Source organism: Cryptomeria japonica, chromosome 10 (genome assembly GCF_030272615.1).
Source record: "Cryptomeria japonica chromosome 10, Sugi_1.0, whole genome shotgun sequence".
Taxonomy (NCBI): domain Eukaryota; kingdom Viridiplantae; phylum Streptophyta; class Pinopsida; order Cupressales; family Cupressaceae; genus Cryptomeria; species Cryptomeria japonica.
The window spans coordinates 721,826,385-721,898,473 of NC_081414.1; the positions used below are offsets into that span (position 1 = coordinate 721,826,385).

Below are 72,089 nucleotides of genomic sequence, written 5' to 3' on the forward strand. Positions count from 1 at the left end.
GAGAGATTGCCAAGCCGGAAACCCTAGAGCTGAGACTACCAACCGGTAGTCACACTTAGTGAAACCCCAACACCGGTTCACTACATTTCTTCATACCGGTTCACCAACTTCTTCCAATCTAAATACCGGTTCACTTACACTTATTGACATCAATGACAACATACATTCTCATCATATCAACATGTCAGTTCATCATATGCCAACAAAGACATCCACCAATCCATACTGGTTAGAAATGAATAGCAAAAACACAGAATTTCAAAAAACGCCAAGTATATTGTATTGCTCCAAACTCCAAAACATCATCACATTTAATCAACTTCAACAACCATGCCAAGAAGAACCTGGAATCGATCCAAGTGGGCATAATATAGCCTCCCTAATGGTTTCCAACCACTTTTCAAATTTTGGAACCGTTGGAGGATTAGTTATTGCTTTTTACACCATTTTGCAATGACAACAAAAGTTGTCAGCTTGCACTTTTCAACTTTGGTTAATCCAAGGTGTATTCGACCTATTCCAAGGATTGGTCAGATGTTTCTAGTACCAATATTTATTTGCCTGACTCATGCCTAGACTTCTGTTGACCCACATGGTCATTTATCCATTGTGGCTTATAAAATGCAACCATGAAAATGCCTTACATCAATTGGGTCTTATTGACTCACAAAACTATCGACCTATTATAGATGATCATTTTCACCTCATGGGTGATATTAGGCTCTTTTACTCTTCATATGTGTCTTCCTCTATGCCTTTGGGTGCTCCTGCACCAATTTGGACACATCTCTAATCAGTACAAGACAAGACCAAATTAGATGAACTTCAGACCTATGCAAAATAATGTTGTTTGTCGGGCATGCAACAAAATCGATCATATTGCTAAGTACTACAGAAACAAGAACAGTGCTTTGGTAGACAAGAACAAATCAGATGAGAGAGAAAAAGCGAAAGTAGAAGAGATCAAGGAGAAGCATGAGAAAATGTGGGTGAGAAAGGATGAACCTTGATCTGACAACAAGTTTGTACCCGAATTCGATGTAAGATCTTCAACCGATAACTAGGCCTTTATATCTTAGGGGGAGATTTTCATGCAGATTCTAAGAACCCCCTCTTTGATGGTCTATAATCGATTCTGAAAGATTGTAGAAGGACTAAATCATATGTGTTGATGATAGCAAGAAGTTTTTGAAGGATCTTGTGCTCTGGTATAAAATTTCATGAAGATCATGGTAACTGGTTGCTACATTTATTGCAGTAAAAAATTAGGTTTTCGAAGGATAAAAGTGCATCTCAAGACTTCGTTTTTCACAATGCGATCAAGCCAGTAAGAGCAGAGGAGAGAGAAAAGAAACTTGGGGATCTCAATAGAAATTTTAAAAACTTCTAAGTGAATTTTAGCACCCGGTTGTGAAGCAAGGTATTTATTTGTTCAGATTCTCAGTTTTTTGCAAACTCTAGGATTCAAAATGAACTCAATTTCCGATATTGCAACTCCTCTGGTGGTTGAAATTAAGGATAGGGATCATACAGTCTTTAAGGAATGTCTATTTAAATTGGTCGAGGATGATCTAGAAGGTACATTCTCATCCGTGGCCTACAACGTGCTGCAAAATGAAGATATCAGGGCCTACATTCATTATGATCTTGAAGAGCTTGGGAATACATATATGTTGGACCTATACAATAGGCATTTGGCTAATAGTTTGGGAAATCTCAAACCCAAAAATAAGGGCTATAGGATAAGGGTTTCTCATAGTTCATGCATTTTCCATTGTTTGATGAAGCAGAATGGATCTGCTATATCCTTAGCCACTTGCATGATGAGTTTATATGGCTTGATGAGTTTAGCTGAAACTTGTGATGTGCCTAGTTTGAGAAAAGTATCAAATGACGTCTTCATAGCTATGACTGGATCCAAATTTGATAGTAGAGCCATGACTGTGAATGATAATTTGGAGAATGATGTGAAGTTTTCTTCAATCGATACAACTTGATCTCCGGTACTGCTATCTACCTTTGCGTACCAAATGATCAAGGAAGATAAGAGGTGTGATCTGTGCACTACACTTCTAAATGAATTATTGAGAAATCTAAAGAAAATTAAGCAGAATAAAAATAATACTTTTAAATATGGTACACTCCTTATTTTCCTTGCACTGTACTTCCTAAATGAGATACCTGGTATCAATGGTAAGGTCCAATGGGCCTATGATAGACTGGTGGCCATGCAAATCAAGGAAGGTCTATGGGGAGTTGGTGATGCAACCATGAGGATATCTTCCCTCTGGGGATATTTTAAAACCTTCCAAGCCGCAATGAAGAACAAGGAGAGAATTTATTAGGAGGTAGTTGAGAAATATGAGCAAATTATTTGCTTCATGGTCGATAAGGATCAATGTCTAATGGAAGCAGTGGAGCCCCCGATAGTCTAGATCATGCCCATGAGGTATGAAGTTGACTATGGTACACTTGAGGCATATACACAACACCTTCTGAGTCAACTGATGGATCCCAAGGAAGGGAGATTTGACACATTCAAGGAGAAGGACCTTAGTTTAAATATATAGCTCACTGCTCTTGCCCAGATGAGAAAATTCACTAAGATGGCAGAAGAAGTAGATGCTCAAATGGGTTTCACCAAGGACGAGGTGAAGAAAGAAAGAGAAAAATTTGCACAAAAGGAGGCCAAAGAGGAAACCAAGAAACCCAAGGTGATCTGGTTCTGTCCAAGGTAAAAGCTAAGGAAACTAAGTCTCCTCTTGCTCTAGTGGCACAACTTGCAAAACCTAGCCCATCTGAAAAAAGTATGCTGAAATAGAAAGAAAAACCAAAAATAGTCTATGTTGCAGTACCTCTGGTGGCCTTAGAAATTGAATCTAAGGAAGAGGAAGGAAGAGCTAAGAAAAAGGGAGACTTTGTCAGATTAGTGAGAAAGCCTCAATCCGAAGTAACACAACAAAGAAAAAAGACTAAGTCAGATCCTGCTCCTACTAAAAGATCCCAAAGAGGTAGTGAAGCAGTCACCGAAGAGGAGGGACCTCAAAGAGATCGATCTAGAATAGGCAACAAGAGTACACAAAATGAAAACACATAAATATGATGGAGGAAATGCATAAAAGATTGTTTTATTGCATGAATATTGATTACAACCAACCAGTAACAACCAAGTTACAACATACCGACTCACAGGTCTGGTAGAACATACAAAATAGGTCACAACCAGGACCTTGAATCTTGAAATCTACTTTCTATGCATATTCTAGCTATTTGACTCTCTGATTTATTACATTCTAATGCACAATTACAATTATATATATATCAATCTAAAGGATCCAATTGGCCCAAAAGGGATCAAAACCCGAAGAACAAGACCTAATGTGTGAAATAACAAGGTTGACCTTCGCCAACAGATTCCTCTAAAAAATCCATAGGATGAAACAAATAGTGTGAGAAAAGGTTGGCCACATGCCAAGGAACATCAGAATCAATGCCTAAGGCTCCGCAAGCTTCGGAAGGGGTTTCGGTAGATCACCAAAATAGGTCCAAGCAACCAGTAACAAGAATTGCCAACTGGTTATAAGACACTATCAAGGAAATCAATTGCGATATCTTGTCGGAAAATGATCCAAATGTGATGTGGTCTGGAAGGAAGAAAGACAATCAAGCCTTCAAGTAGAATCCAACTCCACAGGATCTGGTGAGCCAAAACTGGGACACATAGAAAGGAAAACCAAAACTACAAATAGAAAGAAAAACAGAAAGGAAAATGTTTTTATTTGATGTAAGATATCTATGAACCAGGGATGCTCCTACATCAGACATCTAGGGTTATTGAAAAAGGTGAGCCTCTCACTTTTCTGGAGTCAGAGGGAAACCAAGGCGGTCTACCTCTTCTTGAGAAATCCAAGATGAATCTTCAACTAGTTTGTCCTTCCGCTTTACAAGATATTCCTTATACTGACTGCTCCACGTACTACGCCTAATCCTACTGTCCAAAATCTCTTCAATCTGATCTGGTTCCTTCTGGGGCAACTATTTCTCCAAGTCTACAACACTATTTGCACTGAATTTTGCTTCTTGATACTCATGAAGATCTGCAATGTTAAACACATGTGAAATACTTAGACTATCTGGTAACTCCACTTCATATGCATTTCCAGAACTGAACTTCCTCAAAATCCTGCAAGGTCCAAACTTCTTCATTTGCAACTTGTTATAAATTCCAATCAGGGTTCTCTCTTTTCTCAGATATACCATCACTTCATCACCAAATTCAAATTCCTTATCTCTCCTCTTCTCATCTACTTTCTCCTTATATTTTTTGTTCATGTCTTCCAAATGCTGCTTAGCCTGAATATGCAATGCTACCATGTGATTTGCGAAGTCTTCTGCTTCTGAATTTCTCTTGTCTTAATTGCTTATGTCTCTCAATTCTGATATACCTCTAGGATGCACTCTGGTAACAATCTCAAAAGGTGTTCTTCTGGAACTTCTATTCATTGAATTGTTGTAGGCAAACTCTGCTTATGCAAGGATCAAATCCCAACTTCCGGTTTTATCTTCCACTAAACATCTCAACAAGTTTTCCAAACTCTGGTTAACAACTTATGTCTATCCATCAGACTGTGGATGAAAAGTAGAACTACACTTCAAATCTTTTTTCATCTTCTTCCAAAGTGTTCTCCAAAAATAGCCAGCAAACTTAGTGTCTCTGTCTGAAACTATGCTCTTAGGTTATCCATGCAACCTTACCACTTCCTTGAAAAATAGGTCTGCTACATGCAATGCATCTGATGTCTTCTTACAAGGTATGAAATGAGACATCTTCGAGAATCTATCCACTACCACAAATATAGAATCATTCCCTCTAGGTGTCTTAGGCAAAGCAAGTAAAAAATCCTTGCTTATATCCTCCCAAGGTCTTACTGGTACTGTCAAAGGTTTATACAATCCCACATTCTAACTACTACCCTTTGTAACTTAACAAACTCTACAACTCTACACATATCTCTTAACATCCTTATGAATCTGGGGCCAAAAGTACTACTCACTGACCAATGCTACTGTTTTGTTAATGCCAAAATGTCCAGCTAGTCATCCACTATGTTTCTCCTTTATCAAATTCTCCCTCTTAGAACTCTTAGATATGCACAACTAAACTCCTCTTAAAAACATCCCATCCTAGATGAAGTAATCCAACCACTTGCTTCTATATACCATAACCAGTTCTCTAAATGCTTTCCAAGGTTATGCAAAATCCAGGTCATCATTATACAAGGTCTTCAAATCTTCAAATCCTAATACTGTCACTCTCGTCTCTGTCAGCAAATTCTTTCTCTGACTCAATGCATCAACAACTTTGTTAGATTTCCCACTTCTATGCTTCAACACAAAGGTGTAAATCTGCAAGAATTCTAGCCATCTCATATATCTTTGATTCAACTTACTCTGACTGTTCAAATTATGCAAAGCTTGATGATCTACATACAACACAAACTCCTTAGGCAACAAGTAATGTCTCCACTTTTAAAGGCTTGAACTATGTCATAAAACTCCTGATCATACACTGAATATCTCCTCCAGGCATCATTGAATTTCTCAGTGAAATAAGCTATTGCTCTCCCTTCCTGACTCAAGACTTCTCCTATTGCTATTCCACTTGCATCACAATCCACTTGAAATACTTTATTGAAATCCGGTAAAGCTAACACTGGCTGCTCAGTCACTTTCTACTTCAATAGTTAAAAACTTTTGTTTTCTCTAGTGGTCCACTTGAATTCCTTCCGATCTCCTCTCATAGTCTTAGTCATAGGGTTACAAACTAAATTGAAATTTTTGATAAACTTCCGATAAAAACTAGCCAATCCATGAAATGATCTTACCTCTCCAATGCTTTCCAGTGTAGTCCATTCAAAAATTTCTTTCACTTTCTCAAGGTCCATCTTCAAACCATCCTTATATATCATAAATCCCAAGTAGACTAACTCATCCTTCATGAAAGTACACTTCTTAATATTGATCAGCAACTTCTTTTCTCTGAACCTCTGCAAAACTTGTCTTAATTGCAAAAAATGCTCCTCTTTTGTCCTACTAAAAATTAGAATGGCATCCAAATATATAATAATAAACTTACCCAAAAATTTCTTTAATACCTCATTCATCAGCCTCATGAAAGTACTCTATACATTAGTCAATCCAAAAAGCATCACCAACCATTCATATAGACCTTCATTTGTCTTAAATGTTGTCTTCCACTCATCACCTTCTCTGATCCTGATATGATGATATCCACTCTTCAAATCTATCTTTGTAAAGTATTTTGCTCCACTCAAATAGTACATTATGTCATCCATCCTAGGCAAAGGAAATCAACATTTCATCATGATCTTGTTTATTGCTCTGGAATCAGACACATTCTCCACTCTCCATTCTCCTTAGGTGCTAATACTGTTGGTATAGCACAAGAGCTCAGACTCTCCCTGATCAAACCTTTCTTCAGAAACTCTTGCACTTGTCTATTGAGTTCTTCATTCTCAACCAGCATCAACTGGTGTGCAACTTTGTTAGGGAAACTGGCTCTGGGAACCAAGTCCATGCAATGACTAATACTTCTCACAAGTGGCAATCCATCAGGTACGTTATCTGAAATGATGTCCTCATATTCTGTCAGCAAATCTTTTATCTCTTCAAGGTGTTCTCCTTCTGATTCTGGTTTCTTAGTCTTCTTAGGAATTAAGGGAAAAAACACATTCTCATGTCTCAATCTATCCAGGAATTTCCTTCCATCTACCAAATAGATTCTAGCATTCGTACAGACTTCATTCTTCAAATTTTCCTCCAAGGGTAACAAGGTTTGCATCATCCCATTGACCACAATAGTGTATGTATTCTTCCTCCCATCATGTAGTGCTTGTATATTAAACTGCCAAGGTCTATCCAACAAAAGGTGACAAATCCATTATGCATAATATCACACAAGACTTCATCATGATAATTTATAAATTTCAATTTCAGCAAACATTTTTCACTTACTAGCAACTTATGTTCATCCTGAATCCATGCTATCTGATAAGGATTAGGGTGTTTCACTCTCTCCAATTTCAACTTATTCACCATTTCTTCTGAAACAAGATTATCTGAACTACCACTATCAATAACAACTTTACAACAGTTAGCAGATACCTTACATCTGGTCTTGAGCAAATTCTTCCTCTGCAAGGGCTCTTCATCTCCTCCGGTATGACACAAATCTCTCCTCATCACCAACACTTCTCCATCTTCTAGTTTATTGTCTAATCCAGTGGGGTTTTCTTCCACCACTACTTCTCTTCTGATAGTTTCTATCTTCTTACAATCAAATGCATGATGCCCTTCTTCTCCACACTTAAAGCAAGTTTCTCTAAATGTCCTCTTGTCTCATCTTCCAAACTCCTCATTCTGGTAACCATCCAGTTCTCCCCTCCAGTAGAAATTTCTATCATCCTTCCAGTATGAATTACCTTCTTTGTTCACTTGCTTTTGCTTTCTCTGATCTGTACTGGTTCCTCTTCCTCTGGTATATTCTCTTCCTCCTTGAAATCTTCCTCCAGTAAACCTTCCACCTCTGCCTCTTTGCCTCTACTTATGTCTTTTGTTTAAAATCTCTTCTGCCTTTAGGCCATATTGGTAAGACTCTTCAACACTTTCCAATTTGATCAAACTGTGTTCATCTTGTATAGACATCCGCAATCCATTGAAATATCTTACAACTTGTTCAACTTCATCATCAACATGTCTAAATCTAATATTCAACTTGTAAAATGCTTTGGTGTACTCCTTCACATTAGATTCCTTCTGTCTCAAATTTTGCAACTTCTAGAATAGATTCACTTGATAATCATCTGGCAAAAACTTTGATTTCAACTTAGCAATCATCCAATCACATGTCTTAATCTTCTCTTTACCTCTTCTCTTTCTATCAACTTGAAAATTCTCTCACCAAAGAGATGCATGACCTTTCAACTGAGTACAGACATATTTCACCTTCCTCTCTTCTGCAGTGTTTTCAAAATCAAAATACTTCTCCATCTCCGAGATCCAATTCATCAATTCATCCAAATTTAACTTCCCATCATATTCTGGTGGGGTAAAATGAGGTTTAGTGTTCGCCCTACTCAAAACCCTCCAAAACCTTTCCTCATCTGAATCAACTGCTAGTAGGTTTGCTTGTTCTCCTGGGGCTTCTTCTCCTTCATCTTCACTTACATATTCAGTGTGTCGACCTCTTCTCTAGGCTGCTATACCTCACAACATCTCTATCATAGTAGGGTTTGCATTCCCATGCACTCCACCATTCCTAGGTCCTCTACATCTATAGGTCAAATCCACAATCCGCCACCCTACAACAAAATTTTAGGACATGCAACCTCCGAAATGAAACTTCACTTTGATACCACTTGAAGCAGTCACCGGTGAGGAGGGACCTCAAAGAGATCAACTCAGACCAGTCAACAAGACTAAACACAATAGAAACACAAAGATATGATGGAGGCAATGCAGAACAAATTGTTTTATTTCTTGAAAATTGATTACAACCAACCGGTAATAACCGGGTTAAAGCATACCGACTCACAGGCCTGGTAGAATGTACATAATAAGTCACAACCAAGAACTTGAATCTTGAGATCTATCTTCTATGCACAGTATAGCTACTTGATTCTCTAATTGATTACATTCTAATGAGAAATTACAATTTTATATATATATATATATATCGATCCAAAGGATCCAATTGACCCAAAATGGATCAAAATCCAAAGAACAAGACCTAACATGTGAAATAACAAGGTTGACCTCCGCCAAGAGATTCCTCCAAAAAATCCAAAGGATGAATCAAAGAGAATGGTAAAAGGTCGACCACACACCAAGGAACATCACAATCAATGCCCAAGGCTCTACAAGCTTTGGAAGGGGTTTCAGTAGATCACCAAAATAGGTCCAGGCAACCGATAACAAGAATTGCCAACTGATAATAGGAAACTGTCTAGGAAACCGATAGCGATATCTTATCAAAAAATTATCCAAATGTGATGCAGTCTGGAAGCAAGAAAGATGATCAAGTATTCAGGTAGAATCCAACTCCACAGCATCCGGTGAGCCAAAACCAAGACACATGGAAAGGAAAACTAGAATTGCAAACATAAAACAAACCAAAAAGGAAAACTAAAACTGCAAACAAAAAGCAAAACAGAAAGGAAAATGTTTTTGCTTGATGCAAGATTGCTATGAACTGAGGATGCTCCTACATTAGGTAGAAAGGTCAAAAGTCAATTTGACAAAGACCTTGAGTCTAGAAACATACAAGGTAAGTACACAATCATTCCTCCACTATCAATAGATCATTTGATATATGAAATATTAGTGGATGGCAATTTGAAGAATCTTGAAGCAAATTTTGAGCATTTTGATGATGGTGACCAAAGGAAAGTTGAGGAAGCAGTTGTATTATACTTACATAATTTTAATAAGACATTAATTGAATTAGAAAATTCCATCCCAAAGGACTTGTACAATTTTAAATAGATGCTAGAAGAATGAGTGCAAGAAAAATTGACAGAGAAATTAAGGAGAGAGAGCTAGTAAAAGTATGCACTTGTATTACTTATGACGAAGCAAAGAGGCTAATTGAAGAGGCAAACAAAAAGGAATTCAGAAGTAAGAACAAAATCAATAGATTAATGATTGGGAATGTAGAGGGGGTGAGCAAAGAGACAGGAGATATGGAGAAAGATTATTCAAAATGACCCTCTATACAAAGATGCATTTAGACCATCTCAGCCAAAAGATAAGCAAGGTGTCTCTGGAAGTTAGAAGGTTGAGACTCAATCTAAAGATCAACCGAAAGACCAAGGTAATACCACAATTGATGTTGAGACTGATGTCAATCCTCTGGTGATAGATAACTCTGTAGCCCCTTTGATTCAATAGACTGATATTGAGGACAAGGGAGAGAAGAAGGATGTTGTTCCAGGAGAGGCTGGGGTAGCTAAGATTGACAAAGGTAAAGGAATAGCTGATTCGACAATTTCCACTCCTCTGGTTACAGGGATCCTGCCTAAAATTCTGATCAATCTTGATGGCTCAGTTGATTTTGGGAAGATGTCTCATGCCAAGGAGCTTATACTTGCTGCTATAGTGCAATCCCAAGCTAGTCAAGATTTGGTGAAATCAGAGAATGAAGACAAAAAGATAATTTTGATGTCTATAGATGTTTTACAGAAGGTGGCTTCCAATGTACAGTTAGATTCAAATAATAGCCCCTCTGATAAATTATTACAATTGATTAACAGTGTAAATACCAATTTTGATTTTTTGGAGAAGACAACCACTCAGAAAGTTTTGGACAAGTTTAAGGAAGTTAGAAAATAAACATTCCTAAAAATGATTGAAGATGATAGGGTAGCACTGAATAAGAGATTACAGACTATTTCTAACACATTGTCAGAAGCCGGTAAATTCTAAAATCTTGCCTCAATTTGCCTAAGTTCACTATTAATGTTGATAAACATATAGTTGTCTGTCAGGGTAAGCTTGCTAGTATTTCTCAATCTTTTGACCCTAATGTAACATTAACCAGAAGTATTGAAGGACATATTTTAGCCTTAAATGAGTAGATATCCAACCTTCAAGCAGATAAGGAGAAATTTTTGAGGAAAGTGGCTGAACTCTAGAACCTGATTGCCATCTGGTTAGATATTATGCTAAGTAATAAGGCAGAATGTATGAAGGAATTGGCCTGGCCTGTATCATCAAATTTGAGAGAATTATAAATTCATACTACTGTATTTAATGCATTTATCATAGTTTTGGATACCTGAAGAGTGGGTGGGATACTCACTTGTGATTTTTGAAGACTGTTTATGCTGACCTCTTCAAGTATTTGTAAACTATTTGTCATCTGTATATCAATTTTGGGTAGCACCCCATCTTTGGCATTGTTGTCAAAGGGGGAGAGATAAGGTGAAAAATGTACAGACTAATTGTGTATCTAGTATATAGTTTGGTGATGCAGATTTTTGGATTGTTGATCTAAGGGGGAGCCTTAGAATTCTTTCATTATTGATCCTCTCGTATAGGTTTCATGGGTTTCTACACTTAGTCATTTTTCATAGGTGTTGCCATCCATGCCAAAGGGGGAGATTATTGGCTATTGACACTCATCCGGTGATCTTTGATGCTTGATTTATGGTTTAGGGTTGTCATTGATGGTAACTATTCTTGGAGATTCGATCCAGCGATTGTGATTCATCTTATTCAAAAGCTAGAGTTAACCGGTAGGCAGTTAACTGGTAAAATATGGTATCTCGGTAATGTTTTGGTCTCGAATGATTTACGATGATTGCAGTGTTTTTGGTGATAGTTTTTGTGATCTCGATGAATGAGAAAATCCTTAGGAAGTATGTGATTATAATCTTTTGGTCTAGTGCTATGTTTATGTTCGAGATTGAAGCCAACTTGAAGCTACACATTACACTTCTTGAAGCCGACTTGAAGGAGATTATTTTTGTGTTAAGACTAGTTAAATAAGATCAATTTGGCAATTGATTTTTGGTAGAAATATAATTGTGGCAATAAGTTTTGGTGCAATTGAGCATAGTTTCACATGCGCATTTGATTCACAGACAATCTGGTAGCTGACTGAAACTGTAACATAGTATTTAGTAGAGCGAAGAGAGTCAGAGATTCAGTGCTTAATGGAAACTCATTCTTGCATAGTCAGATGCAAATTGAGAGATTATTTCATTGTATTTTCTCATTGTAATCAAATTGTAAGTCAGTGAGACTTTCTTGAAGGTTGTAGCCTTCCGAGAAACTATATTTGAGAAGTGAGCTCTTGGAGTGAGCCTGAATGCAAGTGCATTCCCCATCTATGTAATATTTATGTACTCCTGGCAATAGTATATGAATATTGTGGGTTTCAGTCCCACCGTGGTTTTTCCCTTTTCAGGTTTCCACGTAAAAAATTTGGTGTTGTGGATTTGTGGTTTATTTATTGCATGTTTATGTTCTTTTTTGTTATGCATTACTAACCGGTGGATAAATAATAAGTTTGTAGATTTGATTTATGGTAGATCACTGATTCACGCCCCCCCCTCGGGCCTCTCTCAATGATCTTTGATTCTAACAAACTAATCATTAGATCCTCCACTCAATGGAGAACAAGAAAAAATAAGTATGGTTTTCAAAATTGACATTTCAAAAGCTTATGATAGGATCTTATGGCACTTCTTTTTTATTACTCTCCAAAAGTTTGGATTCTAGAATAAAGCTATCCAAATTATTAAGGAATGTGTTACTACTCCTATGTTCTTTGTCTTGATCAATGGAATTTCCAAAGGTTTCTTCCATAATGAAATAGGCCTTCGATAGGGTGAACCCATTTCCCCTTATTTGTTCATCCTTGTTGATGTGGTCCTTGGAAGGAACACAATTAGACTAATTTCCTAGAATAGGCTTAAAGGGGTGATTTTAGCTTTCTCCCTCCCTCCTTCCTCACACCAAAAATTCCTAATAACATAAGCCTCTTTGGTTTTATCTTCTATCCACGGAGATCAACAATGGAAAGTGATGCTCAATAGTTATGCCTAAATCTTAGGGTAAGATATTTATTACCAAAAATATGTTTTATATTTATTTAATAATAAGGAAAGGCTCCAAGATAAAATTGTTAAAATTATTGGGTGTTGAAAAGACTCTCTCCCTCTGACCTATCTGGGATTACCTTTGGCTACAAAGAAACTGGACCCCATAACTACTAGTTCAGAACTGTAGAAAGAATCCAAAGAAAACTTGCAGGGTGGAAAGACAAGCTCCTAAGCTAGGCTTCAAATTTTCAATTTTTGAAGGTTAACATCCCTATTTTCTATCTATCCATTTTCAAATTTTTTTCTTTCATAGCTAAAAATGTTGAACAAATCTAGAACAATTTGTTTTGGACATGGGTGAATGAAAGAAAAATATTGGCTCTTGTTAAATGGGACACAATTTGTAAACCTAAATCTCTTAGCGTTATTAGGCTTAAAAAACTTCAACCTTTCAATAAAGCTATTCTTGGTAAGATTGAATAGAATATGATATCCAAAAATAACGATTGTACCAGGATTGCACATACTAAATACCTCAAGGATGAGGACCTCCTTTTCTCCTCCCCCCTAAAAGATTGATGATCTGGAATAATATCTTAATTGCTAAGAAAATATTGAGCCAAGGTATCAAATGACATGTTGGTAATAGGATAAAGATCAATTTTTGGGCCAATGGGCAAGCAAGTTTTCTATTTCTTCAGCCTACTATCCATTAGAGAAAAACTCTAAAAGAATGGAGTTTAGATGGAAATTGATATCAGATAGGAATATCACTCCCAACATTACTCGCTTTTGATGGACAACCAACCACTATAAAATTGACTAAATTGATATAACCTACTCAAGAGGGGGTTTAACTTGGTCAGTATAAGCATATTATGCTACCAGGAAGAGGAATCTATAGATCATCTCATGTTTCATTGCAGCTTCACAAAGGAGATTTGGGATGGGGTGTTTCTTCCCTTCACACTTAAGTGGGTTTTCTCTTGAGACCACTAGAAGATTTGTTGAAAACAAGAGACAAATCTCCCTTTAAAAACCTTATTTTGAAAGAACTTTGGGACCAAATCCCCCCTTCTTTGCTCTGGGTATCTAGAAGAAGAGAAACAACATGATATTTAGAGAGGATGTACTAAGAACTATTGGCATTATGTGACCGGTATGAGGACATAATGACATTGTATATTGTCATTGATGTCAATATGTTGAAGAGGTGTGAACCGGCATATATGAGAACCAGTATAACACTGTGAACAGACATTTGTGCCAAAGTGAAGTGGTGTGCTTGTTCATGATGAACTGGCATATAGTTATGGGAACCAGCATATGGAAGTATTGTATGACTACCGGTTGGTAGTCTCAACTTTAGGGTTTCCAGTTAATGTGCTTCAAGCCTATGTGGCTCAACCGATGATATTGTGTGATGAGTTAGCATTGTAAAGAAGAACAGATAGTGTTGCCACGTAAGCCTGTATGCGTGAAGGATCTTGCATGAGGGAGATTGTTCCTATCTACCCTGGGAATGTGCGAAGTCTATAAAATGGTGATAACATATGATGGGTTATCAGCCACCATAAAATTGGTGGCAATGGATGATGGAGAATGTCTTGAGTTTGGATCAAAATCTGCTACATTTAATGTAGTGTGCTCAATGGTCAGGATTGAACCGTTTGAATTCCTTAACCTAACAAGTTTAGGGTTTAGGGTTTATGCTACTGACCTCTCTATTTTCCTATAAGGTTGATGTTGTGTCTCTTTCTGAGGTTGTTGGCAAAAGTTGTGTTTGTGTATCCAAGAGAAGGGATACGTAATTCTTGCCAAACCAAAAGGAGAGAAGTGATACCTGCAGAGTGTAAGTGCAGAAGGTGAAGAGGAGCTTAAGTGGATCTACATTGGCATTGAGTGTTGTTACTAGATCATTGTAATACCTATTGATCTCTAACCACCTCAACAGCTGGAAAATCCCTTAACAGGGTAGCCTTAACTGGCTTGCTGAAAATCCTTTAACAAGGTAATTCAAAGCTACTGAGTTCAGAATCCTTTAGCTATTGAGTTCTTGAAATCCTCTAACAAGGTAACCTTTAACAGGGTTTAACCCTTAACCAAGTATTGTACCCATCCCTTAACAGGGTGATCCCTAATAGGATCAATTCCTAGCAAAACCTATTGTAATGTCTTTAACCGGACAAGGCTTCTAACAGAGCGGACTTCTAAAGAGTTCAAAAAAAACTTGTGGATATTCATCCCCACCGTGGTTTTTCCTAGTTGGGTTTCCATGTGAAAAATATGTGTGTCATGTGTGATGCTTTTATCTTGTGATGTTGTCTGTCAAGCATATGATGGTTCTATGTTTTATGCTTGTCAATAAAACATGTTGAACTAGCTGTTATTATGGTCTGATGATAGATTACCTGTTTATGCATAAGGGTGAAATGTTAGTGTAGTCTCGAGTTGAGTGAAAAGTTAAGTGAGTAACCAGTTAATGCTTGACTTAGACATTCTTATCTTTACTGGTTGCACTTGATTTCAAACCGGTATCACTGTCTACCAGTCATTTGAAGTGTTTGCTATCAAACCGATTTTGGACTATATTTTTGCCTGTACTGATTCACCCCCCCTCTTAGTACCGTTTTGGTACTATTTTCTCATCATTGAATTATCAATTGATATCAAAGCATCCTCCAGGTCCTATGTGTTATAAGCTTAACTGCTTGAGGTAAGGATCCCAATCAAATGACGAAGAGGGAAGGTCCAAAGTTTAATAGGGAAAATTTCAGTATATGGAAAGACAGGATGAAGATGTAGATCAGAAGCATGGGTGATCAACACTGGAGCTATGTTGAGAATGTCTATGTTGCCCCTGCCAGTACTCTCACTGATGACCAAAAGAGAGTGATACAAGAAAATGGGCAAGTCATGGAAGCCCTAATTAGTAGTTTATCTCACATTGAGTTTATTGATGTTCAGGACAAGGTAAATCCCAAAGAGGTATGGGATACTCTTGAAAATATCTATGGTGGTGATGAGCATGTAAAATAGGCTAAGGAAGAAAACCTGAGAGGGAAGTTTGAAGATATGTGGATGGTTGAAGGTGAGACCATTCAACAATATGGAATAAGAATCAAAATCATTGTTCGAGATATCAAGAGTGCAGGTGGTAAAATAGAAGACTCCACTGTGGTAAGCAAAGTCCTGAGATCCCTATTGATGGTTTATGCATTAAGGGTTGTTGCTATTCAGGAGCTGATATCAATAGAAAAGACTAAGGTATCCTTGGACTCCATCATAGCAAAGTTGATAGCCTATGAGCTAAATAGTTTTGATGGCAGTCTTCAAAAGACTAAATCAGCTTTTAAAGCTTCTACTATACCATCCAAAAAAGGAAAAGAAGCTAGCACTAGTGGTGAACCAAGATAGAGAAGAGAAATGGATGATGAGGAGATTTTTATGGCATTTAAAGCTCTCCTTGCTAGGAAACTTCCTAAAGGAACCGAAAAATACAAAGGTAAGCTACCTTTGAAATGATTTTCTTGCAATCGGATAGGACATATTGTGTAAACTATCCTAATGGCGACAATAAGGACAAACCAGAAAGGTTCAAGAAATTCAAAGGAGGAAACTAGAGAAACTATTTTGTGGCAGTTGATGAACGTGTCACAGATGGAGAATCAGAGGATGAAGAAAATGAAGATATTGTGTTTGTTGCTGTCAAGGAAGATGTGTCAGACAAGAAGGCTCTTGTCTCCCGGTTTGATAATTCCAATGAGTGGATCATTGACAGTGGTTGTTCTCACCATATGATTGGTGACCGGAGCAAGTTTCTATCCTTGGAGGAGTATGATGGTGGTGTGGTTCGCTTTGCCAATGATGCACCATGCATGGTCAAAGGCAAAGGGTCCATCTCTTTGAATGGAAAGAGTAGTGCTGACAATGTGTATTGGGTTCATGGTCTTAGACACAACCTTCTGAGTTTTGCCCAGCTGAATGACAGTGGCCTCACTCTAGAATTCAAGAATGGAGTTTGTAGAATCAATGGAAAGAATGGTGAATTGGTGGCCACCGGCATGCAGACTAAAGGTAACCCATTTCATCTGAATGCAAATATAAGTACATGTCTTATGGCTAAATTTGATGATAGCTGGATATGGCATAGGAGACTCTGCCATGTAAACTTTGATAACATTGTAAAGGCTAGTAAGATCAAGGCAGTTAGAGGGTTGTCAGTGCTAAGCAAATCGGATAATACCTTGTGCAGAGAGTGTCAATTGGGGAAAATGTCTTCCTCATCCTTTAAAGGTAAATCTTTCACTACTGACAACTTGCTTGATCTTGTGCATACTGATTTGTGTGGTCCTATGAAAACTAGGAGTGTGTAGGGTGATAGGTACTTCATGATTCTCACTGATTACTACTCAAGAATGATGTGGGTCACATTCTTGAAAGACAAGTCTGAAGCCTTTGTAAATTTTAAAGCTTTTAGAGCATTAGTGGAGAAGGAAAGTGGTAAAAGGATCAAGTTCCTGACAACTGATCAAGGAGGGGAATTCACTTCCGGTGAATTCAACAAGTACTATGAAGAACATGGCATCAAGAGGCAATTGTCTGCCCCCCAGACTCCACAACAGAATGGCCTAGCAGAGAGGAATAACCGGACTATGGTTGAAGCAGCTAGAACCATGTTGATTCAAGGAAAGGTAGCTCACACCTTTTGGAGAGAAGCAGTGAGCACTGCAATCTACACAATGAACTAGGTACTCATCAAGAAAGGTAAGGATAAAAATCCTTATGAGTATTGGACCAGTAAGACACCTATGGTTAGCTACTTTAGAGTCTTTGGTAGAAAATGTTACATCAAGAGGAGTGAACACCAGAGCAAATTTGATGCAAAATGTGATGAGGGAATATTCCTAGGATATTCCACCAAGAGCAAAGCTCTCAAGTGCTTCAACAATAGGACTCAGAGAATTATGGAAAGCATCAATGTAAGAGTTGATGAAACCTCTAAGAAAACTAAGGAAATCGACAGTGAGTAAGCGGTAAATGAACCAGTTGCAACCTTTTGGGAACCGGTTGTCAGTCAATCGAGTACCAGTAACAGTGTTCCTACACTGGCAGATGTAGATGCTGATACTGATGGAGATGAGGATGAAGAAGAAAAGCAAGAGGAATCTATCAAGACCATTCCTTGGTATGTCAAGCTGAATCATGATCCTAAGCAGATCATAGGAGATAAGGATGCAAGAATCCTTACAAGAAGAAAAGTCAGAGAAAACTCATGTATGATCTATGAATTCGAGCCTAAAACATTCAAAGAGGCACATAAGGATGAAGACTGGATCAAGGCAATGGAAGAGGAACTTGACCAGATAGAGAAAAATGGTACATGGTCCTTGGTACCCAGACCAGAGCACAAAAATGTCATTGGTACCAAATGGGTCTTCAGAAATAAGTTGAATGAGGATGGCACAGTGATTAGGAACAAAGCCAAACTAGTGTGCAAAGGATATGCCCAAGAAGAAGGAGAAGACTATGGAGAAACCTTTGCTCTTGTAGCCAGATTGGAAGGAGTTCATATGCTTCTTGCATATGCATCTTTTAAAGGCTTCAAAGTATATCAAATGGATGTAAAATCTGCATTCCTAAATGGTGTACTTGAAGAGGAGGTGTATATAGAGCAACCAGATGGGTTTGCCCTGTCTAAAGACAGTGACATGGTATGTAGGCTACATAAAGCCTTATATAGGCTAAAGCAGGCACCTAGAGCATGGTATGAACGTCTGCATTCCCATCTTATGAAGATTGGATTTGAGAGAACAAGTGAAGATAGCAATATCTACTTGAAGTTTGAAGGAGATCAGATCCTAATTTGTGAGGTATTTGTTGATGACATTATCTTTGGTGGAGATGACAAGATGAGTCATGAATTTGCAGATGAGATGAAGAAAGAGTTTGAGATGTCACTCATAGGGGAGATTAAGTTTTTCATTGGACTAGAGATCCAGCAGATGAAGGATGGAATCTTTATCACTCAGTCCAAGTATGTCAAAGAGGTGTTGAAGACCTTTGGCATGGAAGATAGCAAACCGGTTGGTACACTGATAGTGACTGGTTGTAAACTATCCAAAGAGGATGACTTTGCATTGGTTGATGAGAAGAAATACTGATCAATTATTGGTAAGTTGCATTATGTAGTGCATAGCAGACCAGATATTGCACATGCAGTTGGCATTACTGTAAGATTCTAGAAAAGTCCAAGAGAATCCCACCTGGTTGCAGTCAAGCGGATTCTTAGGTATCTGAAAGGAACTATTGACTATGGGTTATGGTATCCATACAATAATGATTTTAACCTGAAAGTGTTCAAAGATGCTGATTGGGATGGTAATGTAGATGACCAGAAGAGCACAACCAGTGGTGCATTCTTCCTTGGTGGTAGATTAGTCTCATGGATGAGTAAAAAGTAGAGTTGCATCTCTCAGTCTACAGTGGAAGCAAAGTATGTTGCAGCTTTCATGAACTACACTCAAACAATTTGGATGAAGTATGTATTGAATGGCTTCAGAGTTCCTTTATCTGAACTGGTAAGTATATTTTGTGACAATACTAGTGCAATTAATATCTCCAAGAATCCGGTTTTACATTCTAGAACCAAGCACTTTGAGCTTAAGTATCATTTCTTGAGGGAAAAGGTTCTGAACAAAGAGATTGCATTGGAGCATGTTTCCAGTAAGGAGCAATTAGCAGACATATACACCAAGCCTCTCCCAAAGACTACATTTACATCTTAAGAGGTGAATTAGGGGTACTGCCCCTTCAGGAGGTGAACTAAAAGCATATGCTCCACATCAGTCAGGTATTGCATAGTCAAATTTATTTTGGATTTATGTGTTGAAGAATGCTACTCCTCAGGGGGAGCAACATAATGGAACAAGGAAGCTTGTGCCTCCACTTTGACATTGTTGTCAAAGGGGGAGAAGATGTGAAGCGGATAGATATCTTTGTATATTGCCATCAATGCCAAAGGGGGAGATTGTTGGCATTATGTGAACCGGTATGAGGACATAATGACATCGTATGTTGTCATTGATGTCAATATGTTGAAGAGGTGTGAACCGGCATATGTGAGAACCAGTATAACACTGTGAACTAGCATTTATGCTAAAGTGAAGCGGTGTGCTTGTTCATGATGAATCAGCATATAGTTATGGGAACCGGCATATGGAAGTATTGTATGACTACCAGTTGGTAGTCTCAACTTTAGGGTTTCTGGTTGATGTGCTTCAAGCCTATGTGGCTCAACCGATGATATTGTGTGATGAGTTAGCATTGTAAAGAAGAACAGATCATGTTGCCACGTAAACCTGTGTGCGTGATGGATCTTGCATGAGGGAGATTGTTCCTATCTACCTCAGGAATGTGTGAAGTCTGTAAAATGGTGATAACATGTGATGGGTTATTAGCTGCCATAAAATCGGTGGAAATGGATGATGGAGAATGTCTTGAGTTTGGATCAAGATCTGCTACATTTAATGCAGTGTCCTCGATGGTTGGGATTGAACCATTTGAATTCCTTAACCTAACAGGTTTAGGGTTTAGGGTTTATGCTACCGACCTATCTATTTTCCTATAAGGTCGATGTTGTGTCTCTTTTTGAGGTTGTTGTCTAAAGTTGTGTGTGTGTATCCAAGAGAATGGATACGTGATTCTTTCCTGACCAAAAGGAGAGAAGTGATACCTGCAGAGTGTAAGTGCAAAAGGTGAAGAGGAGCTTAAGCGAATCTGCAATGGCATTGAGTGCTATTACCAGATCATTGTAATACTTGTTGATCTCTAACCACCTCAACAGCTGGAAAATCCTTTAACAGGGTAGCCTTAACTGACTTGCTGAAAATCCTTTAACAGGGTAATTCAAAGCTACTGAGTTCAGAATCCTTTAGCTATTGAGTTCTTGAAATCCTATAACAAGGTAACCTTTAATAGGGTTTAACCCTTAACCGGGTATTGTAGCCATCCCTTAATAGGGTGATCCCTAACAGGATCGGTTCCTAGCAGAACCTATTGTAATATCTCTAACCGGACAAGGCTTCTAACATAGCGGACTTCTAAAGAGTTCAAAAATAGCTTGTGGGTATTCATCCCCACTGTGGTTTTTCCTAGTTAGGTTTCCACATGAAAAATATGTGTGTCATGTGTGATGCTTTTATCTTGTGATGCTTTGCTATTGTCTGTCAAGCATATGATGGTTCTGTGTTTTATGCCTATCAATAAAACATGTTGAACTAGCTGTTATTGTGGTTTGATGATAGATTACCTGTTTATGCATAAGGGTGAAATGGTAGTGTAGTCTCGAGTTGAGTGAAAAGCTAAGTGAGTAACCGGTTAATGCTTGACTCAGACATTCTTAGCTTTACCGGTTGCACTCTGTTTCAAACCGGTATCACTGTTTGCTAGTCATTTGAAGTGTTTGTTGTCAAACAGGTTTTGGACTGTATTTTTGCCTGTACTGATTCACCCGCCCCCCCCTCTCAATACCGGTTTGGTACTATTCACTCATCATTGAGTTATCAAGAACAACAAAGAGGTTTTACAATTTATAAGAAACATAGTGAGAGAAAATATTAATCATATCAAATATCAAAGTGCTTCTCAATTGGCTACTTTACTTAAACTACATGTCAGAAAGAGATGGGGATTTACTTATCACATGGATAAAATAAAGATTAATAAAAAATTTATAAGACATGTTAGATGGAAAAGACCTGAAAAATATTAGATCAAGCTAAACTTTGATGGATGTTGTAAAAGAAACCTTGGAATGGTAGTAGCGGTAGGAATAATATAGGATGAAAAGGGCAGAATAATAGAAGGCTATGACAAAAAACCAATAATGAGGCTGCAACTATAGCCTTATGGTGGGACTTGAAAAGAGCTATCACTTATTGATTACAAAATGTCACTATTGAAGAAGATTCTAATATTGTGATAGATCTCATTAAGTTGACAACATCTCCACCTTGGAAGATACGAGAGTATAGTGAAGATAATAAACATATTCTCAATGTCGTACCTTATTGGGAAATCAAACACACCTTTAGATCTATGGAAGCTACCTATACTCCAAATAGTTAGAACCTTAATATACTCTTTTAGAATGAGACCATTCAACCACTAGGATACATTAAGCTCCAACAATCGTATAATCCAAGAATTTTTGTGAAATAATTCAATGCATGTTCCCACTCCTTCCATAAAAATATTGACCACCATATTTATTAAGTGCATTGTATTTTTCATCTTTATTAAATAGAACACAAAAATTAATAATTATTTTCTTTTTAGACACTCACCTTACTATGAAATTTGAGGGCGATTCTTTTACCTTTTAAAAGATATATATATCTTTCATGGCATTCACAACTCTATAAATATCAAATATATTTAGCTCTTTTTTTTGAGATGTTTTACCTAGACAAATATTTGGACAATTACTTTACTTTCCAAATACTTTACACATAACAAAATAAATTAATCATCTTGTTTCTTCTTCAAAATTGAGTAGGAAATGACCTAATAATAAACTTATTAATATGATACATTGTTAATGAATATCATTTATTTTTATATATTTTTTCTTTTACTAAAATCTTTTATATTTACTTTCTTTTTTAAATTAATTATTTTTATGCTAATAAGTTTTCCCTTAGTGAGGAGCCTTAGATGAAATACATACATCAATGGTATATATTAAATGGACTATCATCAAACAAATCTTAACCATATAATTTGTATTAAATACATGGTTATCACAAAGAATCATGCCATTTTGAAATAAATTCATTTTATGAATTATGAAAAAACTACTAGTATAAAATTTATTACATTTTCTAAAAAAAATCGTGTTTATTATAAACAAAAAATATTTTTACCTTATATTTATTTTATTTTCTAAACTAAGATTATTTAAAGAATCATAAATGATGGTGAATCAATCATATCTTGAGCTCAATTTTTTTTTTTCTATTCAATTTAATTTATTTAGATAGACATAATAGCTCTATATAGACTTCACATAAATAACCACATTTTATTTAGCTAATTTGTTACATTTTGTCATCAATAAAATCTATGAATTAAATGTAACTATTTTTTAATATTAAAAGAAGCAAAACAAGGGTTTTGACCCATAGTACAATAGACCAAAGGCAGTGAAAGATAAACCAAAAGGCAAGCCTCTAAACAACTCTGTCAGACAAACAAACAAACGCATGTCAAACCTAAGACAACCCCGAACCGCCACAAGGATGGGTAGAAACACCCAAATCTTGGCCAGGAGGGGTTAGAGAAAGGGAGGATGTCCCCTTCCGCCTATGACGAACCACAATCTAGACAATACAATCTTTTGGATCAACAAGAGGAGAATCCATTGAGAGTGACTCCACAAAGTTACAATCGGTAGCAGTGACAGAGTGTTGTTGAGGAGCCATAATAGGTTGCTGAGAAACAACTCTTGGTTGCAAAAGAGGAACGAGAGTAGGACAAGTAGGAGTAGAATGAGGCTATGAAACCTTAGCAGCAGCATCAACCATAACATTAACAGTAGTTAGGGGCTCCATATCCTCCTCAAAGGAGCCAACTGAATCAACATCAGTAGCATAAATAGTCAGGTGATCAACAGTAGAATCTTTCCACCAAGTAGCAACACCTTTATGATGCTTAATAGAGAATTTAAAAGCCAAGTGACCCCATAGCGAAAGGGGAGGCCCTCAAAATCCAAAGGTTGTATCCAAGGCCTATCCCCGACCATAAGAACCACATCTCCCAGGAGAGGTAAGGAGATTCCAATATCAACGAGGATGCGAGAAAAGGTGGAATGCCCCATAGACGTCATGTCCTCATCCACCTTCAAGAAGAGACCAATAGAGTTACCAATGGCCTCAAGGCAAGAGTTCTCCCAGAAATGGAGGGGGATATTCGGAAGGCAGACCAAAACCGGATGCACGTTGAGTGGTTCAGTAAGAGGGTTAAACAAAGATGTCTAGGGCTTAATGGAGAGGGTGTGGACACCCCAATTCCATATCTTACCCAAGATCAAATATCGATCAGCCATAGATGTGAAAGAAGCAACCAAAAAACCTTTAGTACAGGGAAAGAGTTCAATATTATAAGCAGTCAATGGCTTCCAAGAGTCAAAAACTCAGCAATGGAGATTTGGAAGTGATAGCCAAAACCTAAAGAATCTGCAAATCAAAGCACAACGTTGATAAAACTCAATGTTCTCCACAACATCCTACCCACAAACTACCATAGGGGAGGAAAACACAAGGAAGGGGGTGAACCCCTCTAGAGAGTTGGGTAGTAGCTCTAGCAACACAAGAAAAACTATGCATACCAACAAATGGAGGTTTAGAACCCTTGACACCCATAGTAGGGATACCCAACTTATCAGCACTAACTCCTCTTGGAAAGGCATGTTAGCAATTGACATTCATTTGATTGCTTTCATATGTTGTCATTTATGGAAACATGTTCTAGCTTCAGTCCTTGGTTTGGTTGTTCATCGACAGACACTTCACTGGCACCGACATGTATCTTCGCCGATAGGAAGGATTCTTTGGGTACCGACATTGGAGACTGACATGAATTACAATAGGATACTGGTATTGGAGGTTGACATCATTTGGGAGATCCGGAAATTGGCAATTGATTTTGATATTTATGTATATATGTAATTGAGCCGACATGTATATTCATTTTGTAATTATCTATGTAAGCCGACATAAGGCATGAAGGATTGTAAGGGTACATAGGTCAGTTGGTTAGATCGTTTTGTAATAAGGATGTGAAAATGATATGAGAGTGATAATTGTAATGTGAGGAATGTTGTAATGCGAAGATTATGTAAGAGGTTATTCTGGTAAGGGTTTAGGGTTTCAGAACTGGAACGGTGAGAGCTTGAACCGAAACTTTATCAGGCATAGGAGATGCATTAAATGAGTTCAGTTTTATGTTTTCTTATTCAAAGTGACTGTAGTCAGTGAGACTCCTTTCTGATAAGCATTGTGCTCTAGGCTATAATCCTTGTTGCAAGTGCAGGCCCCCATATTATGTAATATCTTTTCATATGGCTAGCGGATTTATATTGTGGGTCACAAATCCAACCGTGGTTTTTCCTCTTTGATTTTTTCTGCGTATAATTCTTTATGTTATGGTATTCATTTATGTGATTAGTTTGTTGATTGCTTTACTTCTTTCAATTATATATGTACCAGTTTACCGGTTGGTGAATGCATGTTATAATAAGGTTAAAATTGAACATTATGGTAGAACACTGATTCACCCCCCTCTCAATGTTCTTGGATTCCAACAAGGCAACCACAGAGGGGGAGGACATAAGCTATTAGAAATAGGGGCTAAAACGCCACTGGTAGGATCAATAGTAGGGACACCAGAATCCCCAAAACCAGCAGGAGGGGTAGAAACAATCACAACACCAACTTGAAGCGCATCCATTGAGGTGGGAGGACACACTGCTGCAGAGGAAGAAACATCGCTTGTAAGAAGAGAGGAAGGGTGAGACGAAGTTGGACCAGTAGATGCCACACCAATAATAGAAATGCCCATGAAAGAAGAAGGGGGACCCTCCAAAACAAGCGTAGCAGCAACAATGACTGAGGGAGAGCGAACGGGAGCAACAATCGAGGGAGAGCAGGCGCGAGCCATTTCAAAATGTTTCATTGATTAAATGTAATTGTTACTTTTGAGTTACTAGATGAAAATAATATTAGTGTTTGTATTCATTGGAATAATATTACCATATTTAGAAGAAGTACATAATAAATGAAATAAATGATTTGAAGGAACAATTTTTATGTAGTTTTCATAATTCTTATATAATTTAATATTTTTAATTCTTTTTGGATGAATTTATGATAATTAGATCCTATGTGCATGTCTTAAATACATTTGAATCAAAATAGTTATTGACCTTTATATTTATTAGCTTTTCTAAATCAATCATATTTAAATAGTCATAAATGATGTAGAACTAGTAAAATCTTAATTTTACATTTACTTCTCTATTTAATTAAAATTTTATTTAGATGCAGATAGGAATTCTACATAACATAAATAAATGTATTTTAATTTAGCTAATTTGTTGCATTTTGTCAGTATTGAGAGCTCAAAACCCAAGTACCAACTACCAAAAAGGAACAGAACCTAGCGGGCACCCAAAACTAGACACCACAAAACCCAAAGACTAGACTAGACTAGACTATAGACAAACAAAGCAAAAAACCAATAGATCCACCCCCACCGAAGACACAAACCAATATGAAATGGTATGATAATTTTATTAACTTATTCATGATTACCATATTTAAAAGAAATACACAACAAATAAGATAAAACCAATATGTTATTAAGTTAAATTGTTACTTTAGAGGTAGTAGACGATGTTGAAATGCTAATGTTTGTACTATATGAACTGGTATGATGATTTTATTAAGTTATTCATGATAACCATATTAAAAAGAAATACATAACAAATGAGATAAAACTAGTTGTAGACACCTAAAATTGTCCTATCTAATTAAATAAATATATTATTTATTTAATTATTTTAGCCTAATTCTTCTATTAATTAAATAAATCTTTATTTATTTAATTAATTAATTTATCCTCTTCTAGCCTTATTTCTCATTTAAATAAATACTTTAATTAAATTATCATTTCCCTAAATTAAATAAATATCTTATTTATTTAATTGATCCCATTTCCTCTATTAATTAATTAAATTTTTATTTATTTAATTAATTCATTAGCCTTTTCTACCCATGACACATGTCATTCATCTCTTAATTCCTACACTACCTACCCTCTTATTATTTTCTTATTTCTTTTACCTACCCTTTAATCATAGTCGACCATTTATCTTTTACACCTCTCAATCTTATCCCTATATTTCTTATAGTGTCTTCTATATAAGGAGATATTTCCTTCATTATCAACCTTGACTAATCAACTAATCATCCTAATCACCTAATCAAGTCTTCTAGCTTTCAAACTTTCATATGCGATCAAGCCTACTTGCAACCACATTTTCGTTCTTTGTTGAGCTCTTGTGCACACATAAAATCTGAGAGCAAATATATCAAGCAAGATCAATGGAGATAGGAAGAATGGAGATCCAAACCCTATTGGACATGTGATGGTATAATCTTTGTGATTTTATTAGATTTGCATTGTCTTAGGTAGTCTTCATATGTTATGGTGGATCTTTGTTGTTGTTAGGCTAGGGTTTTGTGGTTGAATTCATTTAGTCTTTCAATATTGTTTTATCCATTTTCACCATAAACATTTTGGCATGCCCTGTGGGACATGGATTTTTGTTAGATCTGTGTTTTTTGCAGGTTTTTCTAAACTTATATTATTGTTTTATAAAACAATTTGGAAAATAATCTTGTGCAACTAGGGTTTTGGACACAAAATCAAGATCTTGGAGAGATTTTATCCGATCTCACAAACAGCTTGGAAATTTTGCACCAAATTTTTTTGGCAAGTTGAAGACAATATCAAGAGCTTGCAATCCAAAATTCAGATTTTTAAGAGCATATTTGAATTTTATATGATTTGTTTATGAATCTTCATAAAAAAAATAAAATTGAGAGAAAATTAGCAAATTTTTTGGATTTTCTTACATTTTTGGAAAGCTCTCTGATTTATACACAAGATATATTCTTTGTGATTTTAATTTTGATGCAAAATAATTCCTCAAAAATCGGATCTTTAAAAGTTAGGGGTTTTCATTATTTTGATCAGATCTCACAAACGGCTTTGAATTTTGGCATCAAATTTGTTTTGCAAGTCAAGAACATTATCAAAGGTGCTCTGTAAAAAATGAAGGTTTTTTGGAGCATATTTGAATTTTCTATGAATTTTTTATGCATTTTCATATAAAATTAATTTTGAGAGAAAATTAGCAAAATTTTTAGATTTTGTTATAATTTTGGAAATATCTCAGAATTATACACAAGATTTGTTCTTTTTTATTTTAAATATGATACAAAATCATTCCTAAAATATCAGATCTTTAAAAATTAGGGTTTTGCATTATTTTGTTCATATCTCACAAACTGTTTGGAAATTTTCTAGGACGTTTTTTATGTAGGCTTGGAAGGATATTAGGACTATCCAGTAAAAAATTCAGATTTATTGGATTAATTTTGTATTTTCTATGAATTTTTTATGATTTTTCATTAAAAAAATGATTTTTGCAGCAAATTAGCAAATTTTTTGGATTTTCTTACATTTTTGAAAATTTCTTGAAATTTTACAAGTTCTTTATTTTTTTTATGATGCAAAACAACTCATGGAAAATCATATCTTTGAATTTGTCAAAAAACACATTGTTGAAGGCCCCTATCTCACAAAGTCTTTTGGATCTAAAATTTACCTAACTTGTGTGCTTGCAGGAGGGGTATTATTGCAAAACTACTAACAAATCTTTGTTGCACAAGTTTGGCAAGGGTTTCTTTTAATTTTCATTGTGTGCCTTGTTTTCATAGATTAACAAACACTTCAATTGGTGCACTAAAATTGAACCAGTGCCTTTTGTGTCTTGGGCAATAGGCTCTTTTGTCTTAATCTTTAGAGGGTATGTCTCTCCATGTGGCCATTAGGACTACTAGTGAGGAGAGAACGACCTAAGTGGTAGCGAGAAAAACCCACCTCTTCCGAACCACTATAAACAATTGTATCCATGGTGAAAACCATGGGTAACGTGTGCTGATTGTTCATATCGACACTACGTCTCCCCATAAACCTATTTGATCAAATTTATTTGATCATTTGTAGGGCGTAACCCCTATCAGTTGGGAGCCTTCTGTATTTATAGAGCTGAAAGTGCCGCACGTATGGCCACAAGAGCGGATGCCCTTACTAACCCTTTTTGTTTTAGAAAGCCAAAATCCTTCTAGTTGTTGGGTCAGGAGGTCAGACCTCTGGAGCGACCCACACACATATGGTTCTTAGTAGAGATACAAAGTTTGCCATGGGGAGTTTTCATGGGGACTGATGTTTGTCTGCCTTGGAGAAGTGAGTGTCGAGGGTGGAGTCAGTGGGGTCAAGCATCTAAGTATCTGCTCTGAATAGGGTAGCCTTGGGGGAAACCCCATGTGGGATCAACAACTATTGTCCTAGCCAGCCATAGGAATTGTGCTTGTCTTCTTTTGAACATTCAAACATTCAAGATCAAACATAAAAACATTGTGTCTTTGTGTCTTCAAGTGTATGCAAAACATTTTTTTACATCAAACAACACACTTCCTTTGAGTTATTTTGAGTCTAAACACTTGCAAACATTGTGTCATCTTATCATGAAAAATAGTCCAAAAATTCAGATTTGGTCACAACAAAAAACTTCACAAATTGGAAAAATTTATAGTCCAACAAACAAGAACAGTCAATTTCAGACTTATTAAGCTTCCTAGGTTATCTTTCCAAGTTTTCATCTAGCATTCAACCTATCTTTGGGTCTCACAAAGTCTATCATTGCTTTACATCTTGCATTACATTCACATTTGTCTAACCTTGAGTCAAAAGGTCACTTGCTTGTCCTCATCTTACTTTGTCAACACACTACATACAACAACATTTTGCTAAGTGGTCCCTCATCAAGCTCTATCACCTTTGGGTCTCATTTGGTCTTACTTAGATTCAAGGTCAACTTACCTCATCAAGAGAAACTATCATCTCTTTGGAAGCCACACCTACTCTACTACATACATACTTGGTCGTACACTTTGGACATTGCAAGTACACTTCAGATTCATTTACATTCCATCCAACTCTTGGTCTTCCATACTCTTTTTCCATTTTCATCTAGTCTCACAGATCTTGGTAAATACCTAGTTCATGGTTGAAACCCATTTCCAAAAATCTAGGAGAGAAGCCAAAGAGGCTCAAGAGTCCACAAACATGAGTGCCTATGAGTATAACAATGATATCTTCTTCAATTCTGATCATACCACATTACTTGACATGGACATCTATAGAAAGACTCAAAATGTTGAGAACATGGACACTACACACAATAATGATACACAAAATGACAATATGGACAACATTTCAGTACATTCAGTAGAAGTGGAAGACTCCATTATGGATCCCCATTTTAATTGATTGGTTGAGGAAATAATGAGGAGAGATAGACAATATTTCTTACAAGTGATAGCACAAAGCGGAGCCAAGATCCCTCATGATTTTGATATGTCTCCAATAATGGAACATCGACCTTTGCAACAACCTCACCTCAACATGGATCAAAGGAGGCCTAATAGTGGAGACAATAGAGGACCACATCTTGTGCCTGAATCACCATCTTTGTTTCAAAAACCTGAGGTCCCATACACACATGGTCAAGCATATGATACCCACCTTCAAAGACCATTATGGAAGTCTTATGCTGAAAAATATACGCAATCACATGCCAATGCTAAGGACCAACCACCAAAGCAATTGGACATCCAAAGGCATGTTCAAAAATTGGACACAAGGAAACCCTGCTTCAAATTTGGGGGCAACACACTAGAACAAACTCATGACACACCTGTAGAGTATGGTATACATGTACAAAGCAGATATTTCATTCCTCATCATGACTTTATACCAAGTGGTCCATATACACAACATCACTATAGACCTCCTCCATATGAACATGTGTATGATCAATACCATCCATATAGGCAACATGCTCCTCCTCCACCCAGTGGTTTAGGCATGGGATATGGTCCAAGAAGTCGGTCTCCACCTAAGAACAATTTGGAACAACAAATCAAGGACTTACAAAAGAAAATGGAGGACATAAATACACCAAAGCCAACTTACACAATGAGAGACATATGTCCCTATCCATTCGACAAAAGCATTCCAATGCCTCCATTTCCTACACACTTTGTGACACCTAAGTTTGATAAGTACAGAGGAAAAGGGGATCCTAAGGCACATATAAGACAATTTTTCACAGCTTGCATTGAGGTAGCAGCAAAAGAGACATATTTGATGAGATTATTCCCACAAAGCTTAGGTGATCAAGCTATGGAATGGTTCTCCCAGCTTCCACCTGGAATTAAGTCATGCGGTGATTTAGCAGAGGCATTTATCTAACATTTCTCATACAACATAGAGATAGACATATCAATCACTACCTTGTGCAACACCAAGCAAAAGGATGGAGAATCATTTTCATCATTTTTACAAAGATGGAGAAATCTAGCTAGCAAATGCTCTTATGAAATTCCACAAAAATGAATGGTAGAGATGTTCACCCAGAATGTCCACAGAGAAATTGGTTATGACCTGAGAAAAACTTGCTTGTCCACTTTCAAGGACGTCATTGAAAAGGGCTTAGCAATAGAGAAGGTCCTAATTGAGCAAGGCATCATCAAAATATTCAAAGAAAACAAAGAGGACTATAAAGGAAAAGACAAGCCAAGATTTTGGAATAAAAACAAGAACATAGTCAATGATGGTGTTGTTGATGCCAATACAGTACAACCCAAAATCATTTTTTGGGGATCAAGCTCTACAAACAATCAAGTGAATACTCAAACAACTTCCAAATCACGAAGGAAGTACACCCCATTGTGAGAACCACTTGAGTCAGCTTTCAAGAAGCTAGTGGCAAATAAAATAATAACAATTCCAGATTTGCCTCCATATGAGCCAAAGGTCAAACCAAATTGGTGGAATGATGATGAATATTGTGAATTTCATAAAAGAAAGGGACATAAAATAGGAAACCGTCATCGACTAAAGAACATCATACAAGATCTCATTGATAGAGGTGACATTGAGATTGAAGTACACTCAACCAATCAATAACATGAAATGTTTAAAGAACCATTCCCAAAACATGACAAGGAAAAAGATAAAGCCACAGATGAGCAGACCAACTATACCAGAGTATCTTATAACTATGATTCAATTGTCAATCACATTTCAATGGACAATTATGTCTCTATCATTATCATCAAGGATAAAACGCTTGAGAATTCTGCCCAAAGACCCAAGATTGTCCTAAAAGGCATTGGATCTTCTTTCGAACCTACCTCTGAATTTAATGTTACAAATCATCGAGGTAAATTCACCTTGCAAGGTGCTCCAGCAAAAAACACCACTTCCTCATCAACCAAACCTGAGTATGACCTTGTAGAACAGCTAGGGAAGACACCCGTGCTTATCTCCATCCTGGAGCTCTTATGCATATCCCCTACACATAAAGCCATTCTTGACAAAAATTTGAGAGACACTTCTATCCCTACTGATCTGAACGTGGACCAATTTCAATCCATGGTGGGATACCTTTCCGTTCCACACTCCATTACATTCATAGAAGTTGATGATGCCTCTGTGAGCCAACCACATAATGCACCTTTACACATTGAAGCCTTCCTACACAAACATCGAATAAAACAAGTCCTGATAGATGGAGGAGCAAGTCTGAATATTTGTACATTGAACACTCTTAAACAATTGGGATATTCTGATAAGGTTGCGAATGCTAGAAACAAAATTACCATCAAGGCATATGATGGTGAAGAGCGCTTGTCCAAGGGCATAGTCACCTTACCTCTCAAGGTTGGGCTAGTTACAAAGGATGTGGTTTGTCAAGTCCTATACCTCGATCTCACATACAACATATTACTAGGACATCCATGGATTCATGAGATGAGCACAGTCCCATGTACCTATCATCAATGTAGCAAGTTTCCACATAATGGAGTTGAAGTGACCATCAAAGTTGATCCAAATCCATTCATATATTGCAACAATTTGTGACCTAGATCAGAAATAAAAATCCCAGTCAATCAAGAGGCTATTCCTTCATCGGCATATGTGGATCCAGAATCATTGAAAGCTTCTACATCCAAACAATCAGAGCTAAAATAAAAATTCAAGATTAAAGACATGGGATGTGGTGAGTATATCTTTCATGTTGATCAACTCCCACTATCTCCTAAGACATTCAGTCAACAGGAACAACTACAACATCACTATAGACCTCCTCCATATGAACATGTGTATGATCAATACCATCCATATAGGAAACATGCTCCTCCTCCACCCAATGGTTCAGGCATGGGATATGGTCCAAGAAGTCGGTCTCCACCTAAGAACAATTTGGAACAACAAATCAAGGACTTACAAAAGAAAATGGAGGACATAAATACACCAAATCCAACTTACACAATGAGAGACATATGTCCCTATCCATTTGACAAAAGCATTCCAATGCCTCCATTTCCTACACACTTTGTGACACCTAAGTTTGATAAGTACAGAGGAAAAGGGGATCCTAAGGCAAATATAAGACAATTTTTCACAGCTTGCATTGAGGTAGCAGCAGAAGAGACATATTTGATGAGATTATTCCCACAAAGCTTAGGTGATCAAGCTATGGAATGGTTCTCCCACATCCCACCTAGAACTAAGTCATGGGGTGATTTAGCAAAGGCATTTATCTAACATTTCTCATACAACATAGAGATAGACATATCAATCACTACCTTGTGCAACACCAAGCAAAAGGATGGAGAAGTATTTTCATCACTTTTACAAAGATGGAGAAATCTAGCTAGCAAATGCTCTTGTGAAATTCCACAAAAACAAATGGTAGAGATGTTTACCCAGAATGTCCACAAAGAAATTGGTTATGACTTGAGAAAAGCTTGCTTTTCCACTTTCAAGGACGTCATTGAAAAGGGCTTAGCAATAGAGAAGGTCCTAATTGAGCAAGGCATCATCAAAATATTCAAAGAAAACAAAGAGGACTATAAAGGAAAAGACGGGCCAAAATTTTGAAATAAAAACAAGAACATAGTCAATGATGGTGTTGTTGATGCCAATACAGTACGACCCAAAATCATTTTTTGGGGATCAAACTCTACAAACAATCAAGTGAATACTCAAACAACTTCCAAATCATGAAAGAAGTACACCCCATTGTGAGAACCACTTGAGTCAGCTTTCAAGAAGCTAGTGGCAAATAAAATAATAACAATTCCAGATTTTCCTCCATATGAGCCAAAGGTCAAACCAAATTGGTGGAATGATGATGAATATTGTGAATTTCATAAAAGAAAGGGACATAAAATAGGAAACTGTCATCGACTGAAGAACATCATACAAGATCTCATTGATAGAGGTGACATTGAGATTGAAGGACACTCATCCAATCAAGAACATGAAATGTTTAAAGAACCATTCCCAAAACATGACAAGGAAAAAGATAAAGTCACAGATGAGCAGACCAACTATACCAAAGTATCTTATAACTATGAGTTAATTGTCAATCACATTTCGATGGACAATTATGTCTCTATCATTATCATCAAGGAGAAAATGCCTGAGAATTCTGCCCAAAGACCCAAGATTGTCCTAAAAGGCATTGGATCTTCTTTCGAACCTACCTCTGAATGTAATGTTATAAATCATCAAGGTAAATTCACCTTGCAAGGTGCTCCAGCAAAAAACACCGCTTCCTCATCATCCAAACCTGAGTATGACCTTGTAGAACAGCTAGGGAAGACACCCGTGCTTATCTCCATCCTGGAGCTCTTACGCATATCCCCTACACATAAAGCCATTCTTGACAAAAATTTGAGAGACACTTCTATTCCTACTGATCTGAACGTGGACCAATTTAAATCCATGGTGGGATACCTTTCTGTTCCACACTCCATTACATTCACAAAAGCTGATGATGCCTCTGTGAGCCAACCACATAATGCACCTTTACACATTGAAGCCTTCCTACACAAACATCGAATAAAACAATTCCTGATAGATGGAGGAGCAGGTCTGAACATTTGTACATTGAACACTCTTAAACAATTGGGATATTCTGATAAAGTTGCGAATGCTAGAAACAAAATTACCATCAAGGCATATGATGGTGAAGAGCGCTCATCCAAGGGCATAGTCACCTTACCTCTCAAGGTTGGGCTAGTTACAAAGGATGTGGTTTGTCAAGTCCTATACCTCAATCTCACATACAACATATTACTAGGACATCCATGGATTCATGAGATGAGCACAGTCCCATGTACCTATCATCAATGTATCAAGTTTCCACACAATGGAGTTGAAGTGACCATCAAAGTTGATCCAAATCCATTCATATATTGCAACAATTTGTGACCTAGATCAGAAATAAAAATCCCAGTCAATCGAGAGGCTATTCCTTCATCGGCATATGTGGATCTAGAATCATTGAAAGCTTCTACATCCAAACAATCAGAGCTAAAATAAAAATTCAAGATTAAAGACATGGGATGTGGTGAGTATATCTTTCATGTTGATCAACTCCCACTATCTCCTAAGACATTCAGTCGATAGGAACAACCTACAAAAAAATTGCAATATCAAGGAATTGGGTGTGAACCACCTAGTGTTGTGGCTACTAAGTCTGAATGCAAATCTCCTCTAGTGGTGCAAGCACCTCTTGATATCAATAGTCCTAAGAGTGGTTCCAGCGAAGAATCTATTGAGCATATTGCCAGCCCTCTTGATAACTCTTATAGCTCTACCATTTCATCCACTCCTTCCATTTCCACTCTACTTCCAAACTTGGATCAACAAGAATTACAAAATCCCTTACTCATTGGGGATCAAAAATCAAGCTATGAAAAGAAAAATCTAAAAGTCAAAAATAAAGAGAAGTCCTTTAGTCTAAACCAAAATCAAAAGCTATTGGACTCTAAAAAAGTCAAGGTCAAAGATAAAAATCATATGAAGAAAAAAGAACAAGAGTTGATCTCCCCTAATAGAAAAATAACTGGGGGCAAAAGTTCTACAATTTTAAGTCAAAAATAATACTTGTTGATCCTAAGTCTTCATCATGCCATCCTACTTTCACTTCTTTTTGCAATCATAAGCCTTCATAACTCATCCACTTGTTTAACACATCCTTTCCCTTCTAGCGATACATCATGGACCTTTAATGGAGCTTCCTCGAAGGACTTTGTTATCAGGGGTGCCCAAACTTCTTTAGGTGACACGCATATGGGCCTGAGTAGTCCACACACTAGTAATTCTATCTCAGTTCCTTTATCAAGGAAGACAATCACTCAAGCTACATGTCATTCAGTCAAGAAACAATCCAGCTACAATCACAAGGTGAAGCCTCACACATTTGAGATAGGCGACTTAGTTCTAAAAGAAAATCCTAAAAAATCAGCAAGATGAAGAGAAGGGCAAGTTCAAACCAAATTGGCTTGGTCCTTACATCATTATAATAGCCTATGGATCTGGTGAATATCAGCTCTCAACCCCAAATGGTGAACCTTTAGAGGATCCTATCAGCAATATGCACCTTTGCAGGTTTTACACATAGCTCTTTAGAGTATCCTAATTCAAAAATTAAAAAAAATAAAGAAATTATAAAAAATACAAAAAAGTCATAAACATAAAAAAATCATTACTTGGTGAAAACCTGGCAAACAGGTGCCTTGTGACACAAAAAAAAATGAAAAATAAAAAAAGTTAAAAAAATAAAAATAAAAACATTTCATCCAACGGTGAAAACCACTTCGGTGGCGCCCTGGGCAAGTACCATGGTGAAAACTGGGTCACCAACATCATGCGTAGAGACATTGCTTCTCCCTCATTCAGGATTCACTTTCATCCTTCACTTTGCACACATTCACAACCTTTCCATCCATAATAAATTAGCTCCTATCTATGGCTAAGGCAAATCCTACATCTAGTGATGGGTGCGGAACTAAGAGCATCACACATTCGGAGGAGTACAATTTCTTCCAATTTTCTTTAGTCTATCTACGCACAATCCACAATAAAGTATCAGTTGCATGGATTCAGTCAGTTTTAGATGAGACACAACAACAACAATGGGCTTCAACAAATCAACTCTTTCAACAGACTCAGACAACATTATGGTTCAATGCTAGCTATCATTTTGTGAAAGTAAACATTGTGGCCACAATCAAATAAGACTTATACAAGTGATAAGAGATACTAAACTTGGGGACTACAGTGGATGTTGGTGTCAAGTCTTGGTTTTCTTTTGATTTTATCTTTTGGTGACATGTCTTTTAGCTTTTCTGGGATGTCTCTGACTAGAGATTCTATCTCCAGGATGTCTTTGACTAGAAAGGTGAGGATGGGGCATCGTCACCTATTTGCATTTGCTGCCTGTAGATTGTCTCTTAGTAATGCTATGACTTATCCAAGGATATGAGGACACTATGAGTCTAGTATGAACTGGGGCATTCCTTGTTTGTGACTGTCTTATCTCCATGCAAACGGGTATAATGACTTTCTGGGTCAAACATATACCTCGATTGTCATAACCTATTTTCCATAATAAAGCTCAATGATGATAATAGCACAAGAAGCTCTTTCACTTCCATATCTTCTATCTTTCATTCCCCTTTTTTAATTGACCTCCATCATTTTTCTCGAGTCTGTGTAGCCCACTATCACATGACTAAGTATAATGACATGCCAAAAAAATTTGCATTTCATGTAGTTTACACCTGCATTACCACATATTAGCATTTCATACATACATATAGATATCACAATTGTATCACATCCTACACACAACACATGTTAGCACATTTTACATTCTCATCATGTAAATAGTCATTTGCATTATCATATTCATTTGCATTTCATACATTCACATTTGCATTTGCATAAACATATAAAACATAAAAGAACAAAAATATTACATTTCATCACATATACTTTAGCATGCATATCATTTGCATCTATATCACATGCATCACATAGAAACATGCATCAAATAGGTACACAAGCATATAGCTATCGCAAAGATGATTCATCTCATATATGTATCAAAATCATAAGTGTCATGATACAATGATGTCAAAATACATATGGCTACAATCACCGGAAGGTGTCATCATACAAAATGGTACAAAACTGATGCCTGTGATGATCTTCGGAAGCTCCTAGCCCGCTGATTTGGTGGTACCACCCCATAGTGTAGGTCTCTCTAGTATACCATCTCCTCCCTTGCCCACAAAACATAGGCATATCCGGCCCTTGTGTCCTCTGTTGCCTATCTCCCTACCCTCAGTACTGTCTCAGCCTCTATATAGTGTTGAATAGCCTGATCTCTCTCCCACTCAGTGTCCCCTAGCTGTCTCCAGTGTCCTCCCCCATCCCATCTCCAACCCTCCTATCGCTCTATCTGGACAGAGGAACCCACTGATCACTCCTGACAACACCACCAGTAGCACTAATCCTATCTATGTCATGGTATCCCAAGCCGCATGCCCTGCCCTCATCTCTAGTCCTGGATCCTGAAACACTCATCTCAGTGCATCCTTGTCTTCCTCTCGATCATAAGGAACCAACTCCCCATCAATCAGTATCCTCATTATCCTGTATACATCCTCCAAGGTGACTATCATCTCACCCATCGACAAATGAAATGTGCAAGTCTCTAAGTGCCATCTCTCAGCTAGTGCAGTCAGCAACCCCATGTTCACCCGAAACTCAAGCACATACAAAATATGTCATAGTCCCATAGCCTGAACCGCTGCTCTATCCTTGACTATCAACTCTGGTCATAAGCTCTAAGTCGAAGGGAATCTCTCTCATGACTCCAACATAGGTAGGTCCTCCTACAGTCAAGCAAATCAACTGTGTCAATCCTAGTGGCATTCCCTGTTCATCACAAAGTGCTTCTTTTTATCCTAGTGCTTATATCTATCATATGGCACTCTATCCTAGTGGCATTCCCTATTCATCACAAAGTGCTGCTCTTTTTAGTACTCCCTATTCATCACAAAGTACTATTTTTTATCCTAGTGGTACTCCCTATTCATCATAAAGTGCTTCTTTGATCCTATCCTTTAGGGAACCTACTTGAGTGTATCCTCTTGACTAGCTTATCCAATTGACAACATATGTTCTATCACAGAATTGTCAATTTTAGCCTTATCTAGTTGACTATGTTCTATCACAAAATTGTCAATTTCTATGATACTTGAGTGTATCCTCTTGCGTAGTTTCCTAATTGGCAACGTATATTCTATCACAAAATTGTCAATCCCGGCCCTATCTCCTATCCTAGTCTTCCCTAAAGGACCTATTTGAGTGTATCCTCTCAGCAGCTTATCCAATCGACAATGTATGTTTATCACAAACTTGTTGATTCGACCTTGAAAACATAAACACGCATTTATGACGCAAATGCGCTCGCATCTGACATAGACTATTAAAATCATAGACGCGCCTGGCACCAACACAGATGAGCCTTAGCATTTTTCCCCTCGCTTGACATTTTTCTAGACATATCTAAAGCACATTTATTGCTCTACCTAGCATGCATTTATGACAAGAATTAATGCATTAAGGTACAAGGAGTTTTGTGGTACTTACCGGCTCTCTTGCATCTGTTGGCCTCTGATATCGGTGAATGTGATCAAATCTGTGCACCAATGTCATCGTTGTTGACTGCTCTCTTCTATCTTTGCACTCTGATCTCTTGGATGTGTGGATGACAATGAAGATGTTTTCCCCTTGTAGTCTATCATATAGATTTCTCTAGCCCTAGTCTCCCAAGTCAGTCTTCTTTATCCCGTGACTCTGTCCCTCTATCCCATCTGATCAGTCCATTCTACCTTTTCTTTCTTATCGAGAGATTGTCTTTGATCTTTTCAGACATTTTTGTCCAATCTCTCAAGGGGGCATATCATTCCCATCTTGGGTCCACTTTGTATGAGTTCATATTATCTTCTTTGAAACAATGCGACAAGTTGCATTGTCTCAAAGAGGGGCAAAATGTAGACACCTAAAATTGTCATGTCTAATTAAATAAATATTTTTATTTATTTAATTACTTTAGTCTAATTCTTCTATTAATTAAATAAATCTTTATTTATTTAATTAATTCATTTATCCTCTTCTAGCGTTATTTCTCATTTAAATAAATACTTTTATTTATTTAAATTCCCCTTTTCCTAAATTAAATAATATCTTATTTATTTAATTGATCCCATTTCCTCTATTAATTAAATGAATCTTTATTTATTTAATTGATTCATTAATCTTTTCTACCTATGACACATGTCATTCATCTCTGATTCCTACACTACCTACCCTCTCATTATTTTATTATTTCTTTTACTTACCCTCTAATCCTAGCCGACCATTTATCTTTTACACCTCTTAATCTTATCCCTCTATTTCTTATAGTGTCTTCTATATAAGGAGATGCTTCCTTCATTATCAACCCCAATTCAACTCTTATTCAATCATTCTAATTACTCTAATCTCCTAATCGATGTAATCAGCATAATCAATCCCGACTACACTTTTGAACTTTCATATGCGATCAAGCCTATTTGCAACCACATTTCCGTTCTTTGTTGAGCTCTTGTGCACACATAAAATCTGAGAGCAAATACATCAAGCAAGATCAATGGAGATAGGAAGAATAGAGATCCAAACCCAATTGGATATGTGATGGTATAATCTTTGTGATTTCATTTGGTTTGCATTGTCTTAGGTAATCTTCATATGTTATGGTGGATCTTTGTTGTTGTTAGGTTAGGGTTTTGTGGTTGAATTCATTGAGCCTTTCAATATTGTTGTTTCCACTTTTCACCATAAACACTACTAATATTTTTCCTCTTCATAAAAGATTGATTGAATTCTTTTAACCATAAAGCATATTCACTTAATCATTACAAACTGAAAAAAATATAAATAAATTATTTATGATTTTTCTTATTAAATAAAAATCATTTGTGTGAGAGAGAAATCATATAAGTTTCATATAATCTATTCAATCAATCATTATACAACAGAGATATGGAGAGGCCATTTAGACCGTCTAGACTTTGATTTTTTCGCAAAAAATCAAAGAAATGATTATCCAGTCCCTAAGATACACCAATGCATAAATTACTCTCATACAACATAACTTATACATTAATACATCCTATGAATAGCCATTTCAAAATCTGACAACTCATTTTTGAAAAAGTTTTGAAGCTTACTTGTTCCAAATTTATTTGCATTAAAAACTTAATGATAGCCATTTCGAGACCGGACAGCTAATTTTGGAAAAAGTCTTGAAGGTTGATTAACGTTGAGCCGACTTGTTCCAAATTTATTCGTATCAAAAACTTATTTATAGCGGCGATGTTTATCAAAGGATCGTGCTTGCTTATTCACTCAAATACGTGATTTGTTTGTTTCAGAATATCGTGCGGAATACTTACGCTCTGGATATGATTTTGTAATGGATAGTCTAAGGTAAATAGGACGCTCTTGGTGGAGGGATTTCGGCTATATTGAGGATTAACGAGTTATCTGCTTGTTTCTTGTTTTTCTTTTGGAATGTCATTGATTTTTTAAAATTTAGTTTGTTCTTTAAGATAACTCCATGAACTTAACACAGGAAAGATGGTTGGTGGAATTTGTATTGCCAACTCTTTTGAAGTGTCTGTTTTCTGAGATTGGAGAAATTATCTAAGTGTTGGATACTTTCATTGGTGGCAGCTAAACATGAGTTGTAAACTTGTGGGTGAAACAAATTTGAGCAAGTGGGACTAGGTTGTAACTTGTGAGTGAGGAGATTTGATTTGCTTATGTTGTGGGTGATACGATTTGGGTGTCTTTTGCTTTGAGTTTTGGTACTGTAGATTGGAACTTTCTTCAGCTATACTGAGAAAGGATGACGGATCAGGATGGCCATCTGGAAGATGGGTCAGATGATGATGAATCTGATTATCTTAATCGAAAAGTAGAGACAGATTACAATGGTGATCTTGGATCCCTATCCTCTTTGCCTATACCATTGTCAGGATGGCCACAGACGTTTGCAAGATCAATGGACATCTATGCAAGCTCACCATCCTTGCATGGGATGGGGCTTTTGGGAAGCTATGGTTTAGATCAGGACAGTTTGCTCTCTTCTTCAATTCGCCAAAACCAGCAGGTGGCTGAGGCTACTTCTGCATTGGACGATTCAAATGTGTATTTGGAGGAGCCTCTTTTGAGTCAAAGCCGGACAGATTTAGAGGAATGTCGTGAGAAAGTGTATTGGGAGAATGGTGCTTCTCTGACTATTCAGGATTCAGGGTATGGAAACTCTGAGGGCAGTTCTTTCATCCGAGCTTCTATCAATGGCATGAATGTTCTTGCAGGTTTGTACACAAAAACCCAAGTTAGTCCTGTTTTAATTGCTTTTCTATGTTTGAGAATGCCAATAACATCATTTTTAGTTTTACATGTGTTAAGTATGGACCTTGGTATGTATACAATGGAAATAGCAGATCTTATGGAGTCCTTATTTTGACCTTGATTTCTAGGGTTTAGTGCTTCCACTTGTTTGGCATTTCAGACAGTATATTTGCATGATCGATACAAGCCAGTGCAATGTTGTCAAATTTATCTTGCTTCTCAGATTGATTTTGTTTTGTTGTTGCGATCTTGTGGAGAATTTGATTATTTTAGTATTGTTGTTGTTGGCTTTGGGTTCTTATCCTGTTTTGTTTTAGCAAATTTTGTTAAAGGATTTGCTTGTATTGTCTTTGAACTCTCTTACTCTCTCAGTTTTGTTGCAGCAATTTTGTTGAGGATTTGTGTTTCACATTTTTTCTTTAGAATAGAATAGACTTCCCACCTCCTATACATTTTAGCTTTGAAATCTTATATCGATAAAATTGAAATAGAAAAACCTCCAACCTTTTATACATTTTAGCTTATAGAATTAAAATAGAAAAGCCTCCCACCTCTTATACTGACCTCAATTTAAAGCTTGCCACCCACAATTGTATTACAATTCATGACTGGGTACAAACAAAAAAGACCTCTGTAGGGATACTAAATTGATCATTCCCCATAATCGTTATCTGTAATAGCAATTTTTTGATAGCATTAAGTGGAGAATGAAATATCTGCACAATTACACAGATATTAACAGTCATAGTCTAGTAAGTGAGATTTAAATTAAGATAATCAAACAAGGCTATGGGAATCTATTTACAAACTCGACATATAAATAGAAATTATCTTCTGGACAAGTAAATACTAAAGAGTTTTTGGTAGATCCTATAGACCAACTTACCCTAAGGATGTTAAATTATGTTTGGTCGATCTCCAATACCTTGTGTTGACCTTAATTATACATTATGCCATTAACACTTTGTGTGGCATTTAAAACGTCCATACACGGAAAAACTAGCAATCTGGTTTAGGGTTTCTGTTTCATCACTGCTAGGTTTGGGATCCACTAGATTGAATTATTATACCTCTCTCTCAATCCTTATAATTACCTTTATTTAAGGCGTTCCATTCACACTTCTGTCTGAAAGTTCAAGCAGCCTACAGCCAATAAAAAAACTTGTATGATTGCATATTTGATCAGTGTCCTCAAATTATTTCAGCACTGATGGAATGAACTGGTAAATCCCCAACTTCCTATGTTTATCTTAATTTTATTAGTCACACATCACTTACAGATTGTGTTTGGTGTTGAAAATAGGCTAAACCAAACAAAACCTCTGTAGAGCGGCCAAATTGCTCATGTCACTAAAATTATTTCAAAATTCTAATAGCAATTTCATTTTGTGGTTTGACATTGTTGGTTTTGGACTCCAGTGCTGATAATGAAATGGTAAGTGTCAGAATACTCCTAATTCTATTATTGAAATTCATTTTATTGGATCACACCAAGTAAAGCCCATGTGAATTCTCAAATTGATTTCTCAATGTCAACTCTGTTGTGTATGAACATGGGGTTCAATTTCCTTGTTTCTTAACCAAGAGAAAGAAAATATAAACACGGATTTTGGTTTTGGGTCTTCAATTAGGAGTGTTTGACTTATTCTTTTCCACATTTTATTCTTTGAACCGATTGTGATACTTTTCTTGATTTAACAGGTGTTGGGATTCTGTCAACACCATATGCACTCTTCAATGGAGGCTGGATGGGAATCAGCATTCTTTTTCTTTTTGCATTGATTTGTTGCTACACTGGTGTTCTTCTTAAGCGTTGCATGGATGTGAATACACAAATTCGCAGCTATCCAGACATAGCACACACAGCTTTTGGGCAGACTGGAAGAATCGTTGTATCCATACTGCTGTATTTGGAACTCTATTCTTTTGCTGTGGAATTTCTGATACTAGAAGGAGATAATTTGGCCCAACTGTTCCCCAAAATGGCTATGAGTATAGCAGGAAAAAGCTTAGATGCACATCAGTCATTTGTTCTCCTTGCAGCTCTGATTATTTTACCTACAGTATGGTTACGCAATCTGAGTCTGCTATCATATATCTCAGCAGGTGGTGTTGTTGCATCTGTTGTTGTGGTTCTAGCAGTAGCTTGGGTTGGCATGTTTGATGGGGTTGGATTTCACCATCATGGCAATTTGTGGAATTTGAATGGATTGCCTACTGTTATTGGTTTATATGCATTCTGTTATTCAGGCCATGCAGTTTTCCCCAACATCTACTCCTCAATGAAAGACCGCCAACAGTTTTCTTCAGTAAGCTTAACCTTTTGATTCCTTAGGCTCTGTCTTAATTGAAGATTTTCATGTACTGGTTTTAACTTTTAATATAGAGCAGTTCTAATAGATGATTTTTGTGTGACAGGTGATGATTTTGTGCTTTATAGTCTGCACATTTTTGTATGGGAGCATTGCAGTTTTGGGATATCTAATGTTTGGAAATGAGCTGTTATCACAAGTAACATTAAACCTCCCAAGAGAAAAACTGGCTTCAAAGGTTGCAATCTGTACAACACTGATTAATCCATTTACTAAATATGCATTGATACTTACTCCCTTGTCTACAGCCCTGGAAGAGTTATTACCTTCATCAAAGGCCTCAGCTAGAACACCACTTTTATTATGGAGCACATGCATCAGAACCTTACTACTGGCTAGTACAGTTGTTGTAGCATTTGTAGTGCCATTTTTTGGTTACCTAATGGCATTCATTGGCTCTTCATTCAGCTGTTTGGTTTCTTTTATTCTTCCATGCTTATGCTACTTGAAAATTTTTGGAGCAGCGGTTTCTAGATCTGAGATGATATTTATTCATATAATCTTGGTTGTGGGCATCATAACAGCGGTTGTAGGAACCTACTCCTCTGTGAAAAATATTGCAGACAATATATAATGATCTTAGGTATGTTATTGCAGAGAAGACAACATAAGTGTCGAAATTTCAGGCATCTTATTTCCTCTGACACTATAGTATTTATTTGGCATGTCCAATGATTCTTTTGTAAATCCTTAACCTTAAATTCTTCATTCTCTAAAATAATAGAAGTATTTGACTTTGTCTTTTTGTCTAGTTCTTGATGCAATCCTTTTCTAGTTCCCAAGAATTTTATTTCTTTTTCATTTTATACATCCCATGTCCAAGATTTCTTAAATTTCTAATGACAAGTTTGAATCATAACTTACATGAAAATTTGTCCTTGACTGATAAGATTAACTCTCAAATTTAGCTCCAATAACTCCCACTCAACAAATACAAAGCGTTGCTAAATATTTTAGTTGATAGATTTCTCAAGGCTATGGCGAATAGGAATGTAAGAATTTCAAAATCTTTTGAAACTTTTTTTTTTTTAATAATCATAAATGTATAAGTAAGGCACATTTAAGTAAGGCTTCTTGAGATGCTTCCAGCAAATGCCAATAGTTGTCATTAGTTCAAGAATTGTGATGGTACATTTTCTTTATCATTTATATGTGTACCATTCTTAAATATAATTGACAATTATTTATAAATTGTAATCAAACATTTATCATAATGGTTTAAAAAATCATAATTGGTGATTGTGATTTGCTATATATACATAATATAGGTCATCTCTAAAAGAGGATAACTTTGTAAGGGAGGAATGATGATCAAGGGAGCTTATCATTTGAAACTACTTTTTATCATCTTTATTTTTCATTAACAATTTTGTTGTGCTTCGTTGCAATACGAAATGTGATGTTTGTAATGAAATTAGATGTGAATAGTGGTTTCATGATTTCATGGTGTTAACCCCTAGTTATTTTTCAAAAAAATACCCGCCCCTTTTTGAAATGGTCATCCTTATCGGTCCCCGCTTATCGGTTAAACCCTATTGGTCGAATCTTAGTGTATCAAAACTTTGCTTTGAGATCGCCAAGTTTTGTTTTCGCCCGGTGTCATGATCCCTGGGGAAAAGGCCGACGTTTATCAGGAGGTAGCTAGAAAACTTCACAAGATCAATTTCTAGTTTCTTCCTGATGCTCGATATTCACTCAAAGACTGATATCAAAGCATCATAAGTTTTTCGTCTCCCTTCTAGTGGCCTTGCAATGCACAGTTCCCAAGGAATGAATCAAAGGGAGATTTTGTAGCACCATCATTTATGACAGGTTAAACAGTTGAGGAGACGTAAAGGTGGCAGCTTGAGCTGTAATTTTTTATATTATCACCTTTTTGTAGAAAAACTAAATGCACACCTTTAGAAATTGTTCAAGTAATCATGAGTTTTCTTTTCCTAGATGGTTCTTCCTCATGATGGTTAGCTGCCATTTGATAATCCAAACCTAAATTGGCCAACCACTGAATAGAGGAATATTATCCTAGGATTATGGTCTCTGGCATGGAAATAACAAATTGACTTCACCAGATATAGAAGGGTTATCACTCTATTGGAAAATATTGCAGAGCAAGCCACAAACCACAGACAACATTTGGAAGAAGAAATTGTTGCAAGAAGGGATCCTGATAATTAGTTTCTCAAACATGGTGCTTAAGGGAAAAGGACCTATGATACATCCAGATGTTGAGCATATACAGGATGATATCCTCTTCGACCTCACTGATCTAGCTCGAGAACTCATACTAGATGAAGATGAATTTTCAGTGGTTCTTTGGGTACTTATTGAAGAGGAGTGAAGGCAAAGATGATTGACAATCAAATTGCAACTTGGAACCCAGACCCTGATGAGGAAGAAGTAGAAGTTGGTGGTTGTTTATAATGCAGGGATTAGTGCCGATGATAGAGTTTTTTGATAATTTTGTTTTCTTTAAATTAAGTTTAAAAAACGGTCATTTTCAAGACTGTTATCCTAGATAGAACCATTTCTTGAAAACGAAAAAGGTGTTTTTTAGGTACAAATAGATATAGGAGATAGGAAAAAGGAGAGGGGGAACTTTTGGAATATAGACTTGGTGTTGTTTTCTAAAAACAAATATGATGTGTTTTTATTTGGGTTTACGTAACAATTTATCTCATAGATCAAACTTTGTGCTACTTTGGATAAATCTACATTTTTCTTATGTAAATGCTTTCTGTTTAGTTCCCGCATTTGGAAACATTAAATGTTTGTTTTTCCCCTACTGTTCACTGTGGTATGATATTTGTCTTTGAATGGTATTATGCAGCATGAACTAAGTTGGTGTTTGACTGGCCAAATGCTTTGTCATTTGTACATTTTCTTTTCCATTTTCTGGAATCTTAAGATAGGAATTCTTGCCTTTCCTGATTTCTGGTCAAAAGCATACCCTTGAAAAACATAAATTTATATCATGCGAGGAAGTTGTACCTCTAAAATTTAGAGGAAAGTTGCAAAGATAGTTGCAACTTATCCAACTATTGATTGATAGTTTGTTCTCTTATGTGGGCATAGAGTCATATTGGTATATTTTTGAAGGGAACAAAATATATCAACCAATACATGGAAAAAATGTTAATGGTTAAGTGATTATGTGAATTAATGCTTTTCTATTATGTAACTTTGAAAGTAATAAGTCACTTGTTTGACGTCTTTTGCACATCAAGACCATGTTAATTTAGTCAGACCATTAGGATCTATTCCATAGTGCTTCTGATCTTTATTGTATAATTTTCATTTTCATTGTGATCTTGTAATTTAACTAGGTATAAGTTTTAAACTTATGAAACAACTTTAAGTAACTAATATAGCCAAGTTTCATCATCACTTATAAGGGTGAAGTTACATTATTTGCTTTGGAATTTGAGAAAGCCTATCCATTTCATTATGTAATAGCCCACGATTCCATGTTTTTAGGGAATGAAATTGAAATGTTATTTCAGGGGTTTTGACATTTAAGAGATAACTAATTCTTGTTTCATTGAATAGTATGAAATTTGGAATCCGATTATATATATTTAGAGAAAAAACATTTCTTGTGGTTATTAGTGTAGGTTTTTTATTTTTCCTTATGTTAGGGGTGTAACGTCCTAAAATTGCACCCCTTGCAATTTTCAACTACATTTGGGTCTTTTCCTTAGTGTTTCCATCCCTCGGCCTAATCGGAGACCTAAATATACTCATGCACATCAAAAACACATTGCAATTCAACCCTGCACCTTGATCCTACCCCAAAATAGGGCAGGACCAGGGCCTAGAGCTCTAGGATCCACTGGGACCAAGGTGTGGCATTATGTGATCCCCTATTTGGGACCTCCCTTGATCCTCTCCCTTTGGACATAACTCTAATTTGAAGCAGGAATTCCCTGCTATGTCGGGCCAAGTCTAAAAATTAGTCAATTAAACCCACTGGCAAGTATATAAGAGGGACTTCCCCTCTCATTTGACATCCTATGGAATTTAACGAAAAATCATTATCAAGCATCCTAGCATTCAAGAGATCAAGCATTCAAGCATTCAAGAGCAATTGAGAATTTTCAATCTTCCTTCAAGCTTTGGAGCAACAATAGAGACAAGATTTCAAGCATTGAAGAGGAGATCAACATTCTACTTCATGAAACCCTAATTCCATGTGGAGGCAAGCAAAAATTCACAAGGAGGTATAAGCATTTTAATTTCAATCAATTCAACATCCCCTCAAAGAGGAGGATTTCTACTTTTAGTCATTTCATTTACATTATTTCAACCACTTGGTTAATTCCAAAACTGGGGTTTGATCTGAAGACAAACCCCTATTCCCAACACATTTTCCTTTCTTTATGTGTGCAGAAATCATGTGCATAGCTATACTTCTGGAATTAAGCTTTATTCCTAGAGACGAAAAAACCCTTTTCGATGTACGAAAAGTTTGGAGGACCGATAGGAGGGCACCCTTGTCCAGACACATGGTCCCTGCAACTTTTGCTGGATTTCATAGATCAGCTCCAAATCATCTCAAACTTCTTAGATCCATGTGCACGGTTGAATCACGAATATGTAGCTCACTGTTTTCGCATACTTTGTCTCCATTTTCAGCACGTTGTCTTAATTCAATCAATCAACTTACAAAAGGGGTCAATTACATTTTAATCCATTCCAATCTACTTAGTATTCAATCCTTGCATCATCTGGGATTGGATCTAGTAGATTCATGCCCCTATTTTGAATATAAAGTCCACTTCAAGTGAAAATTGGAGCCTAGTGAATTCCCTCTTCTTCCAAGTGGTGAATTGGCTAAGGTTCCTCAATTTTCCACTTTACAAGGGGGCATTTATTTTCCTACACATATTATTTAAGCTTTCTTAGGTTATTAGGATTGGTCAATATGAGGACACGTGGAAAAATACTTTAACTACATGTGTAACTGAAGCAGTCATCGGTGAGGAGGGACCTCAAGGAGATCAGTCCAACCCGGTCAGCAAGAGTAAACACAACGGAAAAACACATATATAATGGAGGCAATATAGAAAAAATAATTTTATTGCATGAAAGTTAATTAAATCCAACTAGTAACAACTGGGTTACAACATACCGACAGACAAGCCTAGTAGAATAGGTCACACCAAGACCTTGAATCGAAAGATCTATCTTCTAGGCATAGTCTATCTTTTTGATACTTCTCAATTTTCTGATTGATTCTCTAATTGATTACATTCTAAAGCATGATTACAAATATATAATGGAGGCAATATAGAAAAAATAATTTTATTGCATGAAAGTTAAATCGAAAGATCTATCTTCTAGGCACAGTCTATCTTTTTGATACTTCTCGATTTTCTAATTGATTCTCTGATTGATTACATTCTAAAGCATGATTACAAATATATATCTATCTATATATATATATATCGATCCAAAGGATCCAGACAACTCAAAAGGGATCAAAACCCAAAGAACAAGACCTAACGTGCAAAATAAACAAGGTCAGCCTCCGCCAAGAGATTCCTTCAAAAAATCCAAAGAATGAAATGTAGAAGGTCGGCCACATGGAAAGAAACATCGAGATCAACGCCCAAGGCTCCGCAAGATTCAGGACGGGTTTTAGTAGATCACCAGAATAGGTCTCAGGTAACCGGTAACAAGAAATTATCATGGAAATCGGTAGCGATATCTTGCTAGAAAGTGATATGGAAAAGAGATGCGGTTTGAAAAGAAAGAAAGATGATCAAGTCTTCAAGTAGAATCCAACTCCATAGGATCTAGTGAACCAAAATCGGGACACACACAGAAAGGAAAACTGAAATTGCAAGCAAAACAGAAAGGAAATGGTTTTGGTTGATGCAAGATTGTTGCGAACCAACGATGCTCCTGCATCAGACATCTGAGGTTAATGAAAAAAGTGAGCCTCTTACTTTGTTGGGGTCAGAGGGAAACCAAGGTAGTTTACCTCTACTTGAGAAATCCAAGATGAATCTTCAACTGGTCTGCTCTTCCAGTTCACAAGATATTCTTTGTATTGATTGTTCTGGGTACTACACCCAATCTTATTATCCAAAATCTCTTCAATCTGATCTGGTTCCTTTCAGGGAAATTATTTCTCCAAGTCTGCAACACTATCTTCACTGAATTCTGGTTCATGGTACTCATGAAGATCTACAATGTTGAATATGGGTGAAATACTTAGACTATTCGGTAGCTCCACTTTATATGCATTTCCAGAATTGAACTTTCTCAAAATCTTACAAGGTCCAAACATCTTCATCTGCAACTTGTTATAAGTTCCAACCCGGAATCTCTCTTTCCTCAAGTATACTATCACTTCATCGCCAATTTCAAATTCCTTATGTCTACTCTTCTCATCTGCCTTCTCCTTATATTTTCTATTCATGTCTTCCAAATGTTGTTTAACTTGAATATGCAATGCTGCCATGTGATCTGCAAAATCTTCTACTTCTGAACTCTTACAGTCTTTACTGCTAATTTCTCTCAATTATGCTTTTCCTCTAGGATGCACTCCGCTAACAATCTCAAAAGGTGTTTTTCAGGTACTCCTATTCACTGAATTGTTATAGGCAAACTCTTCTTTTGTAAGGATCAAATCCCAACTTTTGGTTTTATCTCCCACTAAACATCTCAACAAGTTTCCCAAACTCCGGTTAAATACTTATGTCTGTCCATCAGTCTATGGATGAAAAGTAGAACTAAACTTTAAATCTATCTTCATCTTCTTCCAAAGTGTTCTCCAAAAATAGCCAACAAACTTAGTATCTCTGTCTGAAACTATGCTCTTAGGTAATCTATGCAATCTCACCACTTCCTTGAAAAATAGGTCTACTACATGCAATGCATCTGATGTCTTCTTACAAGGTATAAAATGAGCCATCTTTGAAAATATATCCACTACCACAAATATAGAATCATTTCCTCTCAGTGTCTTATGTAATCCAAGTACAAAATCCATGCTTATATCCTCCCAAGGTCTTATTGGTACTGTCAAAGGTTTATACAATCCCACATTCCATCTACTACCTTTTGCAACTTGACAAATTCTACAACTCTACACATATCTCTTAACATCCTTATGAATCTGGGGCCAAAAGTACTACTCACTCACCAATGCAACTATTTTATCAATGCCAAAATGTCTAGCTAAACCTCCACTATGCTTCTCTTTGATTAGGTTCTCTCTCATGGAGCTCTTAGGTATGCATAAATGAACTCCCTTGAATAACGTCTCATCCTAAATGAAATAATCCAACCATTTTCTTCTATCAACCATAACCGGTTCTCTACATGCTTTCCAAGGTTCTGCAAAATATGGGTCTTCATCATATAAGGTCTTCAAATCTTCAAAATCTAATACTATCACTCTCATCTCTATCAGCAAATTCCTTCTCCTACTCAATTCATCAGCAAATTTGTTAGATTTCCCACTTCTATTCTTCAACACAAATGTGTAACTCTGCAAGAACTCTACCCATCTCATATGTCTCTGATTCAACTTACTCTGACTATTCAAATACTTCAAAGCTTGATGATCTATATATAATACAAACTCCTTAGGCAACAAGAATGTCTCCATTTCTTCAAGGCTTAAACTATGACATAAAATTCCTTATCATACACTAAATATCTCTTTTGGGCATCATTCAATTTCTCACTGAAATATGCTACTAATTTCCCTTCTTGACTCAAAACTGCTCCTATTATTGTTCCACTTGCATCACAATCCACTTGAAATACCTTATTAAAATCTGGTAAAGCCAACATAGGCTGCTCAGTCACTTTCTGCTTCAACAATTCAAAACTTTTGTTTGATCTGGTGGTCCACTTGAATTCCTTCAAATCTTCCCTCATGGTCTTAGTCATAGGGTTACAAACTAAACTGAAATTTATGATAAACTTCGGGTAAAAACTAGCCAATCCCTAAAATGATCTTGCCTCTCCAATGCTTTCTGGTGTAGGCCAGTCAATAATGGCTTTCAATTTCTCAGGGTCCATCTTCAAACCATCCTTAGATATCACAAAGCCCAAATAGACTAACTCATCCTTCATGAAAGTGCACTTCTTGATATTGATCAACAACTTCTCTTCTCTCAACCTCTATAAAACTTGTCTAAACTGCAACAAATGCTCCTCTTTTTCTCTTACTAAAAATTAGAATGTCATCCAAATACACAATAACAAAATTACCCAAGAAATTCTTCAATACCTCATTCATCAGCCTCATGAAAGTACTCAGTGCATTAGTCAATCCAAAAGGCATTACTAGTCATTCATATAGTCCTTCATTTGTCTTAAATGTTGTCTTCCACTCATCACCTTCTTTGTTCCTAATCTGATGATATCCACCCTTCAAATCTATCTTTGTAAAGTACTTTTCTCCACTCAAACAGTCTATTATGTCATCCATCTTAGGCAAAGGAAACCGGTATTTTACTATGATCTTGTTTATTTCTCTTGAATCATTACACATCCTCCATTCTCCATTCTTCTTAGGTGCTAATACTATTGGTACTGCACAAGGGCTCAAACTTTCCCTGATCAAACCTTTCTTTAATAGTTCTTGCACTTGCCTATTCGGTTCTTCATTCTCTATTGGTGTCAACCAGTGTGCAGCTTTGTTAGGCAAACTAGCTCGGGGAACTAAGTCCATGAAATGACTAATACTTCTAATAGGTGGCAATCCATCAGGTACATTATCTGAAATGATGTCCTCATATTCTGTCAGCGAATCTCTTATCTCTGTTGGGTGTTCTCCTTCTGGTTCCTGTCTCTCAGTCTTCTTAGGAATTAAGGAAAAGCACACATTCTCATGTCTCAGTCCATCCATGAATTTCCTTCCATCTACTAAACAGATTCTAGTATTTGTACAGACTTCACTCTTCAAAGGTTCATCCAAAGGTAACAAGGTTTACTTCATCCCATTGGCCACAATAGTGTATGTATTCTTCCTCCCATCATGTATTGCATGTCTATCAAACTGCCAAGGTCTTCCCAATAAAAGATGACAAATATCCATAGGCATAATATCAAACAAAACATCATCATGATAATTCCTAATTTTTTAATTTTACTAAACATTGTTCACTTACTAATAACTTATGTTCATCTTGAATCCATGTTATTTGATAAGGCTTAGGGTGTTTCAATCTCTCCAATTTCAACTTATTTGCCATCTCTTCTAAAAAAACATTATCTGAACTACCACTATCAATAACAACTTTATAACACTTACCAGATACCTTACATCTTGTCTTGAATGGGTTCTTCCTCTGCAAGGGTTCTTCATCTCCTCCGGTATAACACAGAGCTCTCCTCATCATCAACTGTTCTCCATCTTCCGATTTATTGTTTGATCCAGTGGGGATTTCTTCCACCACTACTTCTCTTTTGATAGCCTTTGTCTCCTTACATTCAAATGCACAGTGTCCTTCCCCTCCACACTTAAAGAAGTTTCCTCTAAATGTCCTCTTGTCTTCTCTTCCAAAGTTCTCATTCCAGTAACCATCTAATTCTCTCCTCTGGTAGAAATTTTTATCATCCTTCCGGTATGAATTACCTTCTTTTCTCACTTACTTGTCCTTGTTTTGATTTGTATTGGTTCCTCTTCCTCCAGTAAACCTTCCACCTCTACCTCTCTGTCTCTGCTCATGTCTTTTGTTCAATTTCTCTTCAGCCTTTATTGCATACTGGTAAGCCTCTTCAAAACTCTCAAATTTGATCATACTGAGTTCATCTTGTATAGACATCCGCAATCTGTTCAACTTCATCATCAACATGTCAGGATCTGATGTTCAACTTATAAAATGCTTTGGTGTACTCCTTCACACTAGATTCTTTCTGTCTTAGATTCTGCAATTTCCAGAACAAATCCATTTGATAATTCGTCGGGATGAACTTTGATTTTAACTTAGCAATCATCCTATCCCATGTCTTAATCTTTTCTTTACCTCTTCTTTGTCTATCAACTTGCAAATGCTCCCACCAAAGAGATGGATGACCTTTCAACCGGGTATAGGCATACTTCACCTTCCTCTCTTATGCAGTGTTTTCAAAATCAAAATACTTTTCCATAAAAACCCTTAAAAACCTTTCTTCTTATGGATCAACTGCCGGTAGGTTCACTTGTTCTGTCGGGGATTCTTCTCCTTCATCTTCACTTACATCTTCAATATGTCGGCCTCTTCTCTGGGGTGTCTCCATGACTTTTAACCGGGCTGCTTTTTCTCGCAACATCTCCATCACAACAGGGTCTACATTCCCATGTGCTCCACCATTCCTAGTTCCTCTTCACCCCATTGATTCATGCTAGTCCTCTGCAATTGCAGGTTGGATCTGTAATCTACCACCCTACAATAAAATTCAAGACACACAACCTCTAGAATGAAACTTCGATCTAATACCACCTGAAGCAGTCACCAGTGAGGAGGGACCTCAAGGAGATCAATCCAACCCAATCAGCAAGAGTAAACACAATGGAAACAAACAGATATGATGGAGGCAATGTAGAACAGATAATTTTATTGCATGAAAGTTAATTACATCCAATTGGTAACAACCGGATTACAACATACAGGCACACATGCCTAGTAGAATAGGTCACATCGGGACCTTGAATCGAAAGATCTATCTTCTAGGCACAATCTATCTTTTTGATACTTCTTGGTTTTTTGATTGATTCTCTGATTGATTACATTCTAAAGCATGATTACAAATATATATATCTATCCAAAGGATCTAGTCGGCCCAAAAGGGATCAAAACCCAAAGAACAAGACCTAACGTGCAAAATGAACAAGGTCGGACTCTGCCAAGAGATTCCTCCAGAAAATCCAAAGGATGAAATGTAGAAGGTCAGCCACATGCCAAGAAACATCGATATCAACTCCCAAGGCTCTACAAGCTTTGGAATGGGTTCTGGTATATCACCAGAATAGGTCTCAGGCAACCGGTAACAAAGGAACAACCGGTAATAAGAAATTGTCATGGAAACCGGTAGCGATATCTTGTCAAAAAGTGATCCAAAAGAGATGTGGTTTGAAAAGAAAGAAAGATGATCAAGTCTTCAAGTAGAATCCAACTCCACAGGATCTAGTGAGCCAAAATTAGGACACACACAGAAAGGAAAACTGAAACTGCAAACAAAAGAGAAAGGAAATGTTTTGGTTGATGCAAGATTGTTGTGAACTGGGGATGCTCCTGCATCAGTAACTCCCACCTACTAATGGGTAGTTCAGTTACACACCCTTTTTTGGCTTGTTGTGTCACATCACTTAACCACCATTTTGTCATTTCCTAAGTGGGTTATGGGGTAGTTGGGTTTCTCACCCTCTTTTGGCTTTATGTGCCACCTTTATAACTCCTTTTTGGTCTTCATGTAAGGAGGTTATGCCACATGTTTTTTCATTTACCAAGTAGGTAAAACCTCCCATTTTTCATGGGGAGTGGGAGTTAAGAACCTCTTGGATGTATATGCTATTATTTTTCTATATAATAAACACTATATTCTCACCTTCACTAGTTCAATGATAGCTCAATGAGAGTCTTCTCAAAATTGTCTTCTTTGTCTCTATTTTTATCACCTCAGATTTCTCTTCATTCAACTATTTTGATCTTCGATCATCTATTACTTGGAGCTGCATGTGATCTACAACTGATATTAGATCTTGCCTTGGTTCTTTCTTCTTGCAAAATCCAATAGTGGCATTCATAACATAGTAAAATTAAATTTTAAAAGTGGGAATAAGTCGTCTTAGTTGGTGGAAGAACATAGTTGCAAGAACAAAGAGCTTGAGGTTGAAACTATAGAAGGGGAAATCTTGTTCTTATATATCAACCTTCAGGAATCATAGGAATATTTCCATTTATTTTATTTTTTCCTAGTTTGACTCACTACAGTGAGAACAAATATTTTGCAAGCATATATGTAGTAGATGTTGGCAACAATGTAGCATACTGAGAGGGGGGAGTGAATCCGTTTGCTCTCAAACTCTACACAACTCAAACTTAAATTCATATATGATAATAAGCAATAAAATCATGAATCAACACCACATCAATAACACATATAACACCAAGATTTTTGACATGGAAAACTTGGTTAAGGGAAAAACCATGGTGGGAACCTACCCACAATGAGATAATACCCTGTTAGGAGTAAGTGTAAGTATTACAATAGGGAATGAACATGCATTCAGGCACATTGCCTAGAGCTCACTACTCAAATCACAAGACAAGAAGGGATACAACCTTTGGGAAGGCTCGCTACATTACAGAAAGATTTGGATTACATTCGGAGAATCATGAACTAATGAAATAACATCCTCTCATGCCTGGTTATAGTTTCGATTAAGCACAAATACTCAAATTTTTCTCTTTCCACTTACTCACACTCTTTCACACTTCTCCTCTTCTACTGAAAAATAAAATCAATATTCACACACATAGATACATCTATCACATATATACTACATATATTTATACAAATCATCAACCTATATTTCAAGGTCGGCTAAACTCTCAATACAAATTACAAAACAATAACCTCACGCTACAACAACACATGCAGACCATAACAATGTTGGCGAAGACATAGTTTGGACCTAAAACAATACCATAAAAATGCAAAACCTCCAACAATTATGCATCAAACATCCGCAACACACTACAATCATCATGCATGTTGCATAACATGAAGAACAACACTGGATCAAGTAAATGATCAATAACGCACACAATGATAAATGTGGACCATCAACATAGATAGACCACGATCTAGAAACATCCACAAGAAACATGAATCACCACAAAAACAACTGCAACATCACCACTTAATAGAATCTTCATCATCATTATATCAAACCTCAAGAACACACATTAAAGTGACTATCAAACTGAAAGGTTCACTTGTGAACCTTCAAATGATGAACAATCTGAACATCCCAAACACTGCCAAATACAAAAACCAAGATATAGCAATTTTGAAGCAATGCAAAGCACAATCCAGAATACTAAATAACATGAACAATTGAATATCAACAATAATAGCGGATCTCACAACTCGATCAAAATATTGTGCAAATCTCTGAAACTTCTACTGAATCAACTAGAGATAAGTATCTCTAAACCCATTAAACCACAATAGCTCAACTGCAACACCCTAACCAAACCAACTCATCCAATCTAAATGCAACACTGGAATACACAGAAGAACATGTTGACATCAATGACAACACATTATTCCAGCAAACTTCTCAGCAATATCCAATAGTAGAACCTTTGTATTTTTCAATGGTATTAATGTTAGTTTGTTCATTGCATTCAAAAGTTATAAAATGCATATAAGTTAAGTTCAAAAATAGTAGCAAGTGATTAAATGGCTATATCTAGCCTAAGATTTTGTGTAGACTAAAACAATAGATAGATAGCCTCCAATGGAGTATTCCTCATAGTTACTCTCTTATTAACTTCTGAAACTTAGCAGCTGATTCAGAACTCTTCTATGAATATATAACATTCATTGCAGTTGCTATGGGTGTTGAGCTTTTAAATACTGCATAACTAGGAAAAGTTTTATTTTGGTAGATTCATTTATCCTAACCCAAACTTGAAAGGGTTGAGACCATGTTTATCAATTCTCTCATAGGCTTGTTCATGTGAACACTATAGTTTCCCACCTTGCTCTTATCTTCCAAAAATCAAGAAACCATGGTTGGACTAATAAGAAATCTTAATGAATTACAGTCTTAACTCTAAATGTAAATAGGCTTAGACAAGTCATGAAATAGTAATTCTTAAATGCAAACTGTTCATATGTTGAGTTAGTGAGTCATAAATTTTATAGCGGATATTTACTTACTATGATTATAAAAAATAATAGAATAATAGAATAATTTGTTAAACCAAGGATTTGTTTAGAACCTATTCATGTATGCATGCATGATTAGAGGTACACATGTATGCATACATGAGATGAGTCAAGATGACACCTAAAGATTTGCATTTTTAGATTAGAAAGTGCATTATATATAATGGAATTACAATTATAACCCTATGTTGTTAGGGTTTCTTTTGAACTTTTAAAATCATTAAACTCTCGCAATAATAAGAAATCAACTTAAATTAGCGTTATGATGGAATAGGAGCTAAAAATTATGATTTACCCTTGAGGGGATACCTATTGAATGGTCTTGTCAACCAACCTAACAAATAAGAAGATTTGTTTGATATAGAGGTTAGATTTGTTAAACTAGGTCAACTATAACTATCACTTGAGTGAACAAGTCAATTGGGGTAGTGAACAAGACTGCACATTATGTGCTAGTCTATTTTTAAAACCTTTGGCTAAGGTGGCACAAATATTTGCATGCACTAATTAGTCCACTTGAACTAGATGCACTTCCTAATCAAATGGTCATGCTCATTATGGGGTACCTATGGTGCTTGACCAACTAGAGTAATGTAGATTTCAAAACACTAGGCTCAGATGGAAATTACACCTAGCCCTATGTCTACACCTTTGTGAAGGATAGGGACACTTCTAAAGGGAGGTGTGTGGGGGACCACTGGGTTTGTGGTTGGAGGAAAAGAACCTTGATGATGCTCTCCCTTAGAAAGATCAAGCGAGACTTAAATGAAGATACCAGACTAATAAGAAAATCATTGTAGACTCTTAACTCATTCTTTGTTTTTCTTTATGATGTAAAATGATTATCAAATAAGAAATATGAATAAATTTATTCTTTTAGCTCCATGATTTCCTTTCAAATTATGTAATAAAATGTCAGATATTTATTTTTAAAAAAAATGCAAATGCAAAAGTTGCACTTTATTTTATGCAAGTTGTTTAAAAATTTTGCATTGAATTTATTTCAATAAGTTAGTATGTTACATTAAAATATATTTTTTACTCTAGTTATTACTAACTTTTTTAACTACATAAGTACCTGTGTAATTTAATTCTCCCAGTATTACTCATAAGGAAATGATATTTATATTTTTAATATTTTTTTCTAGTTGTAAGGCATTCCATGTTTCTAATTTAGACGAGATGTACACCTAAGATGGCTAATGAAATAAAATAAAAAATGTTGGTGAATGTTCAAATATTAAAATCTCTCTCTCTCTCTCTCTCTCTCTCTCTCTCTCTCTCTCTCTCTCTCTCTCTCTCACACACACACACACACACACACACATGGTAAGCATTCTTTTCAATTGTGCATGCCCAAGCATGTGAGTTATTTGACAAAATACCTCAAAGAAATGTGACCTTAGGGAATGTTATGGTGGTAGGATATGTTTAAAAGGGATTTATTGAAAAGGCCTTAGAAACTTCTAATTAAATTCAAGAAAATAACATGATTTCCTATGCTCAAATTGGAGCTTGGGAAGACAATATGGATTCCCATCAAACCATACTTGAAAACAAATTTCTACTAGATTTTGTAATTATAAAGGCCACTTCCCATCACCATAATCTTCAAATGAAATTTTGTGTGCAAACTAATAAAGAAGAATTAATGTATAAACTCTCTCTTGAGTGAATTCAAATTATGATTAATTATGTTTGAAGCTTTTATTATGTGAATAAGATTTGAAGTTCCTTGTAGCTTCCTAATGCTTCATGTTAGGAGGAAGGTGTGGCTTTACTAACTTATTAGGATCCATTCATATTAATGTTCACTAAAATTGATAAATTTTCTATTGAAATGTCAATACAAGAATACCTTTAGAGACATTAAATTTCCCCAATCTATTGTGTATATACTTAGAGATTCTAGCAAAAACTATGTCAATTTTTTTAAAATCAACATTTCATATCACACTCAATGATTTATTGTCAAGAAAAAGAATAATCTTTGACCAAGAGAAAATATTCATCCTATTCTCAATGATGGATCATGGAATGTGATCCAAAACATCAATATAATCTGAAAGCTAACATAGTTTTTGCTAGAAATACTTCATTCTAGAAAAAAGATAAGCTAGTTATCAATGGAACATCAATTACTTAGATTAACACATGATGTTAGATTCTTAAAGAAGTGTGCTAGACCTTTCACTTGTTTTCAACATATGCTTTTACTTTTTCTAGGTATACTTATATATTCCTACATCCTACCATGTCCAAGTTTGAGATTTAAGCATCTATTACCCATGGAGTATGATGGAAAATGGAACTAATAACCCATGTGTTATACCTTATTTTCAATGTATGTAGTTGTCATCACAAACTATAAATAAGGTATATAATTTCAAAGAGATTTCAAAAATTTCTACTCAAGGAATCTTAAAAAATTACCTTCTATTTATCACACAATGTACTTTTTATTCATATATGGTGTGTACCATTTTGGAGTTTAATATTTGAGTATATGTGATTGTTCTTCTAAAGCACTAACTTTCAATTACATAATTGATATAACTTAATCATGACTATGATACAATATAAAAAAGAGATTGGAATACATTCAACCTACACCTTTACTAGGATTGTTATGAACTAGTCTAGAATATGCTTGGGAAACTATTTACCTTAAGTAGTATCCTATTAATATAAGGACATGTAATGATTAAATGGAACCTAATATTATAGCTCTTAATGAAAATATGGTAATGGTTCTTTTTCTTGGCATGGTTTTTAAGAAACCATACCATTGCACCTATTATAATAAACTATCATAATGTCATCAATGTTGGGCTCTCTTGTAATATTGTTAATTATGATGGGCTAAAAGTAGTAATAGTAGATACATTAGTGTTTTCAACACCTTATTGGATAGTTGGGTGAATTGTTCATGTTTTATTTTGGATTGTTCGGTCTCTAGGCTAAGTTACATGAATTTAGTGCTTTATGAGGATTTGAGAATATGTGAAATATTTATAATTTAGGCATTGCTTAATATTTTTCCAATTGACTTGTTACTATGAGCCTATTCATCATTATTCATTTGTATGTAATTTGTTCCTTTTAGGTTGTAAGATTTCATGTTCAAAACCTATCTAAAACCCAATGTTACCACTCATATGATGTACCCACATTTTAACTATATGAAAGCTCTTAGATCATTACATTCATAAGAATGCATGGTATTAGTGGATAGTTATTCATTGATTGGTTAGCTATAACTATTCTAGCATATTATTGTGAGAATATTATTTGAGTATTTTAAATGACAACCATTACGTATGAGAACTATTAATTCTTGTATACTTATTATTATGAATACTTAGAACCATTCTATCTAGTTGTGATTGAATTTGTTGTTTGACATGAACTATTCATAATCTCATTGGCTTGTTATGGGTTTACCAATGTGTTTGGTCTTAGGGATTTTTCATGAAAGCATTACAAATCTAAATTATCAACTTACTCAACTCTCCCTATAGTTTGAATAGTAGTATTATTTGAAGGATACTTTATAACATAATATGATTACAATACTTGATATCATTGAATTGTATTATAGTACAACATCAGTTGGAGCCATATTGGGGCTTTACATAGTTATTATCTTGAATGTTATGCATAATTTGTATGCATGGATTTGCTTCTAACAATACTAGCAATTTCAGCAGTCTCCATAAGTTTTGATTCCATATTCTTCTGAAGGTACTTGTTAATGCCTGAAGAGGAGGAGCATCTCCCCAACATTTGAAACTGTGTAATTCCACATTGGCTAATCAGAGGAAATATTTGATGTCAGCTGCATCTCTGGTTAAGTCCAGGAAAGTGATATCCAATATTGCGTGAACAGCAATTTACATAACAAAAGGAAAAAGTCTAGAGCTTCCGGTAAGAGGATGAAAATCATTGTTCAGACAACAGAGAGTTACAGAATTTGCAGTGTTGCTATGTTATTACTTTGAATGGTGCAGGAAAAACAACTAGATTTTGGTTAATGCTGTTGAAATGAAATGGGACGAAATGATTTGGAGGTGGAAAGAAGAGAGGAGGTAAAATGATTATTACAGATGTGCAGCATGGCTGTACAGACATATTTATCCCACATGTAAGCAACGTAAGATAAGGGGAAGAAATGACAGAGATAAATAGGTAAGGGAAGGAATTGAAAAATCATACCTTTCTCGGCCTTTTGGCTAAGATCAAGTGTAGTATCTGTTCTTATCAGTTTAATATCTGATACGTGGTTCATTGAACCACACGATATTAAATTAATTTCTTCAGGGGGAAGCCCCAAAAGATAGCTTGCTATCAGGGCCTTCGAGCGTCGCTTCTGTCTTGCACTACTGCAGAAGCCTGGCGCACCCCACACCCAAAACAATAACAAATTGAATTCATTCGGTCTGCCTTCAGAAGCAGAATTAATCTGCAATGGCAATTTATGTCATTCATGTACAAAATATAATAGATTAATTCTTCAGCTTTAGCTTTTAATTAGATTATGCTGTTGCTTCAGTTTTGCATTGAATAATCAATTTTATCTTGCTTAAGTAGATGAATGATTTTATCTTTATGATTTCACCATCTTCTTTAAGACAGTATTTTCCTACGCATGAAGGAAAGACAACTTAATGTGGTTAGATGGAGGGGAAGTATTTGGTAAATATGCATAGGAGGAGAAGCAATGCATGGTAAAATGGGAGAGTTGAGTCATGACTGTGATACAGCACTTCAAATGCACTTTAAGGTTAGCAAATGATCTGGTATCAAAGTAAGTCTACTCTGCCCTTGATGTTGATAGATTGCTTTGAATATAATGTTTTCCTTATTGGATTCCTTGCCTCAACTTGGTATATACCAATGCATGATGCATAATATGTGGTCTTTAGGTATTCATATTGTAGTAGGTAAAAAATTAAGGTTTTACCTTTTGATGTAGTAAAATCTTTAATTTTTATATTAGGGGCCATTATATTAGGGAAAGATAGGAATTTGATAGATCTAAGTTTAAACAGACCAAGATTTTGATCGGGTTTTAGGGGTTTCAAATGTGACTCTTCTTTCCGTTTAAATTGAATTGATTTAATTAATGATGTTGAACTTAGGGTAAATGTGTATAAATTGAAGCAATTATCCATAAACAATGAGCTACATTTGTCAAACGAAGCCACGGACCTGGATTTGAGCAGTATATGAGTGTTCAGATCTATTCCCAGTTAGTCGACCTAAAATGTCGAGACCATGGTGGTGGTCGCCCTAATCCTCTAAATTTTTCATCGTCCAAAAGGGAACTTGTTTGTCTCTGTGAATAATGTCAATCCTGAAAATTACAACTCGGTACCTATTCGTACACATAGTAAAGAACGAAAAATGTTTTGGAATTAACCATGAAAGAGAATTCAAATGTAAATGAAATACTACAATGGTCATGCTTTCCTTTTGAGAGAAAGACCGAAAATGTCTGAAACACTAATGATATACCTTTTATGAAGTTTTGTTTGTCTTCACAAGGAGTTAGAGTTTCATATAGATAGTCTTCATAAAACATAAAACATGAATGTCATCTCCAATGCTTGAATCTTGATTTTAATTCTACTCTAATGCTTGATAGAAAACTGATTGCTTGCTCACTTGAACTCGCTAAAGTGTAATTGAGGACTTGAATTTGTTCGTTAAGTTTGAAATAAGAGGGGTAGACCTCCTTTTATACATGCTAGTCGAAAAACAAACTAATTTTCTAACACTAGCCAACACAATATCTAGGTTCCTGCTCAAATCATGTTACCGTTATGAGGCTCCAAAATGGGCCCTATTTGGGAGGACCATGGCGCTGGGTTCCCTAGTCATTGAGGACCATGGTGCCATCAAGGTCCAGGATCTTAGGGAGGAAAATGCAGATAATCAAAATTTGGACTTGATACATGGTGTGAGTAGAATCAGGGCTTCAATCAAACCTTACAGGATGGATGCCAAGGTGAGGGCCCAAATGAGGACTAAGGAAGTACAATTTAGGATGCTACATTTAGCCCCCATTTTAGTGGAAGTATGGGACAAAACATACTCATGGTAAAGTACAAAGATTTGTATTTGAAAATATTTTATCAATACATCAAAGAAACAAGACACGCCGAGCTCCCAAGGGACTTTAGGATCTTGCTTCTTCAATATCAAGATAAAAGGGACATCATAAGAGAGAGGAAAGAGAGAGAGAGTCATGACTACTAGCCTAGTAAGGTTCACTTACTATGAGTCATGAAAAAAAAAAATACCAAATTACCAATCAAAAGAATTAGTTTGCAAAGTAACTTGAGTATTGAGACATGTGATAATATGTGCATAAAGTGAAACATTGAGCAGTGTATGCCCCCATGTTAAAGCGATTGCATACACCTTATCGAGAGCAATTTCTTTAAGGTAGCATGCATTCAATGACAAACATGTTACCACAATGATATGCCCCCAAGAAAGGACAAATCAAAGGATAATGTGTTAGTTTTAGGATTAGCAATGTAAGCAATCATAAAATGAAACACATAAGACAATGAACATGATGTTTACCCTAGGAAAACCCTCCTACTCAAGGGAGAAAAACCCACCAAATAATCTCTTATATGTCAGATAAAGAAGTGTAGAATTTTACATATAACAATCAGGCCTTATATAGGGTTAAGTATCATACAACAATATATATGTCTCTTCTCTTGAATGAATGATTATACTTCTTGAAGAATTCGATCTACTTCTAGGAGGATGTGAACTTATGCTATTGCTTAGGAGAGGTGAACTTGAGAGGATGAATTGTGATGCTTGAAATGAATGATCACCACCTTATATATATACCAATCTAGGTGACCTTTCATCTAGGTCGGTTCCCTTAGAAGAAAGAAAAAAAACATAAAATAATAATTGCAATATGTAGGCCAACCTACTTTTAATTAAGGAGAAAATATCTCCTGAATCTACCAAACACTAACACTCCCTCTTAGCTAGGGAGATATTTTCTAGATATCCATGTCATGGAGTCTCTCAACATGATGCCCACAATGGCTACATCCATTTGTGGAAATCTCAAAGGTTCATTATGGAGTCTCTCAATGTGATGTTGTCATGGAGTCACTCAACATGACATTCACCATGGCTACTCCCATGTGTGGAAAGAAACATGTGCACAAGCGTCCATCACAGAGTCTCTCAACGTGATGTCATCATGGAGTCTCTCAACATGATGTCCACCATCGCTACTCCCATGTGTGGAAAAACACAAGTACAAGGGTTCATCACGAAGTCTCTCGACCTGATATCGTCATGGAGTCTCTTAACATAATGGTCTCATCTCATTATTAGAGATGAATAAGGGCTCACACCTCATATTTCTCCATCTCAGAGAAACCTACACTACAAGGGATTTCACCTCATTTTTGTAAGGAAAGCTCAGTGCGAAAATCGCTCTCCTAATGCCAATTCAGAGGGGATTTAAGCAAATGTGTCTTTGAATTCAAATCATAAATCATCAAGATGTGCACTAATGAGTAAACATCATAAACACACAATTATAATAGTGAACGGACACCAAATTTATATGGGAAAACCCTTATGAGAAAAACTCACCACCAAAGAAAGATCACTTTATTCACAGTAAACAAAAGATTACAATAAAGTTTCAAATTCCTTCTTCACAGGTATTCGTTCTTAGACTTTTTTTTATCAACCTCACAGGACAGAACATTGCAGTCATTTGATCAACTACATTACAATCATATAGAGCGTATTTAGTATCACTGTATACCTCAAGTTCCTTTCGATCTCAGACAAGCATAGTTCAATTGTCCAGTTTGTTCAACCATCAGGGAGCCCAACCGTCGATGCTCTATGTTCATGGGATCAACCATCGGTCGCTTTGTGCTCATCGGGTTACATTATCCCACATTCATCCGGATCACAAGTCATTAGACATTAAAATACAAAGGTTCAACTCCTTTAACCATCCATGAGGCAACCTTTTCACCAGTGACCTGTTTCAACACCCATGGCCTCCAAACACTCATCAGCACAACTCTGACTAGATGTCCAATTCAGACCAACATGATCTCCATCAGCCTGACTCCTGGCATCGACATAACACTCTATGACTACCCAAGTTACACTGACATGATCGCCATCAACCCGACTCCTGGCATCAACATAACACTCTCCGACCAGCCAAGTTACACCGACATGATATCCATTGGCCTGACTCTTGGCATCAGCATAACACTATCCAACCAGCCAAGTTATAACGATGGGATCTCCATTGGCCTGACTCCTAGCATCGGCATAACACTTTCTAACCAGTCAAGTCACATCGACATGATTCTGGCATCGATATAACTCTCTCTAACCAGAAAAAAATGAAAAAAAGTTTGAACAAAAATGTCAAGTGAATTCGAGGCACAAAATCCAACAAACTCCCACTTGTCGAGGAATTCACTAGACTGCCAATCACTTTCAGAAGTCACTGAGAACTATGGGTGCCAAGACCCATTGAATCTGCACACCATTTGAACTTAGTTGTGCTCACAGGTTTTGTCAATGCATCTACAACATTTTCTAGAGTGTCTACCTTGCTCAGATTTACCTTTCCATCTTCCACCATGTCAAGAACAAAGTGATATTACACTTCAATGTGCTTTGTCCTGGCATGGAAAGTAGGATTTTTTACTAAACAAATCTTACTCTAGCCATCACAACAAATTATAATTTTACTTGTATTAAATCTGACATCTGGACACAACCACTTAGGTCAAATGACCTCTTGACAGGAATGAGTTGCTGTCATGTACTCTGCCTCTATTGTGGACAAAGCGACTACAACTTGCCACTTGCTCATTGAGTGGATAGCACCACCATTCAATGTGAATATATCCACTAGTGGACCTTCTCCTATCAATGCCCCCTGCCCAATCAAAATCCACATACCCAGGAATACTGAGAGTCCTTTGTGAATCAACTGATTTACCATGATAACACAAAGAAAAGTCTAATTTTCCCCTGAGATATCTGAAAGCTCTCTTCATAGCATCCCAATGTGACCTACCTGAATTTTCCATAAATCTACTAAGTACTCCCATTGCTTGGACAATGTCTAGTCTAGTACAGACCATTGCATACATAAGACTGCCAACAACACTTGCATAAGGTACATTCTTCATATCATCAATCTCATCTGAAGATCTTGAACTGTCATTAATAGATAGTTTTGTTCCCTGCACGACTAGAACTACTTTCTACTTCTAATCAAAGGGTAGTGTAGGATCATGGGGGCCCAAAAAGTGGTGATGTGAAAAAAATAGCCTTCTCCACTCACCTAAAAATGCGAAAAATTTGTGTTGACTTTTTGCTTGGCCTGGGTGTCAGTACACATTGGCATGGTAAACACCTAAGAAAAAATAAATTATATAATATATAATGTAATATAATAATATATTATATATTACATGTTATATAATATATAATATATTATTATATTATATTATATATTATATAATACATAATATATAATATAATATTAGATTATAAAATATAGTATTATAATATATAATATAATAATATATTATATAATATATTAATATATTATACATTATATAATATGTAATATATAATATATTATTATATTACATTATATATTATATAATATATAATATAATATTATATTATATAATATGTATTATATAATATGTATTATATAGTATATTATTATATTATATAATATAATGTTATTTTAAAATAATTTAAGTATAAAAATCAAATATCCGATTTTCTGAGACAATATAAATGGCTATGATAGCTCGTGACTTATTTTTAACCCACAGGCTGTGCGATTTTTTAGAATCCAATATCCAATTGTTTGACCCAAATTTGCTAAAAAATACATTAAAAGGTAGGATTTCTATTGATTTCAATCATTTTCATTCAAATTTTTATTATTTTTTTAATGTTTATTTGTTTTTTCATTGAAAATATGGTTTTTTTTAAGAAAACTAGGTTTTTTAAAATCAAATACAAAACTGTTCAAATTTGTTAACTAAATTCAATTGTTTACATTCAATTAGGTTAAAAATGGGGGATAATAGTGAAAATATTGATCAACCACAACCACAACAACCAAACCCTCCTGCACAAAACCCTCCTTTGCCAAACCCGCCCTCAATTCAGGATTTAATTGCACAAAATTTGAACCAATTTAGGGGGATTGCAGATGTCTATCGTAGGATCTCTCGCCTGAACCTAATGTTTGATACCCTCACATCGATCATAAAGAGTATAGAAACTGTCATTGAGGAGAACAATCCCACTCTTTCATGGTGAGATTCTATGAGGGAACAATATGCAGATGGCTTGTCCTATAAGGAGATCAAGGATCTCGAGATATCGAAATCCGCTAGTGCCGCATTGTTTGTGAATCCCCACATTGGTCAACCCATAGACCCCCCCCCCCCAAAAAAAAAAAAAACTTTCTATTAAATGGTGCACAAATGATGGTATAGTGAAATATTTTTGGGATCGTTGGTGGATGGTTTTCGACAAACCACCCAACAACAATCTTGATGTCCCCCTCTACTTCATCAAAAAATTGTATACTGAGTTTGTTTTAGGAAAACATGTGAACTACTTTGACATCCAACCTTTCGAGGGTGTGGGTTTAGGTATGCCCCAAAATAGACCTGGGGTAGTTAGAGTAGTCCAAGGCCCATATGTACCCCCTCCTCTTGTTGATCCCCCACCTCCACTACAACATCCAGATATCATTTGTGAGGCGGTATCACAGACCATATTGTCTATTCAGTCTTTGAGTAGCCTTTTGGTTTCTCAAGTTGGGTCAGTAGCTTAGCCTACTTTTGATGGTAGCAGTGCATCTGGTGGTGCTGACAAATCCTCCTTAGCTCCACACATTTGCGTGCCCCATAGTTGTGTCATGTGTGGGCACGTATGCTTGGGTCTAGTTGGACAACCTAATGATCCTCCTGCACATAATGCAGATTATGAGGTGCATGAGATGCACAATGCACCAGATGTTATGACATAGACCATAAGATACCCTAGAGAGTCCTTGCATGCTAGAGGCAAGGAAGCACCTTCATCATACATTGATGATGTAGTGGTAACATTTGTATTTTCACAATCCATTCTATATTTTAAATGAATATTTATAATCTAGATAATATTAAGTACTCTTTTTTATTTACATGGTATATTTAATAGTTGATGACAGAGGAGGAGTTGACACAAATCCAAGAGAGCACCTTGACGGCCATTTCATCTGGCCTTGATATCTTTATGGTACATATATTATTGCACCTAGTCATTTGTATTTTATTGTACATGCATGCTCATCATTTATATTGGTATTAATTAGATTATGTAGTAACTTGCATGTATATCTTATTTTACTCTTGTAGGGCACAAGCAACACGAGTACGGGGTTGTGTGATTTAGGATCTAGTAGTGTAGTTGGAGACAAGGGAAAGGTAATTGAATGCAAATATGATTGAATGAATAGTTTAAATAACTTATAATGATTATACACATCTAGACATGGATTGATAGTTTTATATACTTGTTGTGTATATGTATAGAGAATTCTTGGATTCACATCCTTGTTGACTACACCCACTATACCTGAAGATGAAGAAGAAAAAGAGATGCCTCGAGTACATGTGTGTTTATTTTATTTTTTGTTTAGTAGATATAATTTGTTATTATCAGTGACAATTATATGCTAAGTTGTATCAATGTCATGTTTGTGAACATATGTAGGTTGTGTATGAAAAGATTGAAAACATACCTCCTCTACCGAAGACATACATCAAGAGTCCTACAAAGCTGGAGAGAAAATGTGGAGATGAGGTAACCAAGAATAGTTCAATTATAGTTTGTTTTTATGTTAACTTTTATAATGTGAGTTATATAATATAACTAATCTTAATCGCGGTTTGTTTTTTCTTGTGCAGGATCCTTCAAAGTCGAGCAGTGCAGCGAAGAGGATCGATTTTGATAATCCATCAGTAGCTTAGGATGTTATAGATAGTTTTGGTATGCTTACATGTCTAGTTGGCATGTATATTTTGTATATGGACATACATTCACCTATATAGACATACATTTTGGTTGAGTTGGTGTTTATGCCATATTTGTGTATGGACATACACTTGTAATCATTTGACATTTTCATATATACAAAAGTTGATATTTGATCATATAAATTGTTTCTCATGCATGCATGGTGTTATCATGGAAAAATTTAATCTTCAATCCAATAATTAACAATGGTTAATAATGGTTATTTAATGAACAATACTATTCATTTTATTTCATCGTAAGTGTTGTTTGTATAATGAACAATACAATTCATTTAATGAACAATACAATACAATTTATTTAATGAACAATATAATACAATTCATTATTACCATATGCATGCTCCTATTTTCCCCCCAACTCAGTCAAACGGTTGGGGTCATACCCTACCGCCGTCGTCCCTTGAGCACCCTAAGTGCTAAAAATTGTCAAACTTTGACGGGCCCTAACATGGAATCCGTGGCACCTGAAAATGATCCATTTAAACATAGGGGGCCACAAGAGGGGTCCCTACAAAATCCTATCTCGGTTTTTTATGTTTCCCTATGTTTTTATTAGGGCAACATGTTTTTAGTTGGCAAAAAAATCATCAATCTCATTCAATCGAATGTTGTCATGTGGCCAATTTCTCGTTCTACTCGTTGTGATAACGAACTGTCAACTTTGACATGTATAGTTAGGCATTATTACCCTATGCATGCTCCAATTCCCCCCCCCCCCCCAACTCAGTCCAACGGTAGGGGTCATACCCTACCGGCGTCCTCCCTTGAACACCCTAAGAACTAAAAATTGTCAAACTTTGATGGGCCCTAACTCGGAATCCATGGCACCTACGAACAATCTGTTCAAACTTATGGGGCCATGAAAGGGGTCCCTACAAAAGCCTATCTTGATTTTTCAAGTTTCCCTGCAGTTTTATTAGGAAAGCATTTTTTCGGTTGGCAAAAAAATCATTAGTCTCATTCAATCGAATGTTGTCGGATGGCTAATTTCTTGTTCTTCTCATCATGATAATGAACCATTGGCTCTGACATGTCTAGTTAGGAACTATTACCCTATGCATTCTCCTATTTTTCCCCCCTCACTCAATCGAACGCTCGGGGTCATACCCTACCCACGTCGTCGCTTGAGCACCCTAAGTGCTAAAAATTGTCAAACTTTGATAGGCCCTAACTTGGAATCTGTGGTACCTGCGAATGATCCATTTCAACCTATGAGGCCATGAGCGGGGTCCCTACAAAATCCTATCTCATTTTTTCAATTTTCCCTACGATTTAATTATGGCAGCATTTTTTCTGTTGGCGAAAAAATGGTCAGTCTCATTCAATCGAATGTTGTCGCGTGGTGAATTTCTCGTTCTACTCATCGTGATAATGAACCATCAGCTCTGACATGTCCAGTTAAGAATTATTACCCTATGAATTCTCCTATTGTGTCCCCCCACTCAGCCGAACACTCGGGGTCATACCCTACCGACATCGTCCCTTGAGCACCCTAAGTGCTAAAAATTGTCAAACTTTGACAGGCCCTAACTAGGAAATTGTGGCACCTGCAAATGATCCATTTGAACCTACAAGGCCATGAGAGGGGTCACTACAAAAGTATATCTCAATTTTTCAAGTTTCCCTATAGTTTTATTAGGGCAAATTTTTTTGGTTGGCGAAAAAATTGTCAATATCATTCAATCGAATATTGTCGCGTGGCCAATTTCTTGTTCTGCTCGTCATGATAAAAACCATCAGCTCCAATATGTCTACTTAGGCCTTATTACCCTATGCATGCTCCTATT

General features: G+C 36.2%; 1 protein-coding gene and 1 non-coding gene across 2 annotated transcripts; both read left to right on the forward strand.

The window, feature by feature from the left end:
- Positions 1–41,364: 41,364 nt before the first annotated feature.
- On the forward strand, positions 41,365–44,819 carry LOC131053708 (amino acid transporter AVT1I-like). Its single transcript, XM_057988318.1, has 3 exons — positions 41,365–41,836; positions 43,575–44,182; positions 44,292–44,819. Exons 1-3 carry the CDS (start codon positions 41,365–41,367, stop codon positions 44,817–44,819), a joined length of 1,608 nt encoding a protein of 535 aa, XP_057844301.1.
- A 17,542-nt stretch (positions 44,820–62,361) lies between these two features.
- On the forward strand, positions 62,362–62,556 carry LOC131053716 (U2 spliceosomal RNA). Its single transcript, XR_009107762.2, has one exon. It is a non-coding gene; the product is annotated as a U2 spliceosomal RNA (small nuclear RNA).
- The last annotated feature ends 9,533 nt before the right edge of the window (positions 62,557–72,089 follow it).

What these genes read in the sequence shown, in the direction of transcription:
- LOC131053708 (XM_057988318.1), top strand. Translation starts at nt 41,365, where the DNA reads ATGACGGATCAGGATGGCCATCTGGAAGATGGGTCAGATGATGATGAA. An exon ending in TGGCATGAATGTTCTTGCAG is followed by an intron (nt 41,837 to 43,574) that starts GTTTGTACACAA and finishes TTGATTTAACAG; the next exon opens with GTGTTGGGATTCTGTCAACA. An exon ending in ACCGCCAACAGTTTTCTTCA is followed by an intron (nt 44,183 to 44,291) that starts GTAAGCTTAACC and finishes TTTGTGTGACAG; the next exon opens with GTGATGATTTTGTGCTTTAT.